A 72,089-nucleotide genomic window follows, 5' to 3' on the forward strand; every position below is an offset into this window, starting at 1 on the left:
CACGAGGTGACTTCGCTTTCCTCGGGGTCAGTATGCTGTATGATAGTTCATGTATATATATCATATGTATGTATGCATAATTGTTCTTCATTCCCCAATCAAGGAAGGTCACCTAGAAGAAGGGAACACATGTGTCTTTTGAGTCAACATGAGAGAGACCAAAAGAGATCTCAATGCTTTGCATCATCCTCAAGTAGACAATACTAAGGACAACAAATAGAAGAATGAGAATAGCATATAGAACAAGTAACAAAAGAGAGGAGGAGAGAATCTGCTATGCTAATGAAACTAGTCTAGCACGTCATCTACCCCCCGATCTTGCTGATCAATGTTTCGGGAAGGTAGGGAACACGCTAGAGGAGGAAAATCCAACACAGCAGGTGGAGCTATCACAAGATCCAAACAAGGGCTATGTTCATGTTCCAAGCCACGTTGTTCTTGTCTAGGAGCTAGGATAAGTGCTTTAGAAAATTCATTAGATAAATGGTTATCAATATCAACAAGTTCATATTCACTATCGGAAGCAAGAGGAGTAACATTTTCATCATGAATAACATTTTCATCTATAGCATCATCAAGATTTATAAAAATAGGGTCTTTAATTCGCACAGGATCAAGACCATCATGCATCTTATGTTTAGGAGATTTTGGAGAAAATGGAATAATGCTTGTTGAAGGTGTTTTTGGAGATTGTAAAGTTTGAGAAGCAGCTGCTTGAGCTCTAAGACGACGCTTTCGTCGGACATTCACGCACAGAACGATTTCGTCTAGTCTTAGTAGGAAGTGGAGAAGATTGAGGAGGAGGAATGTTCTCATCCTTATCACATGGGTGTTTAGGTTGTGGTCTCTTAGGCTGGATAATAGGAGAAGAAGAAGGTCTCTTCTCTCTATAAAAAGAAGGAGGAGGAACTGCTCCATATAAAGGAGGAATATTTGGTTTAGGAAGAAGACCAAGTCCATCATGACGAGGAGGTATAGGTCTATTTTTAGAAGGTTTATTAGGCATAGACATAGTCACATCCATAGGGATGGGTTGGGAATCTTCTTGAGGAAAGACATTAGTTTTATCTTTCAAAGGAAGAACTTCCTTCTCAAGAACGATAGGAATATCAAGTTTGGGTGTTCTAGGTTCACTTAAAGATAGGATCATATCTGTTTTCCATTTTTGATAAGATTTGAAAAGATGATCACTTCGCGGAGGAAGGGATTGGAATTGTTTAGGCCAAAAATAATCAATAGGAACGCTAGAAGTTCTTTCAGCTGGTTTAAAGAGACTATGATTGACAGTAACAACTTCACCATTATGGGGAAATTTCAAACATTTGTGAATAGGAGAAGCAATAGCTTTCATGGAAGATAGCCAAGGATAGCCAAGCTTCACACGAAATTGTTCGGATGAAGGAATAATAGCAAAGTTCACATCAAGGGATTTGTTATGAACTTCAATAGGTAATGTAATAGAACCAATTGCAGGAGAAGAAAATGCATCAAATAATTTCACAACCACGTCTATTTTGTCATAGATCACTTGATTCAATTGCAAAGTAAAAAGAAATTCTTCAGTAATAACATTAATCATGCACGAAGGATCAATAAGCACTCCACGGCAAGGTGTATTCTTGACTTTTGCAACTATGTATAAAGGACCATCAGGTGCCCTCATAATTTCACTAGAATCAAATGTGATGGAAGGTTCTTTAGGGTTTTCTTGCTGCTCTACAAAGTTAATCACATTCGGAGTCATAGACACAAGACCATCAGATGAGAGAGAGGAATCATTAGTCTCAATCGCATTAGAGGTATGAGAAGGTAATGGATCAGTAAAAATCTGAAGATTTTGGTTAGGAGGAGCTACAGATGTATTGCCTTTATCATTCACTCCAGAAACAGAGATAGTATTATTATCAATCAAATCTTGAATTTTACCCTTTAAAGCAAAACATATTTCAGTATCATGCCTAGGTTGACGATGAAATTGACAAAAAGATTTGTTATCAAAATAAGGTGAAGTAATCTTTGCAGGATCAATTTGCCTTATAGGAGGAAGAGTAAGCACATTTTGTTCCAATAACTTATTCATAATACTATGCAATGATTCATTCAAAGGAGTATACTTTCTTTCTTTCTTGAAAAATTTAGAAATAGGAGGCACACCTGATGCTGCATTCACATTGTTGTTGATGATGTTTTCATTGAATTTGATGGAATCTCTGTTCGGTTTAAACTTTCCAAGTGGTTGTTGACTGCTATCACCCTTATCACTCAGAGCCATAGGATGTGATTATTCCATTTGACTCACAGTCAGTTGATAATTGTGAAGAGTTGCACACAACTGTTGGAAAGAAGTAAACTCAGAAAACAGAAGTTTGTCTCGAATATCTTTTTGTAAATTAGAAATAAATATTCTTTGAATATCATTGTCAAGCACTGGAAAAGAAATTTGAGCATACAAATGCTTATATCTACCAATGAAATCAGTCACTTTTTCTTTAACACCTTGTTTACAATGCATTAAATCAATCAAAGTAACCTTAGGACTTATATTGTTTTGAAATTGTTGAATGAAAGCATTTGCAAGTTGTTCGAAAGAAGTAATAGAATAAGAAGGCAACGAGCAATACCATTGTAGGGCTTTATCTCTTAATGTCCTGGCAAACAGTTTTGCAAGCAACCTTTGGTCATAAGCAAAATCAGTACATATTGTTTGAAAAGTCTTAACATGTGTTAAAGGATCACCCTTACCATTATAAAGCTCCAAATGCGGGATTTCAACATGTTTAGGAGGGATAGCTTGAACAATGTCAAGAGAAAGTGGGCTCGCAACATCAAATGTGGGCACACTAAACTTAGATTGATTCATAGAGGCAATTTGTTGCTGTAAAGAGGAGACAGTTTGTGCAAGATTGTTAATGGTCGCTTCAGTTGAAGAATTCATATTAGATGTGTTAGATTGAGATGGAGGTGTTATGTTATTGAAAGAAGGTAAAGAGTAAGGTGGTGGGACTCTATGATAATTAGTCATAGGAGATGATTGGACAGGAGGAACACTACAAGGAGGAATGGAATGATTGAATGAATTGCCCCCTTGCGTCATGTTCATTTGTGAAGATGTAATAGGAACACTCATTGAAGGAATGAATGAAGAAGTCGGATTGAATGAAGGAAGAGGGTTAATTGAAGAAGAAGGATTGCCCCCATGACTGGTGATCACAGGAGGAATGTCTTGTATAGAAGTAGTCATTATGTTTGATGTAAAGGTAGGTATGCTAGCAATAGAAGTTGTCAAAGGGATAGAGTGATTGACTTGAGTGGGAGGTTGTCTATAACCTAAAATTTCGGCACAACTCTTCATAGGCATCACATTCGAATCCACAATGTGTGCAATACCACACAAAATATCAATTCCATTCTTGTCACTTTGAAGCATATGTTTTAAACCCTCAATTAAAGGAAGAGCTTGACTATCGGGGTATTCTTGAGACATCCATTGTCGAAAATCGTCAAATTGATTATCCAATTTCGCAAGTTGTTCTACAGAAACCTCATGGAGAGCTTCTTCATCATTAGGAGGATTAGAGGAATTACCCATGTCCTCGTTAAAAAGGCTATTCAAATTAGGTTCCATCTCCTCGGTAATCAAACCTCGGAAAGACTTAATTCTACGGCTTCGTCTAACGGGAATAGTGTAAGTAGGACTTATTGTTGTAAAACTCATGCACTAGAGAGGGAGAGGAGATTTTGAATTTTAGAGGTAGCAAATTTCAGTAAAATCAGCCAATCTCCTAGATTTAAGCTGTTAAATGCAATCACGACAATCTCCCGAAATTTCAGAAAAAATGTCCGGGACCGTGGCGCTCGGAGTGCACACGGTCCTTGCAACTTTTTTTGAAATTTGCAGGGATGAAAATTATGATGATTTTAAAGCTAACCTGAAAAAATTGAGTGATTTTATGATCTGTAGGTAGGCCAAATTAAAGTTGCAATCTCGAAATTGAACCCTACCAAGATTGTCGAAAAATGCAAAATTTGAATTTTGAAAAAGAGAGGGAAACTGAAATTTTGAATTTTATGATTTTAGAGGGAATACCAAAAGCAATGCAAGTTTTGAAATTTAAAATTTGACTCAATTTCATGCAAAATTCAATTTTGAAAGCGGAAATCAAAGTTGTTGTAATTAAGCACTTAATTTCAAAAGTCACAAATTGCAAGAATTTGAATAAAGCACTGAAATTTCGAATGAATGCAAACACACTTTTCAGATTTAGGACAGTAAGAACACAATTTTGACACAAAATTTCAATTTCAACAATTTTTGAATGTTTAGAAGCCTTAAACCAAGAAATCACAAGACCAACTTTGACTGTAATTTTGAAAGTGTTATAATTGATAAAATCAACCAAAATTCTGGATTTTAGCAAGAAAATACAATACAGTAAGATCTAGCTCCCGAAATTTCGGAAAAAATGTCGGGGACGATGGCGCTTGGAGTGCACACGGTCCTCGCAACTTTTTTCCAAATTTTCAGAGATGAAAGATATTGTGATTTTATTGCGGAATCCAAAGTTACAGCTGATTTGGAAATGTTTTGATCAGTGAAATTGTCGGACAAAGGTTGAATCAAGAGGGTTTTAAAAATTAGGGTTTTAACACTTAACCACTTAATTTTCAAAATTAAAGCATAGATATGAATTGATAATTTGTAATAGAAGGGTAGATCTGAAACAAGCATTAACATTTAGACATTTCGCAAGTTCAATTACTAAAAAGAAAATTTAGGGTTTTCATGCAATCAACCTCTAAAATTTTGCAAAAGATCAAACATGGAAATGTAATTAAGGAAGCAAATTTTCAGATCTAACCATGAATAATCAGAAAGGATGTTCACGTCGGGTTCACCAAAATGTAAAGCGGAAAATCGATCGAACCCTAGTTGCTCTCCCCTCTTCCAACTCCAAGGAGAGAGAAGGGAGGTTGCTAGGGTTGATGGTTTTCACTTAGGGAGACTTTACATTCAAAAGAGGGGTTGAAACCCACAAGATCCAATCCCACACAATGCAAGATTGGATGCTAAATGCATTTCAAGGGTTAAGACAGCAAGGCTACCCTCTTTTGTAAAGAATGTGCATAGAAGAATTAAGCTAGGAATGCATAGAAACTGAGAAAGATTCTCTTATAAACTGAGATAGGGATACAGGATGAAGCTGCGGACCTGGAATTAGCAGTAAAATGTCGATACGGCACTGTCCTGCAAATTTGAGCAAAAGTTGACGGGACAATGGCGCCCGGCGTGCACACAGTCCTCCGAAAAATCCGCGAAACGAAGGGGGATCTGTTCGTCTCTGCACAAGGATTCCAGATCTTCAATTTCAGCCGCGTACCTGCAACCTACACACAGAAAAGTGAAGACGATTGGGGGGTTAGGGATTAGGGGTTTGCCCTTAGGTCAAACCCCAGTTTTGGAATTAACCAAGAAATGAGAAATGTTGTAAATGTAAATGTCTGTAATGTAAAACAAGTACTAATACCTTGTTGTAAGGATGTTTGTATCCTTATGTGCGAAGGTATAGATGTTGTTGTATGTTGTATGTTGTAGTAGTATGTAGTAAGTGATCTCCTCTTCAATGGTTGAATCCTTGTCTTGAATGCAACACTTAGCCTTGAATGGAGACTTAGAAGGAATGCTTGAATGCTTGAATGCTTGAATGTTTGAGTATCGTTTCCACGTCTTGTACACATATGTCCTTCCTTTTTTCATCTACCCAAATGGGAGAGGAAAATATAGTTTATATACTTGTTAGTTAGGGTTGATAGACTGATTTTCCCAACCTTAGGCCGACCAGGAAAGATAATTTCCAATTTGCAAACAAAAAGACCCGAAGTCCCATAGGAGACCGGGCCCAAAATAGGGCCAGGGACCAGGGCGCTGGGCAAGTTTTTGGGTCGTGGACAAGTTTCGGGGTCTCCATTCAGGTTCAGTGTTGCATCGCCATCGTGAAGACCCAAATGCAGTCGAAATTGCAAGTGTCGCAATTTTAGGACGCTATAGACTGTAAATCATTCAAACTCATAAACTGATAAACTTGAAATATCAAAACACATTTAACACCAGATTTAACATGGAAACCCAAATAGGGAAAAACCACTATGGAATTTCGGACCCACAAAGAAAATATACTCTTCCAGAGTATGCTCAATTAAAAGCCAATCCTGTTAAAGATTACATAAACACATTGCTATATGTGACCCGGTCAAGGGATTTCCCTCAGATTTATCGGAATCTTGCACTTTGTTAGAAGTGACCTTGTCAAAGGATTTCAAACACTCATTCAGAATGTTACCTTGCTAGAAGATTTACAAATTAGACTGTTAGGTTCACTCGGTTAAGAGATTTCCTATCACTTACAGAAATAAATAACAATAATAAAATATATCTGCAACTTTACATCTGAAATGTTAAAGAAGACTCTATGTGCTCAAAATAATCTTGTCATAAGACTTATCTTCCTCCTTGTTGGGCTTCTCAATCTGTTCTTCAATTAGATCTTTAATCTTCTGTACTCGGTAATCACCTCTGCAGTATCACTGCTCTTCTATTTGCCCGCATACTTTGTTCATCAACTTTTCCTTATTTATAAGCAATTCCTAAGTGTTCAATCCCCTTAATCACATTTCCCATGATTAATATTAGCCATCAGATCATCAAACTTGACTAGGTTCATTGAATCCTTCGTGCTGAAAAATGTTTTATCTTGCCTTGAAACTTGTATTCCTTCCTTGGTACTTGTGCTCAGATTTGACCGTTCAATTTGTGCTGTAGATCAAACTCTTGAATTTTCATTATCGTTGATCCTTAACAAACTTCTTGCATGACATTCCAATCTTCTATAAATCTCCAGCTCATTGGCATCCTTCATTTAATAATGTATTTATTCATCTAATGCATTTCGTTACTGCTCGGTTGATACTCGTTTAATACTGAACTTAACTCGGTAGACATTATGTATTTATCTCGGTCATTGTCTCGGTAGTTTTGCTTGCTGACCACACTCGGTGACTTCTTCCTTCTTTAACCGATACCAATAACCTTGGTGTTTACTAACTAGCTCCTTGCTCAGTAAAATAGAACAGTATCAAACCTTTACTCATTCTATTGCATGTAATGTTTTCTCCTTCTCATCCAGTCTTTGAATACACATATACAATATATCAAAACAATCAAAATAACATAATCTCGACACTGTCTAACTCGGTAATAGTTGCCCATTGAATAACTTATTACTCCCCTTCATTTTCACATTCTTTTTGTGTCACTTACCGACATCTTTATACTCATCAAAAACATACTCTTTAAGATATGGCAACATCATACTGAATAATAAAATCAATTGCTTGACATCAATGACAAAATAATATTATTAAGACAGTAATTATCCTTTATCAATTATATCATCAATCTCCAACAACCTTCTCAATATCCTCATACCAACAAACTTATTGTAATGCCAACAAGGGAGAGAGAAGAAATAAGATATACAAGTTCACAAAGAGAGAAAGAGGGGTAAGCAGGTGGAGAGGAAAGAATTAGAGAAGAGGGAGATATAGAAGTGAGCGATATAGAGGCTAAGAAGAGAGAGGTGAGAGACCAAGGGTTGAAAGATAGAGGTGAAGAAGATAGAGAAGGAGAGAGAGGTGGGTAATGATACAAAGAAGGAGTGGTAGAAAGGTAAAGATGGAGGGAAGGAGAAAAATATATATGGAGAGAGTGGCTAGGAGGGGTAGGTAGTGATGAATAGAACAAAGAGAGAGTGGAGAGAATCAATAGGAGGAGAAGAGAGATGGAGGGAGGGAAGGTGAGAGAGAGGGAGAGAGAGAATAAATAAAGAGAAGAGAGGGAGAGTAATAGGTATAGAGTTTATGGGAGATAATGAGGTGATGAGAGAGATAAGCGAAGGAGAGAGTTCATAAAGGGAGATGGGTAAGATGCGATGGAGAGAGAGGTGGAGAGGAAGGAAGAGAACTAGAGAGGGGATAGATAGAGAGATGAGATATTTAGAGGGTGAGAGAGAGGTTAAATACCTAGATGGGAGAGAGAGGGGAGAGATAGACAGAGGGGAATAGAGATAGGTGCCTAATGAGACATGGATGTAGAGATCTAGAGGTGGATAGATAATGAGGGAGAAACATAGAAATTTTTGAGAGGGAGGGAGTGAAAGTAGGAGGAATAGGTGACGACCTACACAATGGAGAGAGGGAATAGATAAAATAGCAAAGAGATGAGTAAGAGGGCATGGATGGAGAGGTAGACATGGAGGGAGTCAAAGAAATAGGGAATGAGGAGATAGATAGGTGTGGAGAGAGAGAGAGAGAGAGAGAGAGAGAGAGAGAGAGAGAGAGAGAGAAAGAGAGTTCACAAATGGATAGGGGGAAGGGAGAGAAAGGTGGAGATAGAAGGAGAGAACTAGAGGGTGGATAGTTAGATAGGTGAGAAACCTAAAGGAAGAGAGAGAGGTGGGTAATAATATAAGGAGGGAGGGAGGGTGAGACCTAGATATGGGGAGAGAGAGGATAGAAGGAATAGGCCTTAACCGAGAGAGAGAGAGAGAGAGAGAGAGAGAGAGAGAGAGAGAGAGAGAGAGAGAGAGAGAGAGAGAGAGAGAGAGAGAGAGAGAGAGAGAGAGAGAGAGATGTCATAAATGGAAAGGTGGAGATAGAAGGAGAAAACTAGAGGGTGGACAATTAGATAGGTGAGAAACCTAAAGGAGTAGAGAGAGGTGGGTAATAATATAAGGGGGGAGGGAGGGTAAGACATAGATATGGGGACAGAGAGGATAGAAGGGATAGGCATTAACCAAGAGAATGGAGAGGGAGGGGAAAATAATATTAAGAGAATGACAAAGAAGAAGAGAAACGAAAGGAGTCAAGGATAAAAATGTGATTAAGGAAGGAATGAAAGGCATAGAGAGTGGGATATACTTAGAGAGAAGAGAGAGAAGTGAGAGAGATAAGAGCGGGAGAGAGATATAGAGATAAAAAATGCTAATAGGAGCATGCTAATTACTGAAATTTGACATGTTGATTATTGAAAGTTGACTAAGTCTGAAATTTATATGATCCTCTAAAAACTAGAATCTACATTATAACTCCTATAGAGATGAAACCACTCTCAAACATCCTACCAATATATACATGAAATATAACTTAAAGTATAAGAAACAAAAAAGACATATTGAAATGTGATGTATACTTAAATGTTATATTTCATGTATATATTCTCTTGCCAGGTAGGTATAAGTTGTGCGCAAGTTGAAAAATGTTCCCAAAATGAAAAATTGGATAATGCAGAGCATTTGGCATGCGCCAAATACAAAAAATTAACTTTTCACATTTGGCGAGTGCCAAATTTGGTGCGCACCAAATGTGAAAATTCAAAATTTTGGATTTGGCGAGCACCATTTTTGGTGCTCGCCAAATAGTTTGTATTGGGAAATACCAACCCTTTGGGTTGGATTTTCCTTGGGCATCCAACCTAAAGTTTTGGATGATCTTTTAATGTCAATGATGCATTTTTATGAAAAGATAAAAAGTGGCACCTTTTTGGTAACACAACTTGGTCCACATACCCATACCACCATTTAGCAATCAAATATACCTTTCTTTTGACTATTCAAAATCAAAACTTTGATATCAAGGGTAAAAGTTATGTCCATTTGGAAATTATAGCTATATTAGGCTTATGGAGGGCTAGGGTGGTCATATAGTGCTAACACCGAGCTGATATAATTAAATAACATGTGTATGGAGTCCAAGTGATGACAATATGGGATAAACATAGGAGGCAAAATTCAATATTGAATTACAAAATTTATTTAAATATAAGTTAATTTTTTTTATTTCCAATTTTCATAAGCCTAATGAAGAAATTTAAATTTGGTTTGATTTTATTTGAACTATAGCCTATGGAGGTGGCTAGATTTTTGGACCCACTAGGTCAAGAGCTTAAGACTGGTGGCTAAGATCACCAACCTAGAAAAACCCATTTGTAGCAAGTGGTATAACATGGTATACCATGCTTGTAACAATAGGGTATGGGAACTAGGTGGACCAGCCTAGCCTTATTTTTTTTTATTATTAATTTTCTTCTTTGCAAGGAGATTTTTTTTCTCTACGAATCACCCTTGTATGATGATGCAAAGCCCCGAGGAACAAAAGGCTTCACACACAACTCACTCTACAAGACACCCAATTAAGGTCTCAACATTCGTTAATCCTTGGACAATCCTATCAACGTCATATCAAGACACCTCTAAACTCTCATTTGTTCAATGGGACCCTCTTTTGATCCACAAACAACTCATTGAGATACTACTTCTCAAATCAAGTGTCTCATTAACACCAACTCTCCTATATACGCCTATGACCAACCTGGATTATGACACATCCAACATTGCAAAGCAGTAATAGACCCTATAGAACCTCTTGTCTAACCATATAGACATTGACTACAACCATGACAACACCCTTTTTTTTGTACAAATTCAACCAAGGTAATTTGCCCTCTAGAAGGTACCTATTCCTTTTAGCCCCGGTTTGAGCCTTTAAGGGAAAAACATTGAAATATTCCCTAATGAAACCTTAGAATCTTGACACTTTTAGAAACTAGTTTTTATTACACAAAACATTTCATAAACTTAGACTCCAACTCTTACATTGACTGGGTCAAATGTTGCTACTATAGGAGGCCAAATAGGGCTTTTAGGCCACTTTTACAAAGAAACCACATACAAAAGGCTTGATCCAATGACACCAATGGATGGTAAAGGTCTTCACATATCCCAAAACAATATCCACCATTATATAGGGTCCAACATTCTTCGTTTTGTCTCTACATAATTATTAACAGTCTAAACTCGCTAGTCACATGAGGATGCCTAGCCTAGGGTTCACTCCCAAAATTCACCAATTCAATGGCCCACTCAAAAACTTTCAAAGTATTAAAGTATACTATCTCCTCTAAAATTCCTAATATTTTGAGCCAATTTGGCTAGAGGAATATGGGGTCAAGAAAGTATTTCCTCGAAAAGCCTAGTTTTGGAGGATTTTCAGACCACCATTCATAAAAATTTAGATATCTTCCTTATTTCTCTGTATTTTCATATCAAATCACATCCAAATGAACATAAAATTAGAGGCATATTCAAATCAATGATTTAGCCTATACATCGAGTCCATACAATTATCGTACAAGGCACTATTACAGCAAAATTGTGTAATTTTCTAAGTGTTTATTCAATTTGATCATCATCTTACATCCAAACATCATCATCATACTTTATTCTTGACCTCCAATTCCTTAATAAAGGTTTCTCAAACTTTCTCAACCGACTCCAAATGAAATTTGAATTAGGTAGCCATTGGAGGGATATTAGTTACAAGTTGACAACAAAAGTTATCACCAAAACTTCACAACTTTGCACAAAACTTGACAACCTATGACATTTGCCTATGTAACCTATTAGGAAACATCATAAACCTTACAAATAGGCCACATAGGAGCCAAAGTACAACACTTAGACATTTTGGATGTCATTTGACCATGGTTCACCAAATAGGTCCTAAAAAGCTCACAACTACAAAATGGCACCAAGGACTTACATGGATAATTAAAACAAAAATGATTGGTCTTGAAAGACCTTATTACAACTTAAAACATTCAAGAAACATATAAAAACCTCTAAGAGCCTTCATTTCTCAAATTGTCTTCAAAGTCTACAAGGTGCTCCTACACCATATGACCATATAATCCAAGTTAAGTAAAAATATATATTTTCTTAAGTGGCCAAATAGAGTAATTGTTTTTCAATCTTTATTTACTTTCCATCTTGGATCTATTGGCAAGGTCTATTTTTTTAGGAGTTCATTTGTCAAAATCTCTCCATAAAGTGCTCATATGAAGCACATCTCGACAACTCTTTTCATCAAACATTTTTCAAACCCTAGATTTCTAATAAACTAAAAAAAACTATAAATCTAGAATCCCTAATCTACAAAACAACAATTTCCAAAAATCTCCCATAACTTGAAATTTCTTAGAACTTGAGGAAACCCTCAAGAGGGAAAGTCCCAACCTCCAAAAATATATATGCTCCATTTATTATTTAGCATTAAAACATTACGACACTCTTATTAAACTTTCATTATTTATTCTTAAACATCAAGCTCTCCAATGCACTTTCTATGTGTCTAAGCATGAATTGGCACATCCCATGAAATGCATCATATACACACTCACAAGACAAACTCAATACATAATAATCCACCCACCTAAACAATGTTAGGTGCTAAATATGTGCTTTCTTTTATAGACTAAATCTCACCTAACACAACCAAGTGGCTAGATAAAATCATGCACCTCAAAACAGTAAGTATATAGAACTATTAAGCCCTCATAATAATTAACTATTTAATATATTCCACACATTAAATATCTAATCCAATGTTACATGTGAGTTTACAAGTAGACCCAAATAAATATTAAATATATGCATCTTGTAGATGCAGTGCAAATAAACATTTATTTCTTTGACATAATTAAAATGTTGCATTGTATCCAAGGTGTCCAATGCCTATCCTAACATATTATATTAATAGTGATTGTAGACACCTAAAATTGTCCTAGTTTAATTAAAAAAATATTTTTTTTATTTAATTAATTCATTTATCTTCTTCTAGCCCTTTCCTGATTTAAATAAATATTTTTATTTATTTAATCATCCTCACTTCTTCTATTAATTAAATAAATATTTATATTTATTTAATTCATTCATTCATTAACTTTTTCCTCTATGACACATGTCAAATTCATCTCTTAATTTTCCTATACCTAACCCCTTATTATTTTATTATTTCTTCTACCTACCCTTTAATCCTAGCCAACCATTTGTTCCTTTCACTTCTTAATCTTATCCCTCCATGTTCTAAAGCATCTTCTATATAAGAGGATTCTTTCATCATTATCATAATCAGTACTTTATGCAATCAAGCCTTCTTGCAATCAAGCAACTTCACAACCACAATCCATTCTTTGTTGAGCTCTTGTGCACATACAAAATCTTAGAGAAAATATATCAAACAAAATCAATGGAGATAGGAGACAATGGAGATTAAAACCCTACTTGACATGTTAATGGTATTATTCTTTAATTTGTTGATTTTCATGTTCTTAGGTATCTTCATTGGTGTATAGTGAATGTTTTATTTTAGGAATAGGGTTTGTTGTGGTTGAATCTTTGTGGTTTTGCAATAATTTGTCATCATCATTTTTCATCGTAAATAGTGATAACCAAATCAACAATAAAATAGATGTAGTCAAATTAAAATTATAATTACTTAATATTTTTACTCTATAATTCCATTTATCATCCTAATGTATTTCATTTCACAAATGCACACTATTTTCTTAAGGATGTAATCATCATTTAATAGCATATGCAAATGTTCCATAACCATTGATTCATAACTTACTCATAGATATAAATCACATAGAATGAAGTCACTTTTTTAATTATCACCATAGAGATGGTATTAAATCACGATCAAAATCAAATGCATCAATGACATTACATCAACTAGGTCAATGGTAAAATCAAAATTCTACAATATAATAATAATATATAGCACAAACTTTCCATGGACATATCAAATTAAATGGTCGTGGAAATAACATAGAAGTGTTATTATAATCTACTACTGATGAAAGGGCATCTTGACAAACTTACGGGCAACAAAAATGCTCTTGACCTAATAACTTTAAAAATTTAAAAACTTAATAACTCTAATTAACACACTAGTGCCTACATTAATGCCCAACAAAAGAGTGTTTGTGACTTTGGTAGTTTGGACTGACCTGGTTGCTCCCATGAGTTAATATTAAAAACTTTTAGCACTCAAATGAAATTTGGATATGATTCTCGAGTATTTAAGAATGAAAATAATTAGTGGTGTGGGCATAAAAATGAGAAATATTTTATATTTATAAGGGAATTTTAATTCTTTTGGGATGTTTTATGGGATTTATTTTTTAGTTGAAGAAAGCTGAAATAAAAATTATAAAAAGAATAGCAGTCCATAAAAAGGGTTGCAAATAAGAAATCCGCTAAAAGAATTGCAGTATCAATTTGTGCAGCTACATAATGTTCAGTGTGCCAAGTAATTTCAAATGTTCAATGTGAGATAGGGTCTCTTACTCTTAGGAGTTTTTTTTCAAAGCACTATTTATGGGAATTAGAATGCATCACTTTGGAGGGAATACAGATAGATTTTAAATAGAAAAGATATCAAGAAAGTTGTCTCTTTATGAAGTTTCATGTGATTATACTTATTATTATTTATATATCTAAAGGTAAAAGTATAAAAATGATTCACACTTTAGGCAAAATTATTAGCACTAGAAAATATAAGAATTTCTAATTAAAATCAGTTTTAGTCAAAATTATAATCTTACTAGATTCACTCTAATTGAGTTAAATATAAGCCATAACATTGCTATCTAGAAATGTTTATTAAATGGCTATTTTATACCACTTCACTAAAACACAACTTTTTCTTTAAATTTCTATATTTCAACAACTCCTACTATTGTAATTTTTTTTTTAAGTACAAATACATTCTTATATATAAAATAAAAATATATTGATGAAAAAAATCATTTATATATATATATATATATATATCAAATTTTAAACACTTTCAATATATTATTTAAAAAATAGATGAACACTTCGGGACCACTTTGAAATAGATATGTAGGATATCTAGACTAATTTAATTAGATTCTGAATTTATAATTACATTGGATTTGCATATAATAATTATTATTTCCAAAAAACGTATCGAGAGTTTAAAGAACGTACAGTGCTTACGTGGAACGCTGAACGATGCTTAAATTAGGCCGATATTTTCGGTCCTGCTGTTCCGCAACATCTCGCAGTTATATAAGTACATACACCGAGGCCTTTCAAATTCATTGAGAACCCAGAATTACAGATTTTGAGTCTTCATATTCTTTATCTCAAGAAGATGGAATACACATTATTTTTAATAATGTTGATTTTTCTCTTTTCACTCTCAACTCCACTCCAATCTTCTGCTCCTCCTGATCATCAATCTCTGTTGACATTCAAAGCTGCAATCATCTCCGATCCCAATAATTCGCTAGCGAATTGGAATACCACTATTCCAATGTGTAATTGGACCGGCGTTACTTGCTCTCCTAATTCGCAGCAGGTGGTTAAGTTAAATCTCAGAGCTATGGATTTACAGGGCGTCATTTCTCCTGCGCTTGGGAATCTCACAGCTCTGGTTGCACTGTATCTCCCCTTCAACGAACTGCATGGGAGTATTCCTGCTGAGCTGGGCAAGTTGACAAGGTTGGTGAATCTAATCTTAATTGGAAACTACTTGACAGGTACAATTCCACCCTCTATCTCAAATTTCTCAGCCTTAGATCAATTGGATTTGTCAAAAAATAATCTCCATGGACCTATTCCTCCTGAAATAGGCATGCTCACCCGAGTACGATTCCTCTACCTCTATGCTAATCAGTTGTCGGGCAGCATCCCTTCCTCCATAGGAAACTTGTCAAACTTGGTTGTTTTGCAATTGCTAGCCAATAATCTCACGGGTCCCATTCCACGTGAAATAGGGAATTTAAACCGACTAAAGCAGCTCAAGCTCTTTTATAATGATCTTAGCGGAACCATTCCTCCGGAAATAGGGAATCTCACGGCTCTGATTGACCTCATCCTGGTTGGAAACTATTTAACAGGTACAATTCCTCCCTCTATTGCAAATGTCTCATCCTTAGATCAATTGGATTTGTCAGAAAATAATCTCCATGGACCTATTCCTCCTGAAATAGGCATGCTCACCCGAGTACGATTCCTCTACCTCTATGCTAATCAGTTGTCGGGCAGCATCCCTTCCTCCATAGGAAACTTGTCAAACTTGGTTGTTTTGCTATTGGAAGCCAATAAACTCACGGGTCCCATTCCACGTGAAATAGGGAATTTAAAGCGTCTAGAGCAGCTCGAGCTCTTTTATAATGATCTTAGCGGAACCATTCCTCCGGAAATAGGGAATCTCACGGCTCTGATTGACCTCATCCTGGTTGGAAACTATTTAACAGGTACAATTCCTCCCTCTATTGCAAATGTCTCATCCTTAGATCAATTGGATTTGTCAGAAAATAATCTCCATGGACCTATTCCTCCTGAAATAGGCATGCTCACCCGAGTACAATTCCTCTACCTCTATGGTAATCAGTTGTCGGGCAGCATCCCTTCCTCCATAGGAAACTTGTCAAACTTGGTTGTTTTGCAATTGCTAGCCAATAATCTCACGGGTCCCATTCCACGTGAAATAGGGAATTTAAACCGACTAAAGCAGCTCGAGCTCTTCGAAAATAATCTTACCGGAAATATTCCTTTTGAAGTGGGGATGCTCATCAATTTGCAAACGCTTAATCTATGGGGGAATAAGCTTAGCGGAAGCATACCAGTTTCCCTCGGAAAGTTATCTCCAAATTTAGAACTGGTCGACTTGTCTCACAACAACCTGAGTGGATATATACCTGGAGAACTTATGGCAAATCTTAAAAACCTTGATTTTTATTTGAATCTATCATCGAATTTTCTGCAGGGACCTCTTCCTGAAGAAATAGGTAAACTTGTAAAAGCTAAAGCAATAGACATTTCTTCTAATAAGCTTCATGGAATGATTCCCACAACACTTGCCCACTGCGTATCACTGGAGCGTCTCAATCTCTCCCATAACGCATTTGAAGGTCCGATACTAGATACACTGGGGATGTTACAAAATTTGAAATTTGTTTATCTTTCTTTCAATTTCCTGTCAGGAGAGATTAGTTAGATTTGATCAAAAGCTCTCATAACCACCTGAGTGGACGTATAAGTGGACACGCTTGTTTGTAATTAATGCATAAGCATGCTGTTTCAGTTCTCGTAGTTTGTTAGAAGTGGTAGAGACTATGTAATCTTATGAAGTAGAATAAAAATCACAATTTCATTTGTGTGTATTTCTTGTGTTTGTATTGCGGCCCTGTATGTCTATAAATTTAATCATAATATTAAAGTTAGATGAAATGTGACTCGCCATTAAAATGACTGAATATATAAGAATGTCTTGAAAATTGATTCTTATAAAATAGAATCTATCGTAGACTGAGTAATCTACGAACGATTACAGATTTAAGAGCTCAAATATATAAGTATTGTAATGTATTCAGGAACAGTTGCAATAATTCACTTACATTTTCTTGCTCTTTAAGATTTTCGTATACGTGGCTCTCATGTTTAAACATATATTCAATGTATCAATGTATTATTGATTGTTTAATTTCTTTTTATTAAGAAAATGTTTATACTATCAGATCGTTTGCGACAGTGAAAGGCGGGTCGTCTTGGTTTATTCGCTTATCTGCACTCCCAGTGCGACAACTATACCTTTTACTTTTTGTTAATTGTTATCACTCCACTAAATTCAACTCCAACGATGGCTGGGAAATCAACGAGGCTACGCTTCTCCGTAAACACCTTAAAGTTTGATTGTCTATAAATTTTTCTAAAGGAAAAACTTCCGGAAGAAGAAAATTAAATAATCAAACTTCAAGGTATTAATTACTAGCACCTTGTTGTGCAATGAGTACGCCAAAGAGATGTGCAAGTGGTTTAGGAAAAACTTGGTCTGTTTTAAGAATTTATTATATAGAGATGAATTATATGTCTCTATTAACAAATCATTGAAGTAAAGACGGTAAGATTAACATATTAGAAATTTTAGTGTATGTATACATGAAAATTTGATCCATGTTCTATAGTGTGTTCAACAAGTATTTGAAATTATATGAAAAGTTAAAATAGTTCTAAATTTCATGGACCCAAAAGTGATTTCTTGTTAAGAGGATTAGAATCCCCTTCTAAAGAGGATTTAGTAGTTTCAAAATTTTAATATTTAGAAGTGAGCAAACTTATAACCAATAAAGCGACTCATTAAGCCCATGTGAAGATAAGATTAAAAAGGATGTCTCTTAATATAAGATTAAACTCCCCTTAGAACAAGTCTATAACTACTTTCATGTAAAGATTCACTTTCATGTAAAGATTCATTATGCCATTTTGATTATGATGAAATTAATAATTAGAATATTTTGAATATCTCACTCTCAGATATCTACTTTGACGAATTAATTTCTCATTATTTCTACTATGGTTAAATGAGTTGCTGGTGTCCTCCTATAAAGTTATAATACATTTATTTCTATAAGAAAAAGTTAAACATACTTAAAAAAAATTATTCCAACTTTAGAATGCAACATAACAAATTCAAAGTTACGAATTATTCAATGTTTAGTTGGAACAAATAAAAAGTAAAGTATCAAATTTGGTACTTTGTATCAGTTTATGGAGAAGCATTCTAAACCAAAGCGTCCATAGTTGAATGTTCTCCAATTTTACAGAAGTCTTGTCATGTAGATTATTCTCAAACCCTACAAGACTAATAATCACATCCTCTAAAATGCAAGATGAAATTACTACAATAAAATAGAGAGAAACAAACAAATGGGGCTTCTTACTCTTGGAAACATCCATTCTAAATGCAACTTACATTAGGCTTCAACTTGCAATTCATGGAGGGTACAAAAAGGTATGGCTCAAAAGTGATTCACTTAATATCATTAATTGTTTGATTAAACAGTCATCTCCTAGTTGGACCATTAAACACTTAATCTAGGATTCACTTGTAATGATTTCCAAGTTGGAATAAATTCGAATAAACCATATTTTTTGGGAAGGTAATTAGCCTATGGATTACGTGACCAACTTAGGTGTAGTGTATGAAAAAATCAAACGGTTGACAACAAGGGAAACCTTCCCAATGCACTTGTGTCATCTGACACGAAGGGATGTGGAAGATCTTGTTTACTCTCAATGACCAAATATTAATGATGATATCCTGTCACATGAATAAATACACTTCTTGTAATAAGTGGAATTGATACATCACGAGGGCTTCTAGATTATTCTTGATCTCTTGGATTTGTTTCATCTAGTTTGGGTTTGGGATTAAGACTATGAACCTCAAAGTTGGCAAGGACAATTCAAACATGGGGGGAGATAAATATAGAATGGAGCTGACCTCTTGGAAGAAATGAGAACAAAATAAGGAAATTTGGACTCAAATTTTGGATGGTGGTCTTGTACCATACCTCAGAAAACTGCATGGTCAAGATAATAGGGCAATAGAAGGGTTTGTGAAGGGTTGGAATGATGACATTCTCAGTGCTTATAGATCTGAATTCAGAATTGATGAGGAGCTTTTAGCTCAAATTAATGGATTGTAAATGGAAGAGAAAAAGTTTTACAGAGAGCAGAAGGCGATGGAGGAAGCCGTGTTGGTGTTTTTTGACAAGAAAAGTGAGGAATGGCCTGGATGGGGGTTACAACAAAAAAGACCTAATGAGACTTTGGGCATATGTGATAGTGGTGGCTATGAGGTACATCACCTTGGATGGCCACTTTGCAAGTAGTTTTTCCTACCATTTCGCTATTTAAAATCATTTTAGACATGATAGGAAAATTTATTTATTATTTTATTTACTCTTATCTTTGGAGCATAGTCTTGTGAATCATGTAAAACTAATGATAACCCTTTTTTACATGAGGGGTTGATTCTTCTTATCATGAAATACGCCAAAGTGAATGAGGTCAAGCCTTCCTCTACCCACAGAATTGAAAGTAATCCTAAACCCTTGACTAGTTATGATGTGCATGTAGTGTCAGACACTGAAATTGAAGATGAAAAGGGGTAGGATGAGATGGCCATAGATTGGTATGACCTTGATGTGTGAGACGATGGCCCAAAATATTGGCCCTCTGAGGAAGAGAGACCCCTCAAGAGAGCCACTCCTGGCACTAATAGTAGTAGAAAGAGTAAACCACACCCTAGACCTGTAGCCAAAAAGTTGAAAACCCCTCCTTCCAAACCTCAGCAGATGGGACAAAATAGCTCTAAATAGAAAAAAGTGGGGAAAATAGTGGAGACAATAGGAAAAGGGAAATATGAGATTAAATTGAATATTTCCCTCAATCTAAACCAAGTGGACCCTCAAGAGAGTAAAAATATGAAGCGGATATTGATATGCTTTTGGCTAACTCAACAACTAGTTAGTAAAAGTGCTTCTTGTAGGTGATTAGCAAAATTCTCCTCATCAAACAGGGTATAAAAGATATTATCAACACCTTTACTAAGAACCCCATGCCTGACAAAATTGATAGGCTCCTGAAAATGACCTAGAATTTGATCGAAGATGTGAAGGTTTTAAAAATAGAGCATGAAGCTAGAATAGCCAATCTAGAGACAGGTATGGATGAACTAAAGGGTAATCTCAAGGTCGCGGTGGGGATTAGTAAATAAGAAATGAAAAATATTATTGAAGGCCTCAAGAAGTTCAATGAGAAAATTACATTGCATAAAGCCCATCCACTCAACAACATCCCACCTTCAACTACCATGGATAAAAATGAAAATCAGGACATAAATCCACAATGAGCAGAAGTGCAGGTGTCTATAGGACCTTTTTCTAGGACTAGGAGAAGAAACTAGAAGAAAAGCACCATGAGGACCATCATGGAGGAGCTTGAAGACATAAACTGAAATATTATTAAGAAACATTTTGAGCTTATGGAAGCTCTTGGTTAATGTTTTTTGGTTAGTTGTTAGTTTGATTTACCTAGGTTTCTTTGTTGTATTTTGTTGGGCTCTGTGGGGTGTCCCCCCTTTTTTTCATCATTTTTCTGTTGGTTTTTTCTCTAGTTTGATACTGTTTTGAATCTCCTACTTTTGGATTTGGGTTTTAGGTCCCTATAAAACCCATTTTATCTTAATAAAAAATATCCATTCTAAATTTATTATTCTACCAACTAAAAATTACATAACCAAAAGTAAATCCTACAATGTTTGTTATATCTTTTTATTCACAACCAACTCTAAGACTACATCTTTAATATAAAGGTCAACCCCTAAATTTCTTACTTAACTAAAATTGGACACTTAATTTATCACCTATTGAGATTACAAAGATTAAGAAACAACAGGTCCAAGTATAATAATCAACTCCTAATTTTACTCTAACACAAACTGCAAAGTCTAGGAAACACCAATTCAAAAGAGTAAGAATCATCTCCTCATTTAATCCCTGCACAAACCACTTAACAATAAGTGTTAATAGATAGTTTGCATCATTCTCCCCTTCTTTTAAAATTTTGAACATCTTGGTTTAAAGCCTATTTACATGAATACAACTCAACATCAAAACACTAAAAATCTAAACAAGCTAACAATAATATTTTTTGGTAACGTAGGATTTCCTCAAGATTGCCTTTTGTTTTAGGATTCAGCTACATGAAAAAACCATAAAACAGTTTGGAATAGATATAACCATCCTTTTTACTTGAAAAAAAAAGGCACGACATTCCCTTCCTCCATATTAAATCTCTTCAAATCATCAGATTTTTTATTTTATTTTTGCTTCTAAACCACTTTTTGGAATAGAGATCTTGTTCCTTTGCCCATTGGTCTTCTTCCTCTTTTCCCAACTCCTTGAAATCTTAGGGATTCTCCTCCATTGAACATCATCATTAATTTTTACACCATTTGTATCACTTACACATAAATCATTTGAGATAGAAATAAAGAAGAAAATAAAAATTCTCCACAAGAGCCTTTACCTTCACATTATGCCCTTTAGGCATGCTTTCGTGTTCTTATATCATGAGGCCTTTGTTTCTTGGCTTTGCATGAGGTTCTTCATAAGTACCTTTTTCTTTTTGTCCTTCGTTGTTGTAAAAAAAATGCATGTACTTTTATTTCCTTCCTCAGTCACCCTTATTCTTTTTTAAACAAAATGATGTTGTCCAACTCCTTTTTCACTATGAAATTTTTTGGCAATTCTTCTAGCTACTTCTAGATAGTTGTTCTCTAAAAAAAAAAATTCTGCATCACATATGAGTTTCCCAAATATCTACATCTCTATTACAACTTCCTCTCTAGTGTCGCTTGCTTCCATTTCTATGACAATTTGGGCCTCCTCTTATGATAAGATGCATTCCTTCTCACTGTAATCTATCAACTCCTCTCCTTTTGTATTATAATCTTCAATGCATTCACCTTATTTAGGGTAACACAGCTAAAAAACTCCATTAAACTCAACTTTCTCTTCTTCTTCATTCGATTCGAATTTTTCTACTATTTGTGACCCTTGGAAGATCTCAAACAAAGGTATTTTTTTCATTAATTTTTTTTCCAAATCCTCAATGGATTTTTTTTTCCCTATTCTAATAGTTCCACTTCTCATTTGATCATTTACTCAATAATTTTCCTATTCGAGAATGATTCTTTCCCACAAAGAAGATATTTTTTTTCACCAATCTTTTTCACCTTATTAGAAAACATTAGTATCTTTTATGTAGATTTCTTTCTCTTTGACTTCTTATTGTTGCATGCCTTATAGTATTCCACCCCATATTCTATACTATAATAGCCAGACTACAAAATTTGACTGATTTAGCGCTATTTGGGATGACTGAGCTTTGACTATAATAGCTAGACTACAATGATGGCTCGTACTATTCCAAGAGCTGCAGGCTGTAAACAAATGAGATACATCTGCAAAACTATGTTTTTTTCGTCTTATTTTCAAAAATCCTTTTCAACTGATTAAGCTTACATTATGACATACAGGTACATATTTCAAAAGCATCAAAGACGAAGCAGATCACTACCATTACCATTTTTTATTTTTCTTTCGTTTTTCATAGCCTCTGCTGTTCGACCAAATTTATACGCTATTGTTTTGACCTTTTGTAGAAAGATAAACATAAATTTTGGCTGGTGTAGTTTTACATGGGAAGTACAATAATTTGATGGGACAGACATTTTACCACAATAGTCAGACTGCCGTGTGAACATTTATGATGGCTGAAAAATTTCTCCACGATTGTTTCGGCCTTTCCTCTTCTGTTGTTCCACGCAATTTCTATACTATGAAGGACGATAGTTTGATTGGAAAATAAACTTCAATTTATGCTGTGCAGCGCTATTTGCGGGAAGGACAATAATTTGATGAGCGCACTAAACTGCAATGTGAACAGCTACGACGGCTCATCATATTCAATTTATGCTGTGCAGCGCTATTTGCGGGAAGGACAATAGTTTGATTGGAAAATAAACTTCAACGATGACTCATATTATCGTACGAGTCTGTGCAATGAGCTTATTTATCCCAATTGCGATTTATTAGGAGCAATGACAACCTCAATAAGTGGAAGAAAAGCACCATTATTACAGTTTCCAAATATTTTTCAAAGTTTTAACTTTTCCTAGTCTTTGGTCTTTCCTAGTCTTTCGATCTAATTTCTACACTATTCCTAAATTTTCGCCTCTTCTGGCCCGCTATTCCACACAATTTATGCTGTGCAGCGCTATTTGCGGGAAGGACAATAATTTAAAACACCAGGTTTTATTATTTCATGTTTTATCGACAAGATACATTTCTATGGTAACCTTAACTCGTCTTAGAAAAGCGATTATGTTGTGGTCGGGTAAAGCGAATATATCGGGGTAAAGCGAATATAGCGAGACACATATGCTACACTTGAAAAAAGAGAAAACTCATTCTTGTACGTTTAATAAATGATATATCATTTCTTCTTCTTGTACATTTAATATATGATATGTCATTGCTCCTTCTTGTGTTTATACATTTTATATATGATATTTATTTAAATTCAAACAAAATATTATTAAAATATGATGTCTCTATGACACTTAGGAACTATGTCATCTACCGCTGCAATATGGGAGGATGCTCGGGAGGATGGGGATGGCAGGGGATTTGGGGAAGGGGGCCCAGCCCGTGAGGTTGCAGGGGCCATCCCCATCCTCTTTTTTTAATTAAAAAAAATGGAGCTAAACTATTAAAATAAATTTATAATTTAAAATTAAATTAAATTAATACAATTTATATTAAAATAAAATTATATTATATTTAATTAAAATGAATAAAAGTATAAAATAAAATATTTTTAAAATTAATATAATATTAATAAATTATAATGATTAAATTTAAAATAAATTTATAAAATAAATAATATTAAAATTATATAATATTTTAATTAGCAATCACACCTTGGTGTGTAGTGGGTATATTGAAGCGTTGCAGAAGATCAAGTAGATAAATTTGTAGTCAATTTTTTGTATAGATTTGTGTTGTACATGAGGTCGCTAGGTAGACATATATATATATATATCAAGAGAGAGAGAGAGAGAGAGAGAGGGGGGGGGGGGAGGAGGTGATAGAGAAAAAGAAATATAAAGAGAAGTAGCTATAAAGGTATAAAGGGCAAAGAGAGGGAGAGATGAGATATATGGGAAGGCAAAGGTAGAGAGTGGAAAATTTTATTTTTTAATTATGAAATTCCATAAAAATGTTAATACATAATTATGTAATGAAACTTAAAATATCATTATATATTTATTTATAAAAAAATATATATTTATTTATTAAAAAATATATATTTATTTATTAAAAAATATATATTTATTTATTAAAAATTAAAAATTTACTTTTTACCTCTTTGATATATTATAACTTAATTTTTAATCATTAAATGTTATTTTAAAGTTGAAATGTTGAAAATTTTCATAATTAATTTTTTATTTTTAGGAAACAAATAATTCTTCTAATAAAATATTAAAAATTACCTTATAACTAAAATTGTGGTTCGGATTATGAGATAATTTTTGAAATGAGTGGAAGCGGTAGAGGCGGGAGTGGAGGCCCTAGGGTTTCGTCAGGGGAGGCAGACACATATGTTGATTTTGAAGATGATGGAGACAATGAAACACAGTTTGCATTAGGGATTTGTGGTGTTTCAGTGTATGGTGCCTTTGTCGTGTTGGGGGTGGTCCAGAAGCCCCTCCCTTTTGTTTGGCCACTGGCTTTGGTGCTTTCTCCCCTAGGTTCTGTGGAGGTTTTTGTTGTTCTCCCCTTCTGTCTAGGTTTTTAACGTTGCTATTATGGTGTGGCGGGAGGAGGGGTTCGCTTCTTTTCAAGGCTCTATGGTAGGGAAGTGGGAGTTTTCTTTTTTGAAGGCTTCTCGTGTTGTTTTCACTGCTTCTATGGATCTTTTCTTGGTATGGGTTGCATGTGCTCTGGGTCGTATGTTTTGTGTTAGCATTATTTTGTTGGGGGCCCCTGTTGGGAGATTTGATGCAAATTTTCTGTTATGTTTAAGGAGGATGTGGTTCATTCTTGCCTCTCTTTAATCTTCTTTCCTTCTTGTAGATTGTTATCCTTATGGGGTTGGTTGTGTGGCTTGTCCCCCCTAATGTTGTTTGATATCATTTTTGTTTTGAATGTTTCTATCTTTTCTGGCCCTTTGGTTGGCTTCACCACTATTTTGTTGCTTCTTCCTCAAGATCTTTAGTTTTATTTGGTTATCCTATAGAGGTGGATCTATCTTCTTTAGAGGTGAGGATAGATGTCGCTGGAGATGACTTATCTTCTTTTGAGGTGAAGATGTTTGTTGCGGTTGATGTTGGAAATTGTTGTCGGGGAGCAGATGGTGTGTTATCTCTTGGTTGTCTTGGGACTGAGATGGGTTTTTCAATGGATTTTTCTCCTTCTTCTCCTATTGAGATGGAAAGAGTGGAGGGTATTTTTTTATTAGTGCTTCTCAAGATGGCTGAGGGTACCCTATTACTTGGTCACATGTGAATAGAGAGTTTTCTTTTATTTATTTTCTCTCTTTTATCACCTCTTCAGATGGTGATTTTGGAGGGTATTTTTGGCTCTGCTCTGTTCCAGTTCAAGGTTATGGGAGCCTTTCAAAAATCTATTGTTGTTGGTTGTGGGAGCCCTATAAAACCCTCTTTCATGATTGAAGGAGCCTAGAAAAACCCTCAGTTTGGTTCTTTTCTCAGGGACAGGCTAGATGCTAGTACTTTTCAAGGGCCTGGTGTGGCCAGTGGTTGCTTTTGGTTAGGATATGGCTTTGGGGTTGTTGTGGCCCAAAGAAACCCTTTGGTCCTAGATTGTGTATGTATGTTTATCAGCAAGAGTCTGGTGCTTATGACTTTGGGATATTTGATCCATCTCAATGTTCATGCTATGGGTGCTTGGAAAAACCCTTGGTATTTGATGAAGGTTAAGGGAGCCTTAATAAAACCCTTGTGCTAGTGAAAGGTTTTGGCCTTATTCCCTTTTAGCTAGGTTAATTATTATTGTTTTGATGCTAGGTTAAGTTTGGGCTGTTGTTTATCCTTGATATATCTTTTGGTAGCTGCCTATTTTGGGTTTCAAATCCTTGTAAAATCCAAGGGTTTCGGATCCCTTCAAAACCTATTGTAAGGGGTTTTGGGTCCCCTAAAAAATTGTTTATCCTCAATCAAAAACTTAAATTGTGGTTCTTATTTTAACTATTATGTTAAAAGTTACAAATATAACCAAACATAAAAAATAAAAAATAAAAAATAAAATAAAATATATTAAAAAGTGAAAAGTCAACTTGTAATTTGTTGACTTATTTGAATCCCCCTTCTATATATATAATTAAAAATAATAATTAGATTTATTATTATTTATCTATACATTCAAATTCAAATACTAATATTTTTAAAAATTATATATATATATATATAGCCCCTTCTCCTCTCATATATTAATATATATCTCCATTTCTATCTCTCTCTTTCTCTTCCCCTCCATTTTTATCCCTCCCTCTCTATCTTCCCATGTTTCTCTCTCCCTCTCTCCATCTCTATTTGTTTATATTTACTTCTCTATAGTTGTCCCTCTCCCCTCTCTCTATATCTCCTTACATATCTATCTCTCTATCACAATATCCCATTATTTATATTATCTCTCTTCCTCTATATCTCTCTATCCCTCTTTATCTCTCTTTCTCTCTCTATCCTCATCTCCCCCTCTACCTCTCTTTGTCTCTCTATTTATTCTCTCCCTTTTCCTCTCTCCCTCTATATTCATCTCTTCCCTTCTATCTCTAAACATGTCTCCCTTACTCTATCTAACTTATTTTATGTTGTCTACTCTAAACTAGCCACATTATTGGTAGGAACTTGATGCATTGTGTCTCTTGTTAGCATATATCCATAGATATAAATATACATTTAATGTTTAAAGGTACATTTCTCAAGATATCTATTGTATCTTAATGTCAAAAATGGATTAAAGATGATCCTAGCCTAATATAAAAGACATTAAGTGAATTTATTTATAACTATAGAATATTATGTTATTAGATAAGTACATAATACATATTAATAAATATTATTAGTGTCTTATAATATTTTATATATTATTATATAATAATTAATTAGAATTAATATATAATGTTTAAAATATTATTAGTATCTTGTATTGTTGAAGTGGTCTATTCTTGATTTCTCACTTGCGAAACATAGATACGATATAAAAATAGAATTATAGAATTATTTAGAGAGTAGGAATTGTTTAGCTTTGATTGTTCTTGTATGAAAGATGTTCTTTACCTCTTGTCAACTCATATGATCCTACTCTTACATAAATGTGAATTAAGGTAAAATATTTATGGATACATAAATATATTTATATGATGTTTAAAGGAGATGTTTCATTTAGAGGATAGGAGATTGTGGGAGTCCATTCAAAATATCATAATAGTCATCTACTAATTATTAATCTTAAATTTTATAATTCAATTGAATCAATCAAATTAAATGAACTTAATTAAATTTACCTAACTATCAATACCAAAATTCTCATTAAATGAATCTTTAGTTATGACCATCTAATGCGTTACAAATATATTTGGGCCAAGTACAACCTGACTACTCTCAAGATCATAAACATAAAGAGACCTACATTATCAAAACAGATGAACTAGAGCTCAAGGCCTAAAAGACTCAACTACATCATCTTGTACTATAGGTCTAGTATACTATACAAGGGTCTGAGTGAGAAAGTCAATGGAGTCTAATTTCTCCACCTTGATACTCTTTCACAACAAAAAGAATAGTAACAACCTCAACATCAGGTCTAGGCAAGGATCCTACTGCCTAGTTTGAGACATGTCAAGTACAACCACTCTATCTTGTGTGAAGGCCCCTACTTTACCATTTAGCTCCCACATGTCAAAATAAATTAGGACCTTGTTGAGGAAAAAATCACATTATAGTTTCCTCAAAAATTATTATGATACCTGACAATTATTGAAAGGAAAATGGTCAAAAACCATCCACCACCTATCCAAAAAATTATTCTTTACCCCTTGGTGGTTGCATCAATGGATAGGAAAACCCTTTCATGCATTGTGTAAGGTTTCATTTGTCCATGGGTTAGTGAAGAGTGGACACAAGTAGATTTTAAAATTCATTTTTTTCACTTGCTTATATGATAGTTTTTATGCATAAATTTTCTTTTTCTCTTCACTCATCAAACCAACTATTGATTTTCCCACTCACATATTCTACATGAGAGACTATAGATTGTAGTAATTTGAAAATATGTGTTCTCTAAGAGCTTGTTGCAATAGAATCTTTCAATCCTGTTATTAATTCTACAAGTTCTTTTGTGCTAATTTCTATTTATCCTAGTTTATTTTGTTTTGTTATTGGAAGATTTCGAGAATTTGGAGAAAATATTTTTTATGGATGTTATTTAAGAGGGCATTGTTGAGGCGGTGATTAAGGATTTTCAACATTTGAGGTGAATTATTGATTTCTAGAATTTTTTTTAAAAAATGGTTAAAAAACTAATGTAATCTACTTAATCCGAAATTTGACACTTAAAAACCAAAGATACTTCTTTAGCCTCTACAATATTTTGAAATAATCTTGATGAGCATCTCACAAATACATGATATTAAAAATGTGCTTTATTAGCGAAAACATGATTTTTTGTAGTATAAAAGTGTAACCAAAGAAAGAAAACAACAAAAATGAAGGAAAAATGAGTGATTTTCATTTTATGTTTAGTTTTTTTGTAACATGATTATATTATAATGCAATCACATTATTATTTGGATTGACTCAACCCAAATTTTAGAGAATCTAAGTCTTATAGTTAGTGTATTATAATGCACACATGATATGCTCTAATGGTGGCTAATTTAAAGGTAAGTGGTGACTTTTTTAGTCCCTCATCTTGGTTCACTTACCCCTTTATTACCTATAAAAATAATAATTTGTGCCAAGAATTTAAATTTAAATAATGTAAGAAGGTAGTTTAGGATGAAATATTAAAAAAGGATAATTATATATGATGTCTAAATAAAATGCATTGTATTATATTTCCTTGATAGATCACTAACTACCTTATATTTTCTGAATACTTTGGGTGTTATAATTAATACTTTAGTATGTGTTGAATACCCTCACCTAACTATCATGAAAGAGTTGAACCTTCCAAGTGGGTATTAGAAGATACAACATGCCTCTCTTGGTATTTCATTACTTATCACATTTAATGTAAGTTTTATCTTTCATGTTTGGGCAGCGAAGTTGGGTAAAAATTATTGCATCTAAAACTAGTGTAATTTCATATTTCATGGAGGAAATTAAGGGGTTGGGGATGTTTGGGTGATGAATCCTCTTTGGATACATTGTTTTGTATTTTTGGAGCTCTTTTCATTTTATATAAATAGCTCTTTGGATATGGAATTGAGAAGGAACAATTGAATGTTGAGTTTCTTTGCATGAAAAAAGACATGTGGGTGGAACAAGGTCTTTTTCATTGGTACACAAGTGCTACTATGTTGGAGGAAAAGAGGATAATGGAAGTGATTATATTATAGTCCTATTTACTTGGCGTTAATGCATACTTGACTTCTCTTTTTAGTGGATTCTTTGTTTCTACAAGAATTTCTTTACATAAATACTATGGTATTTGATGCTCTTATGTTTTGATTTGTGCCTCGTTGTTTCTATCTTATGGTGATAGTATGACAATGTATATTTTTTATATAAGTTCACATAAGATAGTGTAAATAAACATGATATGTAGACTAATTTTTGCATCATAAGGAAGATGGATCTAAACATGGAAATTCAATAAGACAACTTATTTTAATATTTTCATATAAGCTTTAGATTTTCATTTTGTAGTTCTCCTAGCCTTGTATCTCATTCTTTAGTTCATTATTTGGATAGAGATTGAATTTCACAACCTTTATATTTGAAGTTTTATATTTCTCAACAAAAATAAATAAATTTATATTTTTAAATCAAGTGAGATTCAATTAATCTTTCTCGTCAATCTTAGAAGGGTGTAGCTCTCAAGCTAAATTCTTAAGTTTCTAGATTACCACTTTCTCAAACTCATAAATGACAAATGTGCTAAATTATTGGATGACAATTAATGTTGAGATACATCCATAATATTTCATAAATTTCTCTTGTCACCCTTGGAAGGTTATAAATCCAATGATCCATAGACTCATAACTATCTAGACAACAATCCACATGGATTTTGAACCAAATCTCTACACATTCATACAAAACAAAATTCAAAAGATATTAATTCTTTAATTCTATTAGTATCCAAAAAGAAAAACAAAAAAATGTTCTTTTTAATTCAAAGTGTGCCATCATTGAGTGTCAAGTTGGTTGGAGATGTTGAAAATCACTTAACCATAGTGCACACCTTACACTAATAAACCACAATAATCCTGAAACTTTATAAATAAAATAAATTTTAATTTTTAAATCATAAAATATTTACCTTGTGTCTCCAAAAGTACTTGGAAAAAAAAATAGAATAACCTTTTCTTTTCCATAAATATTTATTAATTTTTCCCTTCTCTTAATGTCTGAACAATCTTAAAAGTTATCCTCTTATAATATATAAACCCTTCTGTAATTGAGATATTTTATTTTCAAATATCAAAATGAAAAGAAATACCTTATTAAATCATTTCTTATCATCTAGATGATCATACTCTCATCATTGAAAAATAACTTTATTTTATTTAAAATTCTTTTCTTAAAAATTAATAGCAATGATTATTTTTGCTTCCTTTTTATTCTCTAAACCATATTTAAAAATAACAAGTATAAATATTGCTTAAAATCTTGCTCATAATAGTAACACTAATAAACACAAGATGATGGTAATAATATTTGTTGTATATAATACTTTAAAATGTATTTTGCTATTTCTTATAAATCATTGCTTTCTTGTAACTATCAAAGACTCCCTAAATTACTTACAAAATACTAAGAATTTATGTTTATAAAAGAAGAAACAAAAAATCATTAAGATGACTTTTTTACAATATATATTTACCCCAATATTCTCATAATTTTTAAACTGAAATTAATATTGTACATGACAAAATATATAATCTAATATGCATAATTGATGGAAATAATCCCAACTATGCCAATTTGATATCCTTTGTATGCACATTAATAGTTTCCAGATGCATTTGTCAACTCTGTATCCTCCATTCTATAGCCATATTCAACAAGCATTAAATACAATGATCTTCTATGGATTCAATCAGATTTTACAAGCACTCATCCAATCTATTTATTGTACTATTTGCAAATTTCTTACAAATTGTAGATTGTCTAAAATATTTTATTTTATGTTTATCTCTCTCATCCACCAATGCATAATTTTTATATAATATTTAAGTCTTTACCTGTAATCACTCTCTCTTCAGAGAGTCCATTTCCATAGAGCTATAAGAAAGTGTGCAATTATGAGTGGGAGTAATATGTATGAGGTTGTAAATTCTAAAAAAAGTAATCATGTCTCAAAAGATATTTTAGCATCAGCTCAGACAATCATTGTAATATTCATAATATTTAATATAATTTATGCTTTATTTATTCTCTCTTCACTCCAACAATTTGGTAACAAAGCCAATGATAACCTAACGAACCTATAAAGAACCAAAAGAATCTAGGGAGTGTTGTGCAATTGTGAGGGGTGAAAGATATAGCCAATCATTGAAGGTAAAGTGAAAAATATTCTTTGTTAATTGTCAACAAGATAAAGTTAGCCAAACAAAGTAGCTTGTATAGTTGAGGAGTGAGATTGCTAGTTTTATTGTGTAATATTTCTTTAACCCTCATGTAATAAATCAGGAACTATGGTAGAATCTATAATTTAAAGAAGATAATGTAAGTGATATAGCAATAATCAATGTAGAAAGAGATGTTTGTTAAATTTAGTGGTCGCTGCAATGATAAAGTTTCTACTAATATGGTTAATAAATGAAAGAAGATGGTTACGTTCGATGGATGTTGGATGGAAAGGGATGATATCACATCATCTAGATATATGAGAATACGTGTGATGTTAGAATCCACTTCCAATGAATTTAATATTTTGGTTGCTTATGTAACTATGAAGATGCCTAGTTACAATATGAAAATGTCTTGATTGTGCTAATTAGAAGGTAGTTATTTAATATTGATGGACTATGCTATTGACAAGTAGATTTTTCTAACTATTTTTATTATATGATCTTCTTTGGGAAATGAATTATGATCTAGGATAACACTTTCTATGTCTATACCCTGATTATGTTTCTTTTGGCTTAGCTTGCCTTTAGTAACATATTTCTTCTTAGAAGTAGTCTTAGTTGATTTATCCAAGGTTGCTAATGTATAATGGGCCTATGTTTTAGGACATGACTATGTTATGATGATATATAGTTTTAAGGACTTATTGATGGTATGAGGGTTTATGATTATAATTATGATGTCCTAGTGGTTTTGATATGATGAGGGTGTAACGATGATATTAAGGATTTAGTGATAATGGTTTCTTGATGTTTTTATATGAGATGAAGTGTTATGATTGTGATGGAGTATGAAGAATTCTAGAAAAAGAGATTTAGATCATTATGGCTGTCCTCGGCTCAGTTTCTCCACATGATGATGCTTAAACATAAGATAGAAAATTTGATCTCTCATGTCCTTAAAGATGGAGTCAAGATTGAAAAGGAAGATGATATTAGAAGAGAAGCGGTTCAGGTTTTCAGAAACCTTCTCTCAACTGAGGATGGATTGGATGAGAATGTGCAACAAAGTTTTATTGAAGATATTCCTAGTATTTTGAATGCAGATCAAAAACAAATTTTTATTATCTATTCCCTCTTCTGATGAAGCGAAGAAAGTGGTGTTCTCTTTTTCAGATAACAAAGCCCTGGGCCCAAATAGCTTTCCTATGTTTTTTTTTCAAGTTTTTTTGGGATATTGTGGCTGAGGAAGTGGTCAATGCTATTAAGGAATTATTTGGGTCAAGGAATATCCTAAAGGAAATCAATTATACATTTATTATTTTTATCCCCATGTACGTAGGGGTGGATGTCTTTGATGCTTTCAGACCCATCAGTCTTTATTCTGGGAAGATTCTTGGTTGTTCTCCCTCTTTCAATTTATCCCCAACAAAGTGGTTTTATTCTAGGAAGATAAATCCTTGACTCCATGATCACTGTGCATGAGAATATCCACTCTTTGGAGGTTTCCAAAAAGAAAGGGTTTTTTCTCAAACTTGACCAATACAAAGCCTATGATAGGGTAGACTAGTATTTTCTACTAAAAGTTTTGAAAGTTTTGAAATTTATGGAAAGGGTTCTTTAGCTAATTTTGCACCTCATCTCCTCTTCTTCCTTGGTTGTTACTGTCAATGCTTCCCCTTATTATTATTTTAAGGTTTCCAATGCTCTCAGATAGGGTGACCCAATTTCTCCTATCCTCTTTATTTTGATGGTGAAATGTCGCGGAAGGTATATGCACAAGTTGGTGAATGAAGGTAAATTGAAAGGCCTTAAGCCTTCCTCGACAACCTTGATTTTCTCTCATCCACAATTCATTGATGATACTATTCTGATGGGAAGTTCAACCAAAAGGCGTCAAGACAAAAAGTGAATACGAGGAAGAGCTCTATCTTTTTTGTAATACCCCAGATGAAAGATAGAAGAAGACAACATCCATACTAGGTTGTGTGATTGGTGTTCTCCCCTCTATTTATCTCGGGCTCCCATTATGTTATAAACCCCCTAATGCTTTTCTTGAACTCTCTCATTGACAGGTTCAATAGGAAACTAGCTAGATGGAAAGGTTCTCTTCTTAGTTAGGCCAAGAAGTTTTAGATCCTTAAATCTTCCCTTCAAAATCTACCAGTTTATGCTCTCAGCCTATTTAGAATCCCTTCCAAGTTTGCTGACATTATTGAGAGAATATAGAAATATTTCTTATGGTCAGGTGTCGAGGAAAGAAACTGGATTCCGCTTATTGCTTGGGAAGCTATTTGAAGACCAAAGAGATTGGGAGGCCTCGGCCTTAAGAATATTAATACTTTCAACAAAGCCCTTCTGGTGAAACAGATTTGGAGATCCTTTTCTGATTGAAGAAAATGGAATTGTATTTTGCATAGAAAATACTTACAGTGTCAGTTCTCTTAAGGATTTTATTCAGTACCATAATCTCCCTTTGGGATCTACTTTGTGGAATAATATCTTTAAATCCAGCAATATTGTAGTGACGGGTACAAGTTGGAGAATTGGGGATGGCAGAAAGGCCTTATTCTGGGAGGATATTTGGCTTTTTCAAGAACCTCTTTGTAGTTCCTCTTCTTTTCTACCTTTTATAGAAGAATGCAAGGTTCGATTTGGTCATTTTATTGGAGATTATTAGCAGGAGGGTCATTGGGTTAATATTGGTCAAATCAATGAAACACTTCTACCCCTTCAATTGTCTCTCAATTATATTGTTATAGATCAATCTAGAGTGGAGGATTGCTTGGTCTGAAGATTGACTCCTTCTGGGGAATTTATGTCTCTTCTGATATTTCTCTTTTGTCTCAATCAAATTTTGTTCCACCCTTGTGGGATAAGGCTTGGATGAAAAACCTTATCCCTATAATTAATATCTTCTTTTGGATCATCCTTCAGAATAAGTTGTTAATAACAAACAATTTATGCAAAAGAGGCTTCTTGCTTCCAAATAGGTGCTATCATGTGTGGCTGAGGTTGAATCTTTTCCCTGTATTTTTCCTCATTCCTCTTTTTCTTAGGATATTTGGGATCATTTTTTAAAGTGTTGGAACCTTTATTTGGTCTTTCTTGAGTCTATTTTTGACATTTTTTGTCAGTGGAAAGCACCCTCTGCCAATCAGGTCATTCAATTAATACGGTCCTTTGTGTTCCCTCGTGTAGCATGGGGTATTTGGAAAGAAATAAATAACAAAATATTTTTGGAAGCTGCTATTCCAATGGATATTGTTTTTCAAAAAATTCTAGGGCTAATTGGAGATAATATAAATATTTTATATAATCAGCTTATGAGGGGGGAGAAGAAGATATGTCAGGCCTATGACTATGAGGTATCTAAGCAATGGCAAATGAAAATTGGCATCTCAAAAACTACAAGGCTTGTTAAAAAATCTAAAGAGGGTGTGTTCTGGAGCTTTCCCCCTAAGGGATGGATAAAAGTCAATTTTAATGGGATGACCAAGTGTAATCCTGGGCCAACTAGGTGTGGGGGATTCATTATGAATGAGAATGGAAGGTTCATATCAATGGTGGCATTCCCCATGCGTAACTAGACCAGCTACCTTTTTGAAGCTACTGGAGCCTATCAAGTCTTATTGCTTTCTCGTCAAATTAATTGCAAAAAAGTCTAGATTGAAGGTGACTCGAACAACATTATCTAGTTCCTCAAAGGGAGTAATAAGGCCGCATGGACTATAGGGATGGATAAATTTATAAAAAGAGATTATTCTTTCTTTTGATGAATGTTTTATCTATCCTTCTTATAGGGAGCCCAATACGGTGGCAGATTTATTTGCCAACAAGACTAAAGACATGGAATACTAAAGACAACCTGGGGGATGAAGTTAGGCTTCTTCTTAGATATGATAGATCACATGGGATACATGGAAGTATCCCATCACATTACTAATTTTGATAATGGGCAATGCCACTATTACTATTTATGGAGGCTATCGTGGTGAGGTTAGAGGAGGTCTTTCACACAATTGCCAGCAGACTTTCTGGGTTATTCGAGAGCTCTTCTAACTTTTAACTTGGTTGCACATTCTATTAAACCATTATTTACGTAAGGGCCCTATTTATTCTAATATGGGAGGAGAAAGACGTTGTGTCGAACCTATGGACTATGAAGCCCAGCCAAGGGCCAACTTGACTATTTGGAGAATTTTGGAGAAGGGGGAATTAACGCCCTACATCGTAAATCTCCATGGTTGAGATCCTAAAGTCACTAAGATTTTTTCCAAAGGGTGGAATGAGGGAAAAATTACTTTGTTTGGTAGGTCTATGGTGATTGATGAGAACTTATTTGGCAAAGTGACTGGTTTATCTTCCAAGGGACTCAAATTATATAGAGAGAAAATATTCTGACCCTACTATGAAGAAATTTCCCAAAACTGACAAGGAAAAGAAAATGTTGGTAAAGAGAAACAAAAGTTGCTATGATGCATCCACTATCAAATCACTTTGGAGGGATGTGCTAAAGGTGATCATTGAATATATTACTATGAATGACCACTACTCAAGAATTTTTGGGCACCATTTTGTTTTGCTCAATCATTTTAGACACCAAGTGAGGGTTTCTTTTCCCTTCTATCTCCTATTATCCCTTAATGCTAGTATTACAAAGCATAGAGAAAACCCTAGTGTTAATCCCGTTTATCAAGAGGGGCTGTTGGTTTTGATTTATGAGGATTTCAAAGCCAATTTTGCTAAGCTTAATTCCCCCCATATTTCCATTTCAGGGGATGGGGGATAAAAAACCCACAATTAGAATGACGAAGATTAGAATATGGATATGGAGGAAGATAACTTTGTTCCTCCTAAGAAGATGAAAACAAACATAAGCTTGGCAATCCCTCATTTGCTAGGAAGGGGAAGTTTTAAGGAGTTAGATAACATTGTTACCCAATCCCTTAGCTCTCGAACCAAATGTGGTAGAAATATGTCTAAGGCCCACCCTCGAATTGAGGGTAAAACTCTGGATTTTGAGGAACCTTCCTTTGACCATGCTAATCAAGGCTCCCCATCTCCCCTGAACTTGGATAACTCTTATCCTTCTACGAATAGGGAAAACAAACCCTATTTTTCTACCCAACCAAATACAAATTCTCACCTCTTAAATTTGGATTAGGAGTTCCAACCTGACATTATGGCCATTGCAAGAAATTGGGAAGTGGAATTTTTTTGGCTTATGAAGTGGGCCTTTCATGAGATTAAGAACCTTAATTTAAAACAAGGGGATATAAATAGTAAGTTGAAAATTCTGGAAACTAGAGGTGAGGGCTTATATGGTAGACATGGTACTAAAGGTAGTGATCTTTGGATAGAGGAGGAAATTTTTTTGGTTGTTGATTGCCTTTCTAAAACTATTGAAGTGATGGAAAATCTCAAAAAAGGCTATGAGTGTAATATTGCGGCCTTCGAGAAGAGATTGAATAGCATTAAGGATACTCTCCAATCCATTATATCTCTCAGTCACAATGTTATCAAGACCACTACAGACTGCATGAATATAGAAGGGCTATCAGGGTAATTTTGTTGTGGATTTTGATTTGGAGAAGGAAAAAGGTAACGAGGAGTCTCTGGGTTCTACCACGAGGACTCGTGCCATTTTGAAGAGGAAGCAAGACAAACCCCTATAGGACATCTAGAATTTGAAGAAAGTGACTCAAAATATGAACCAACTAGAGGCAAATGTTGCTAAGACTTTGTAGAATTTCACCTAGCTCTTGTTTTCCTTCCTTGGTTTCTCTTGGATTTTTTGTTGGATTTTTGTTGGTGCTAGGTTGTCGATGTCTCTATTTTTTCTATGGGCGGTGTTTTTCTTAACTATTAAGTGAATCATGTCTGATTATAGTTTTGACCTTCTGTAAAGGGTTTCAGGTTCCTTCAAAACTTGTTTTTTCCATTAAAAAAAAGATGCTAAACAAAAGAAAAATCCCCTCACAAACCAAAAAAAATTGTTATATAAAGTGACATGTTACTCCTCTCCATCCAATAGTATGGTGACACGAGACATTTTCCACACCATATACCAACCTTCCTACATAATAATCAATGGATTTGACTAGTAGTTGTGATGGCCCACATGCATCTTCCTCTTAAAGTACAATGTACAATTCCCCATTATACATATTTGGAAAGTCGTAGGTTGACTTCATGCCTTGTACCATTCACCCAGGCTTTCACAAATGGGGGCTCTTGAAAAAGTCTCTCTCAAAACCCCGAAAAAGCTTCTACACCCTTCTCCTAGTATCCTACCCATAGGTACTTTGGTTGGAATCTAAAAATGAGACTTTGACACAAATTATCACTTTTTATACTTATTGAAAATTATATAAATTTTCTATATGGGTTTTCACTCTTACACCTAATTTTGGATACTAGAAACACACCTAAACACCATTACATTGAACTAATGTTCCCCAAAAAAATAAAAATTAAATGCTTATACTTTGGTTTATACTTAAAAGGCCTTACTTCATATTGGATTGGCATTATTTTCTCACTAGAATACACAAACAAAATCACATTACTTAATAATGTGGCACAAGACAGTCAGGATCAAGGCCCTTTCTTCCTCCCGTTAGATTTGGTATATACCTACATTCTTTTGAAAACATAAATATGTCTATTTATATGTTGCCAAAGAAAAATGAATCATTGTTTCATTCAATTATGTTCACATACCTTTAACATGCATTCAATCCAAAACCTATACATCACCAGCATGACATAAACCAACATCATCAAATAGTGTGACTAAATCTTGCTTTTGAATATTAAATAGAATTCACATCTTTAACTATTATGACTTTGTAAAATATATTTATATATTCAATCCCATTTTGATAACATAACAAATTAAGTTTAGAACCCACTTCAACATCTAAATAATTTCTGTTGACATTTAAATTTGATTTACTAAAACAAATGCAGATAATATTAAATCTCTCATATAGAAAAAATATATGGATAAAGTTTGACATCAACATATAAATACAGTTATATCTGGAAAGAAAGGATTAGTGGATTTTTAAGGAATGACATTAACCCCTCCGAGGTGGTTTGGGCTAAGATAAAATACCAATTTGTTGAGAATGTGATGGCTAGTGGATCTCATTATTGAAATAGTAAGGAAGATTATGATGTTCTAAGGAGATGGAAGATCCCATCCCACATGGACATTAATATCAATCAACTCAAAAGAAGGATGTGATGTTGGTCTTTTTCTCCCAATGATTGGATTAAGGCTAACTTTGATGGGCCTGCTAAAGGGAACTCTGGGCCAGCTAGCTATGGTGGAGTTATCCAGGATTTTGCTAGCTTTTGCATAGGGGTGGTGGTCTTCCCCTTGGGGAACCAAAAAAGTCATTTGGTTAGCTATGAGCGCCCTCCAAGCTATTAAATTAGCACATCATTTGGGAGTCAAATTCTTATGGTTGGAAGGGGATTCTAAAAATAGTATCAATTGCCTCCTTGGTAAGCATCAACCTTCCTGGACAATTAAAAATATAATTGACATGGCCAAGGAGATGCTTCAAGGATTTGACTAGTGTTACATCTCTCATGATTATAGAGAGGCCAACAAGAACGTTGATTGGGCTGCCAATGAGGCAGTACGAAGTGGGAAATTGAAGATTTGGTATGGCAAGGGGGAGCTCCCTCTTGTGACACATGAAATTTTAAATAATGAAAGATATCATGGTAAACAAGGTAGGATTTGATATCATTTCTCGATATGTTAGGGGTGGTCGTGGCATCATGAAAAAATATCCTAGGCAATCGAGAGGGAGGTATGTTATTAATTATCATATCATCTTGCATGCTTTGTGGGAGTTTTTTTCCTTTTGTACTTGAATCTTAAGAAATATCCATTTTCTTCTAGAGGCTTCTTCCCTGCTAAAAACAAAGTCTGCAGGGAAGAGTGGTATTTACTAGAAATTACAGTCAACTGATATTGATAAGAAGATGGGAAAAATCACAAGCGCATGGAGGAGACTAAAATTGATAAATGGTAGGACCATCCCCAGGTTTGGGTTGTGCTGCAAGGAGCAAAATTGACAGATTACATGGAGAGAATGCAAGAAAGAAGGTCAAAAATCACTAGGATTTTCAAAAAGGGGTGGAATAAGAGCACCTTGACCATTGGCAGTAGAAAGGTTAAGGTGAATGAGACCATGATCGCTGAGACTACGGGTCTGTCGATGGATGGAATCAAATTCTATAGAGACTGGAAGCTGTCAGATACTGCTATGAAGAAATTCACTAAGGATGAGGAGGAGAAAGCAAAACTGGTGAAGGGAAGCAACACTTACACATCCCCTAAGGTAATCAAGATGATATGGTGATGGATTTTGTTTACTATTATGGAATTCATAACTTTATATGGTAGATATACCAGAGTTTATAGCTACCATTTTGTTATTCTCAACCATTTCTCGTACAAGGAGAAAATTTCTCTCCCCTACTACTTGTTATGTGCCCTAAATGTCAGGATTATGGATGCTATCTCTAATCCAAAAACTAATCCAGCTCTACATGAGGGTCTTATGGTGGTTCTTTATAACCATATCAAGAATACCACTATTCAATTGAATATTTTTGAGGTTTCTGAGTTAGACAAAGAGTTGGATGATTTAGATGATGATGATGGTGAGGGATATGACACAGAGGCAGATGTTGAGGTGGACCCCCATAACAATAGGTTGAGCAAGTGTAAAAGGAAAACTAGGAAAGAGGATCAAGGTAAAGGGTCATTTAGAAGGAAGCAAAAGGGGGAAGATGATGATAGTTGGTATGAGGAAGAAGATGAGACTGAAGATGATATGGAGACAGACAGTGAGGAGGTTCAAATTATTTCTAGCTAGAAGAAAAAGGGGAAGATGCTGAGAGGTGAGGATTTAGGAGCTAAGTATCGTTCACCCCTTCCTACTAACTCCAAGGACCACAGTAAGGGCTTGGTTGGGGAGGACATCTCCATGAAGGAAGCTAAGATTGCTGAGTGGAAGGAGGTGGTTCTAAAGGTGAACTTGGATCCCACGGGAGACAAGGCCCAAGATGACTCCCCTCTAGATATTGACCTTTCTTTCAAAAATGACACAGACTGCTTCAATAAGGTCTTCCTTTGGGTTCAGAAGATAATGAAAAGCATAAAATCCAAATAGGTCTAGGAGGCCAGTAAAATTTAAGATTTAAAAGCTATTGGCACTGGTGAATTCAGTTTCCTCACTGACTGCTTAAGTGAGCTTACCAAAGCTATCAACAATGCAGAGGATATCATAAATACCCAATGCAATAGCTTTCAATTCTTGGAATATAGAGTTTGGGCTACTGAAAAGAGGATGGAAGGGGTTGAGAAGACTCTCAAAAAGATTGAACAGTAGAGTCACAAATTTTTAAAGGTTGCCTCAGACAGCATTAAGGTCCTTATCACCAAGCTTGAAACAACTATACATATATCATACATTTAAAAGCATTTTGAAAACCATTAAGATAAATCTAACAACCATAACAAATCTATGACATAATATCATGTCAAATCTACAACTGAATCATATAATTCAGAAGGAACATAAGAAACATCTTATTCTTCACTTTTAAAATCTTTATATAGGAAGATTTTCATAATCATGTTTAAATTATACAATAGAAAAGTCATGTCTTTTTTATTTATTGAAGGACAAAAACCCTTCATATTCTTCAACAATTCAACAAAAATGATAAAATGAAAAGGCCAAGACTTTCCATTACTAATTTTCAGATTAAGTTCACCACTAAGCGAAAAAATCAGGCTAGCATTAAGCATGGCTAATCAAAACAAGATGGTCCAAAAATCTCCTCCAAACATTATCATAATACAATCACACTACATTGATAACAGGTTGAACCAAATTGAACCAGCAACTGCTAATGTTTTCCCTATATAGGAAAAACCCAATTCAAGAACAAAACCACAATTAAAAAAAATTATGCATCCCTCATAGTTTGCTGGTAGTATATATTCAAATATAAAAATTGCTCTGTATCATATGCAATGATAAAGCTACCATTCTGTTGCGGCTTCAAATTTCCAAATAATTTCAAGTACCCTACTATTAAAAATGGTGGTCACTTCATGGAAATGACACATAATGGATGATTAATGATTTGAACAACTAGATTGAAGGAGGATATGAATAAATTAATTCCAATGGACCCCATGAAATACTAGTGTTTTTTATCTGTAGAAAAGATGATATGAACAGAGAATTTAAATGAATGAAATATTAAAATACAAGAAATACCCATTTCATAAAATCAAGTGTCCAAGCTCCACTAAAAATATTAGATCTGTACAATGTGTTTTTGGCTGTAGACCATATAGAAGATCGTAAGAAGGCTGAAAAGCCTTTTATTTCAACCTACATGAAATAAAATGTCGACTTGGAATGGAAATGTATGCAAATATCAAATATGATGAAGACGCATTTTATAAGTGAATGTTTCCTACCACCAAAAAAAAATCAGATTCGTATCTAGAGTTTAAGGTTGCCAACCCAACAAAAACCCGAAAGATAGCTTAAAGAAAGGTTATTGACTAACTAGTTTGCATATTAATTTCAAAGGGTTTTGTTAATTTTAATGTAAAATGGTGACTTTTCACCCCAAAAGGGGTATGGTGCCCATTCAACCACATATATAAGTGGTTAAAAACTGTAAATATGAGGGGGCAGTGAGAGGAAAATATAGGAGAGAGTCTTAATAATACTGTACTATTTTAAACCTTTTAATACAATCAGTTGTTTTCCTTCGCATATGTGTTGTGAGTGATTTCATTTTCTATAAGCAGTTGTTTGTGATATTATCTAAAAAAGATAAGTTTATTCGTATTCTTATAGTGAAGTTTATGTTTTTACGTTATAAACTTGGATTAATAGGATCTAGTTGCGAATTGTAATTGTTCCTTGTAGTTCTTCCTTGGATGGTCCTTTAAGGTTAAGGTTAAATTCATTCAAGCGGTTTATGATATAAACATTTAGCAGATCTCTTAAGAAACAATAACTGACAAATTTACCAAAGGGGGTAGGTTTAAAAACTATCTTGCAAATCATACATTAAGTCCTAGAGAAATATAAGACTCTGTAGCCCAAATAACAGGAAAGACACTGGTCATTCACAAATCACAACATTTACCATATTAATTACTTTTACATTAAAGCAATAGGACTAGTTGAGTAGGACACATAAAACCAATTAGCAATAGTATACATACTTCTAAATTTCAATTACAAAGATCAAATAGCTTCCACAGTTCAACAATCTTGAACTCATCTACAAGCCACTCATCCTAGGAACCTATGTCATTCTGAGATAGGAGGAAGTTAGATTAAGATAAACAATCTGCTATAAAATGTATTAGTCATTGAAAGCCACTAGTGAATAGGTATACCCGCCAAGGTCTTGTAGAGCCTAAAGTGAGGGAGTTAGTAACCACATAGGTTCAGTCTATAAGGTGGCGAAGTCAATTGGAGGGTTTGATCATAGGAGTTGGCATTTCCTTAGAACCTATCCAATCCGTTGATTTGAGATTCAACACATTCAACACCATATTTTGTATCTATAGAAATCTCTGTCATACAATCTCTTACATATTTTACTCAAAAATTGGCTGCATATTTGTGTGTCCAAGCTCGGGTAGTATCCTCATAGCGACCTCCGTCACTCTTGTAAAGATGAGCAAGCAAGAACCACACAAATAACAACTACTTTGAAACAGTCACTGAAGGACTCCACTGCAGCTCCTTCAATATATCCAAACACACACTCCCATTCGCATTTATATTTTGATGATAAACCTGACCCAAAAAAGCAATAACAACATAAATTATAATGATCTCACATGGGATTTGAAGGGCTTATGACAAATAAAAACTACAAAACCCACATAAATTACAATGATCTCAGACAGAAATTGAAGAGCTTATGACAAAGAAAAACTGCAGATCATAAAAAATAAACAGATAAACCATAGATTAGGATGATGAGTTCTTGGGTTTAAGATTGTATATTTACCTTAGTCTTGAAGATGAGCTTAGGAGGCTTCAAGGGGTAGTCCTCAGGGAAATCAATAAGAAGTGAAAAGGAGACCCCTGAGTAAGGAGTTTTAGCAGGACCTATTGGGGTGGCCTCCAATGGAAAATGTCTTCTGCAACTGGTCTGGCACTGAATGGACACGATAGATCCTTCTGAGACTTTTGCAACTCCATTACTTCTTTCCATATACGCCTGATTGCCCTGCTCGCTATGTTCTCTTACTCTAACTAGTAATCCAGACTCTACCTGAGATTTCTTTGGAATCAATATTACTCCACTTCCTGCTCTTTTGTTTTTTTCTTCACACTGGAATGTGCTTGCACTGGTGGTTTGTAAACTATTGTCAATGTGCTTGATCTTATAGGGTGGCAAGGTCGGCATATTCTACTTAATGGTGAGATCTTTGCCATATTCCACTTAACGTTGAGATAGAGTGGGGGTTTAATTTGTCTTTGATCCACGCTCTTGTTGAGGGTTACCCTCGGGCCTCGATTTTCAAGACAACGGCTCATGCAACTTGTATTTTAGTGTTTTTTCAGTTCCCCATTGTTTCGCAACATATAGAAGAATATAAATAGAATATAACTAGCACTTATCTGTTGGTTTCTCCCTTAATGTTTTTTGCTTGCATTCCATGCAAGTCTCTGCTCTTTATTTAGAACTGTTTGTTAACAAAGTCTCTTATTTTTTTAGTTTACATCGGTAGTCAAACTTTGATTTAGTTCTCTTCTTGGGTGATTTGATTAATGAAAGATAATACAGTTTTATTTTCATCTCTACTGTATGCACATAGCGCAGTCTTTATTTAGAATCCTGATTTAATGAGATCTAATATTCATTCAATTTAGTGTCATAGATTACAAGATACATTGACAGCTTTCCTAGTGCTGAATCTAGTCTGGGCGATGAAAAATTTAAAATTTCTGTGGTCTCGTTCAACGCCTTCACTAAACAGAATTTTTGCTTGCTTAACATTATCAAACCTGTCTGCCTGTGACATTTCCACCTCTGTAGTTTCTATCTCAAAACAACCCTCGAAGCTAAGCCGAGGCATTTATATATATTTGAAGGGAAAATTAATTTTGTTATACAATACTACACATCTGCAAATTAGCACGTAGCATTAGACTTTCATTTATTTTCCATACACGTTCACTCCAACTATAACCCTCACAATGGTTGCATATCTTTTACAATCATTTTCTTTATACAAAAGTTAAATCAATAGGATTTGAATTTGAGAGAGAAGTCAATTATAAGATAACGTTTTCTACCATATTTATATGGATCATCAAGAAATTTATGGTTCTTGTCATCTCTAAACTACATTAGGAATCCAGACAAACAATTACATATGCATGGCAAACAATAGAGACAACTTTCATCCCATTAAAATTAACTTGGTTAAGGTCTCACACATTGTATATTACATAAGCTAACCTAGATATCTAAAAGGAAGACAACACAAGAAATGAAAGATTTATCTAAGGGATAAACATTGCTTGTTCAATACAAAAAAATCAAATCCCAATTACATCCAAATAACAAGGTCATCACAATCTTAACATGACATAAAATGTAGTGAAAAATTAAAATAAAATAAAATATGAGATCTCATCTCTAAAGGTTAGACAAGAATGAAGTTGGGTCACACTACTTTTTCACTTGAATAATTTGTCATTCTTCATCCTTCAACTTCTAGCACATTTTCTATGAGGAATTAAGAACTCTTCACAAAACATCATAAATTTATTACTATTTCTCTTAGTCTTCTCATGTAAAAAAGTTGAAGAATATAAAAAATCTTCATAATATCAAGAGAGATTGTCATATAGAGTGAAATATTACTCCTCTCTATCCAATAGTATGGAAACATGACACACTTCCACACCATATACCAACCTTCCTACATAACAACCAATGGATATGACTATTTGTGAGAGCCCACATGGGTCCTCTTCCAAGAGTACAAGGTATAGTTCTTCATTATCCATATTTTGAAAGTCATAGGTTGACTTTGTTCCTTGAACCAATTACCTAGGTTTTCCCAAATGGGGGCTTTTAAAAAGGTATCTCTCCAAACCCCCAAAAAACTTCGTCCACCCTTATCCCGATACCCTACCCATAGGTATTTTGGTTGAAATCTAAAGATGAGATCTTCACAAAAAATTTCATGTTCAAAATATCTACATGGCCTTGCACTCTTATGCCTAATTATGGACCCTAGAAACACAACTAAACACCATTACATTGAACTAAATTTATAAAATAAAAATTTTGGCACTTATACTTTGGTTCATAGAAACTTATATTTTGCTTCATACTTAAAAGCCCTTAATTCATATTGGATTGTTATATTTTTCTCACTAGAATACATTAACAAAATCACATTACTTCATAATGTGGAGCAATGTAATTAAGATGCAAATGAATTTCCCTTCTCCCATTAGCTTTTGTATATTCACATATTTTTCTACAAACATGAACATATATATTATATTTGTAACCAAAGCAACAAAATTATTATCATATCAAATTGAGCTCACATACCTTAAATATGCAATTGAACCCTAAACTCATACATCACTAGCATGAGCATAAACCAACCTCATCAAATAGTGTAACTAAATCTTGTTATTGAATTATTAAATTCACATCTCTAACTATTGAAATTTTGTTAAAGTATAGTTTCTATATTAAGTCAATTTTAAATAATCTAACAAATTAAGTTTAGAAGTCAATTCAACATCTAAATCTTTATTGGGAAGTAACCGATGGAGTGGCATGCATGAGGAATAACAAGGGCTAGGCTTTCAGGAAGCATTGCCAGTGAGGAAGGTGAGGAGGACCCGGATGGAGATGGCCATAGGTCTGAGTGTTTTCCGCCCTCCTTTATTCTTCCTAGTGGCTCAATTGGTTGGCATTGCGAATGGTGGGGGTATCAGCTAGTTTGGTTTGCGGTAGACGTTCTTGATCCTTCACTGGCCCCTGTTAATTGTGGCCTCCACCATGTGTGGTTTCTTTATACTCTCATGATGGCTAGGGTTTGTGGATCTAGTTTTTGTTTCCTCATTGGTGGGGGTAGGGTTGTCTTCTTGGAAATTGCTACAGCAAAGGAGTTTGAAGCTGAGGTTGGGGATGAGATCTTGTTTCTCAGGAATGGATGCAGTAGGGGTGTTTGGGATCCAAGTGGAGTTGTCTTTGTAGACAAAGGTTTCTCTTCCCCTTTGGTTGTTGCTTTAGCGGATCTCCCTTCTTTTTGGGTCTGGGTTGTGAGGTTGCAGGGTGCCTTTTGTCCTGTTTCTGGTTCCTCCCTAGTTGCCTCTTTGTTTTTTGTCTTGTCACTTTTATCTCAGTTTAATGGGTTATTTCTAGTGCTTTCTATTGAGGTGGTCCAATCCTTTTTTGAGGATGAGATGGTGGGTATTGAAAATAACTTCTCTCATATTGAGGTGGAGACGAAGATTGTGTATTTTGTTCGTAGGAGTTGGTGGGAGGTTGTTATTGCTCATTATTGTGGATGGCCTAGTTCTGAGGTTGTTTGTATGGTTTTATTCTCTCCCTCTATCCCTATTGAGGCAGTGATATTGGGGGGCCTTTTGTTCTCAGATCTGAGCGCTATCTCTCTTGTTTTGGATGCCCTATTTCTTGAGGTTGATGGTGTGTTTTTTGTTCTCCTCTTGTTGTCGAGTTTCTTTCTCTTTTCTTCTATAGAGGTGGAGATATTGGTGGCGCTTGTCAGCTGGTAATTTGTCTCGTTCAAGCCTTTGCTTATGCTTAAGGTTTCGGGAGCCTTTTCAAAACCCATTTGTCCAGATAAGTGTTATGGGGCTATTCTTTGGTTATTGGACTGTGTTTTACAGCCCGAAGCTATGATCCTTTTGTTGATGGTCTTCATCTTATCTTCTCCTTTTGTGGTGGTTCTCTATCTTTTGGAGGTGGAGAGGATTTTTGCTAGTAGATGGACATTGATCAAAGGTGGTGTCGTTGTTGTATTATTTATGTTGTCTTCTATGGAGATGAAGTCGAATGATGTGTCTATTTTCAAGAGCCGCTGGTGGTATTTGGCAGATCTGCTGTCAAGTTGTGGGAGCCTTGGAAAACCTTCATTCAAGGTTGAGGGAGCCTAGAATAGCCCTACTTCTTGTTAGGGAAGCTCGGTTATTGGTTGTGGGAGACAATCAAAACCCATCAAGGTTGGGGGAGTGTGGCAAAACCTCATGTCTCTTGTTTTCACTAAGGATGGACTGCATGCTGATAGTTTTCAAGGGCCCAATTTAGCCAGTTCTTATTTTTGGTTAAAGTCAAGATTTTGGTTTGGTTTGGAGAAGTTGTTTCAGGTTATGGGAGCCTAGGAGAATATATTTTGTTCAAGTTATGGGAGCCTGGTAAAACCCACTAAACAGGTTATGGGTGCTTGGGAAAACCCTTGTTTTTTGTTGAAGGTTAAGGTAGCCTTGATAAAACCCTTGTGTTAGTGTGAGGATTAAGAGAGATAGTAAAAGAAGATCTTCAAAAACTACTAGATGTAGGATTTATATACCCAATTTCTAACAGCCAATGGGTATCCCCTCTGGTTATAGTGCCTAAAAAGAATGGAAAATTTAGGGTTTGTGTAGATTATAGAGAACTTAATGTTGCAACTAAGAAGGGTCACTTCCCACTTCCTTTTATTGACTAAGTGTTGGATTCTTATGTAGGTACTTCTAATTATTAGATGGTTTTATTGGATATAACCAGATAAGCATTGAACCTAAGGACCAAGAAAAAACAACCTTTACCTACCCATGGGGGGACCTATTCTGTACTCCCATTTGGTTTATGTAACCCTCCACTTACTTTTTTAGAGAGCAGTCATAAGAATATTCTCTAATTTCTCACATTGCATGGACATTTACATGGATGAATTGACTACATATGGGGGTACATATGAGGAAGCATTAAGTCACTTGAAATTTTTTTTGTAGTAATGTGAGGATCATAATCTATCCTTGAATAGTGAAAAATATTTTATAATGATGCAAGGAGTTGTGCTTGGCCATTTCATTCATAGGCTTGTTTCTAGGTTGACCCTGCTAAAATAGAGGTAATTCTCAATCTCTCTACTCCTAGTAAATAAAAATAGTGTTAGAAGTTTTTTAGGACATGAAGGGTATTATAGGAGGTTTATAAATAATTTCAAAATAATGGCAAGACCATTGTATAATCTATTGACAAAAGATGTTCAATTCCAATGGACAACACAGTGTGAGAAAGCTTTCTCTGAATTTAAATTAGCACTGACCCCAAGCACTTGTTCTTAAAGGACCCTAATGGACACTTCCCTTTCATATCCACACCAATTCATCAAATTATGCTCCAGGTATTTTTTTGGTCCAAAAAGAAGCCAATGTGGAAAATTCTATTTACTTTATCAGTAAAAATTTGTAAGGACCTGAATTGAAATACACTATCAAAGAGAAAGAGATGTTGGAATTCATATATGCACTTAATAAGTTCAACCACTACATCACTAGTTGTCAGATCTTTGTTCATAGAGATCATGCAGTCATCAAATACCTCATGAACAAACCCTCAATTTCAGGAAGATTAGCACAATGGATATTCTTGATGCAAGAAATTGATATCACCATTATCGATAAACCAGGGAAAGCCAATGTGGTAGAATATTTCAATCAAGATTGAAAACAAATGAAGATCTACAAGTCATTAATGGTTCATTTCCAAAAGAACATTTGTTCTCTTTTGCTATTTATACACCTTGGTATGCTGACATAGCTAATACCTAGTTTCTCATGGGATTCCTCCTCATTTTTCACCAAAATAAAAGAGATTGCTTGTTGAAAAGATCTTCAATTCCTCTTGGGAAATAGGGTGCCTATTCTATACTAGACAACCAAGTAATGAGAAAGTGTGTCCAGGAGCATGAAACTTATGACATCTCTCTAAGGGGTACTAAAGCTATATAAATGTGTCAATTGTTTACCTCAACTTTTAGAATTAACTACTTTCATTGTAAATTAGATTAGATCCATCTAAGAACTTCATCATTGTTTATGAATTGCATGCACTTTATGCTCCATCATATTCAATTTCCTCTTGACTCATTTTAGCATCTACAAATTAATTTTTATTTATCTATCAAAAGTAAGAACGATTTCCTCTAACCAGGGATACAATGATGAAAATGTCTATTGTACTTAGTAATTTTATTATTGTTGTTTATCACATTAATATGCAACAATGAACATGAGACAAGTAAATGGGTAGCTAAAACAACTATAAAGAGAATATAAGAAAGAACCAAGATTAGGTATGTAATGTGTATATTGTAATGAAACAACTATAGAAGGTTGATTAGGATGAATGAGTAGAATGGATAAGAGTAATATTTGTTTGAGGCTACTTGCACCACAATGCACATATTGTAGTTTCATATTGTAGAGTAATCTTTTGTAGAATGAGAGTCTTTAGAATGGTGAAAAAAATGGATTACAAGTGCAATATGATCAAAAGGTTTGTTGAGATAGATTTTACCTCATGTTGGAAAATTTGTACTGTAATGAAGACACATTTTGTAACATTTGCCTTATGATCAAAATAGAAGGTAAATAAGTTTGTAAAACAATGCAATGTGATGATCGAGTGAAATTAATGGTGGGTGGTGGAATATTATGCTAGATAGGAAGTGGAAGGGATTGGCTAGTGGTATGGTGTGATACTATATGAGGGATATTTTGAGAAATTAAATTGAGAATAGAGGAAGGTGAGATATAAGAATATTGATTAATATAATTCTCACCTAAAATCTAAAACTTATGTGAGTAGAATTACCATTAAGTGCATCAATAGACATGATGGAAGAAATGAATGTAAGAATCAAAGGTACAATCAGGGGTATAGATATCTGCCCAAATTTAAAAAAGGACTTTGATTTCTTAGTTAGACCTTGGTTTGAAGTAGAAACTTGTAGTGGGAACTAATCAAATCTAGTGTACAACAAAATTTGAGAGAGACATCAACCTTCGATATGATGTGGATTTTATTTTTTCTCTAAAATTAAATTTTGAAACTTATTGCAATGTATATTATGAAATACAAATTTAATAGATTAAGGATAAGAAATAGGCAAACTAATTAAGAATATTTAATATGATGAAATAAGGTTATATATTAATTGGACATATTAAATTGACAAAATAAAGGGAAGAGAAAATTATATAAATTTTTTCTTGTTAAAACTAAATCTATTGAAAAATTAATAAAATTAGAAGGAAAATAGATAACCAATCATATTTCCATGCATTTACAATTTCTTAAAAGATAGTGAAATGCTAGTCAAGATTCATGGTGGTTTTGACAAGGACAGCTCCCCAAACCCTAGGATAAGGTATATATGATATTAATGAAATATTTTACTCTATAATGAAGGTTCAAATGTCTCTAATTTTACCATATTTTCCTACTTAACCATTTCCATGATAAGGCTACTATCATCTTCCTATTTTATCTATTTTTAGTTTTAGAAGCTTCAATTAAAGAAGCCTTGGATTTACGATCCATAAACCTCCAATCCTACTTCACCACAAACTTATCATTCATCTCTATCAATTTTAACTAGCCCTTTGCCCTTTAAATCTCATAAGGAAATAGTTGTTGAGAAAAAATCAATAAGCTATGTCTCCTCTTGCTCCTCCCATGGAGTAATTTGGTGGAAAAAATTAAAATTGATGTACTAAAGGTAAAAAGAAAATTACAATGACGTAGTTCACTCTTCAAATGTTCCATTTTCCTCCCAAAAGTAAGTTAATTTTTTTCATTTTGCAAACCTCTCCTAACCACATCCTTAGTGCCTCTAGTAAGCGTATCCCTATTGTCCCCATGATTTCTAATTCCTCTTAAATTCCCAACTCCTCTCAAAAAATGGAATCCAACAATCTCTATAGACTCAAAATTAGCCCCTTTATTTGGGCCATGGTAAAAGGGGCTACTTTAGAAAATCCAAAACTTATTAAAATAAAAAAGAAAAAATGTCTCAATTCAGTTCTATGTAGATGCAATCCATTTTGATGAGGAAATGGCTTGAACGAATAATCTTGAGGATAGGGAGGACAATGTTGTCATTGTTGTGAGTACCCACCCAAGGAGACCTAATGAACTAGTTGTCTATACCAAGACTTATGCAAATCAAGATAAGATAAACAATGGGGTCAAGGTTGCTATGGATATCGAAAGTGATGAAGAGTTGATCCAAGACTTATACAAATCAAGGTGAGTTAAAGAATGTGGCATGTCTAACAAGGATATCAAAACTAAAGAAGTGTTGAAGTACACTAAGGAGACTAATAATGACTTTAACAATGTGGGTGTTAGCTTCTTCCTAAAGATGAATGAGTCAGACTGCACCAGTAGGAAATTGCCCCTACTAGAAAATCCACTCATCTTTTGCATTGCAACAACTCAAAATGCAACATGAAAATAGAGAAGCTCAATAACATGAAAGCCAAAGTTGCTAACCTAGAATTAAAGATGGTCTTGATCTCTCTAAGCTCAACTCTAAGGTTATGCATGGGTATGTGATAATACTCAATTTTTTATAGGAGAGAGAATTCAAGAAGCTTAGAGATTAAAAAGGTGCAATCACAAGGGGTATTTTGATAAAAGAATTTTTTTCTATTTAGCTACTATTTTTAGTAATATATTTTCTATAGACAATTATCCTAATGTGGTGCTATTAAAAATTATATTGATGTGATATTAAAGTGTTGTTAGTGGCTTGTTGGTCATTTGGTTAATTATGTGAGCTTTTTGTTTCTAAGAGCGAGCACCTTAGTTTTTTTTTAATTATTATGATAATATATGTCTTACTCATTTCAATTGAGATAATTCCATATAAATACCCAATACATTTCATTTGTTATATATTGGACCACATAGAGTACTGTATTGCTAACAACCTAGCCTTAACTTTTAGGTTGAACTATTTGTTTTAGCATTGAGTTTTCACCCAATTATTACTTTTGCTAAAAACGTTGCTATCAATAAGATAGAGTTTCTCAACTCTTAGCACCAAATATTTTATATGTTCACAATTGTGAATAAGATAGCACCTCAACAAATTTTAGGAAGATGGATTTGTAGTATGCTACATAATAAATGGTTAATTTGAATCAATAGAATTGAGATTTCATTTATTATCCAACATACCCATATGTATGTAATCTTATATACATTATATCTTCTTCCTCCATCATTATTTCTTTCCTTAAAAAGAGTGAATGTTCTTGTAAAAAACTGATATATACTCTCCACTAAATTTCTAGATGCAATATATTTTGGTGAATAAGTCCAAATCCTTTCCTTATGATAGGTTAAAACATTCTAAATGTTATTGTGATTTCCCACGTTCACAATGATAACATAATTGATCCAACTTATTTCCTGTGATTGATGAAAATATGAATTATTTATTAAGCATGATTTGATTTACAACACTATACATTCTAGAAAATTATTAAAGTTTCTAGTGAAATATTGTGTACTTTAGAAATGTAGTGCCACAAATTAGATCATGATTCCAAGTGTCACATCAATTTTGTTTCTAGAAAGGTAATTTAAAACATGTACCCCATTGTAGAGTGAAATCCCACCTCTATAATTTTGAAAGTGTCTTTTCACTTTTTACCTAATTTTATTTCAATTGAATAAATAGATTTTTTTTTTTAAACATTCCATCGATATGAAATATGACATGACTCCTAACTTTCACTGATTATATTTAAAACATATTATATAGTTATACTTTAGTAGTTATATTAGTTCTTGCACATGGCAGGATACTTATGAATTCATTGTGTTCAGTTTTTCTATCAATTTGATATCTTAATTCTTATCATATCAAATGTCCCATCCTATTAAATTCTCATACCATGTCATAAATTATTTTCCTTTCAAAAGGAGCTTTGCAAATTTTTAAAATTGATACAAAGATCAACTATATTTAATAAATAGCAAATAACAATATGATTTAGTTTAAATGACCAGTACACTTCTTTGAAGTAGATGACACGTGGCCTCTTAGAGATTGCGCTAACTTGGCTAATTACTAACACTATTTACAATTTTTATATTTGACTAATAGTTTTAATAGCTATTTAGTAATCTATGAGGTTTCCACATTTCATTCTACATTCTCTTTATTATTTCTAGATTCGATTGTGTCTATATTATTTATCATCACAGAGATAGATAAAAAATATAGACATAATTGAATCCAAAAAGAATTAAGAACTATTTAGTATTTTTACTTCTAGACTCTTCATAGTGCACAAATTCCTACTACGTTAATAATGTTTTATGAAGAAACTTGAAAAGGATTTTTATGCCATCGTTTGATCGGGCATGAATATAAACCCCTCTTAGCAAATGTTTTTCCAATTCAATTACCTTGCATTCAAAATGAACTTCTAAGAAAGATTATTTCCTTATAGTCATACCCATTGCCTTGTGTGTCTGTGTGTCTGTGTGTATATACATACATGTGTGTGTGTGTGTGTGTGTGTGTGTGTGTGTGTGTGTGTGAGTGAGAGAGAGAGAGAGAGAGAGAGAGAGGGGAGGGGGGGTGTGTGTACCTTAATATTAAACATTAATAAATATGTTCTCATGAAATTTTTATGAAATCAAGTTTGTGTGAAAAGAATTATTATAAAAAATTGTAATTATAAATTATTTAGTTTTTGTGTATTTAATTTATATAAAAGTTTTTATTTTTAAATTTATTAAAATAAAAATATTTTAATTATTTGATCAATATTATTTTCTTAAAAATATAAAAGAAAAAGAATATTTTTTACATTTATACCATAAATTTTTATTTTTATTTTTTTAAACTTGTATTTCAATATGAAAACGAATTTATAGACATTTATCACATTAATAATATGTTTTAATTTCATAAATTATTTGGTTTAGTCCAGATTATGAAAAGTATTTACTATTATTATAATAATATATTATTGCTCTTATATTCATATTGCTTACTATTTGTATTAGTTATTAATTAGATGTTCTAGTCATCTTTCCATAAACATTTTTAGTCACAACAAGTTGAATGTTTGTAATTTTAAGTGTGAATTGATTAAATTATTATATTCATTTGGTTTAATTATTTTTATATAAGATTGTTTCAATGATAATGCAAACTTTTGTTAGATATATTATTTGTGGTTAATTATACATTAGTATTTTTGTTGAGATAGGAAGATGGATATATAGAGAATTGACTATCTTTTATATTTGATATATTGATGGCATGAAGTTGTAGCTATGATGGTACTCCCTGATTTGAGGTATGGCTTGATTGAATGAATTAATTTTTGTGTGGTCTATATTCTAGTTGGTATGAGTAAAGAAGCTACTCAAAGTCTTTGTTATCATTTAAAAAATTTATTTGTGTTCATTTAAATATTTTTTCATGTTTTAGTCATTGTTGATATGGTTCACCTTACCATATCTTTTTTCTTCCATATGTGGCATGTTGAAGGATGTGTGAAGGTTTTTCCTGGTACTGGTTATCATGGTTCCTTTTGTAGGTGTGTTGTTGGAGCATGAGAGAGTGATTAGTATTCAAATGGTACATGGATGGCTAAATAATTATTTTCCCTTATATATGATTCACATGGGTGTATTTATAATGTATGATGTCAAGTGAGAGAATGTTATTAATAACTTGTCATGCAACTTGTAAATGCTATGTCATGTTCCTTGGATTGAACATCCTTGGATAGTGTCCCTAAGAACTTAGGTATGTAACTTAGCTCAAGGTGTTGGATTTTAGAACAATTTCCTAAGGAATTTGGTATGTTTCCACTAAGCTCATTACCCCCTAAAATAAGTCCTTACAGATTGATGAGCATTCCCAATTCAAAAGGAATAGTTCCTGTAAAATGATTGTCCGAGAGTATGAGTCCCTCTAATTTAGAACAATTTCCTAAGGAATTTGGTATGTTTCCACTAAGCTCATTTCTCCATAGGTGAAGTTTTTGCAAATTGATCAGCATCCCCAATTCCAAAGGAATGGTTCCTGAAAAATGATTGTTCCTGGCAACTGATTTTCATTGAGCTTGAGGTCCTTAGTTGGGTTAGATTGCCTATTTCATGAGGAATAGAACCTGTGAGATTATTGGCTAGCAATTGCAAGACAACCAAGTTTGACAAGTTTCCTATGGAAGAAGGGATGCTGCCCGACAACTGATTAGCATAGAGGTAGAGCCAACGTAGCTGGGTGAGCATGCCTATTTCAGGAGGAATAGGTCCATGAAGATTATTACTTGACAAGTCCAGGTGCAGTAAGGTTGAGAGGTTTTTGAGAGAGGGCAGAATTATACCTGTAAAATAGTTGTCAAGACACAATAAAAACTTCAACCCTGTCAACTTACCCAGCTCATCGGGAATACTGCCATGCAGTTGATTGTAGTTGAGATACAGTTGAACAAGAGCCGTGAGATTCCCGAGCGCGAGAGAAATGACGCCCTGTAAACCCTTAGCTGTGAAATCCAGCATAACCACTTGCTGCGAATTAGGAGAGCAGAGGACACCGGTCCAATTACACATTGGAATAGTGGTATTCCAATTTGCTAAGGCATTATTGGGGTCGGAGGTGATTGTAGCTTTAACTGTCAAAAGAGATAGCTGGTCAGGAGGAGCAGAAGGTTGGACTAGAGTTGAGAATGAAGAGGGCAACAACAACATTACTAGAAATACTAAGTATTCCATTTTCATGAAATAGCGAATATGAGGATTCATAATCTCTAATTCTCGCAAAAGCCTCGGTGTATGTGCTTATATATCACCAAGAGGTCGAGCACCAGCAAGACCATGCTAACCCTAACTTCCAGTTCTCGTTGAACAATTATTATTTCATTCGTTATTTTCGGTAATGTAATAAATAATTCTAGAAAAGTAGGCTTCATCCAATTAACAAGGAATGTTGTAACAGTGTTACGATATGTATTTGGAATTAGGATATGTATTTTGAATTAGGATTAGGTAGGATTAGTAATTTGATGTTGTATTCATTTGATGAGAGCACACAATTTGTATGTGACTATCTATAATAGATTGTTTGGAATAGAAAGAAAAGTGCGACATTTAGAAGAGAATATGTACAAATTACCACTATAAAAGGATAAATTCAATACATTAGTATCATCCCTTATTAATATTACAAATAAATTGTAGTTCTCACAATCATGTACTCAATTATGTAAGGTATATCATCAAGACAACCAATTTATGATATAAATGTAACACAACCTCAACACATTGATGGCACTTACATTGAACCTTAAAACGTGATACCAAAAATACACACTAGAAAGTTTGATGGAAATGATTTGATCTCCTGGATTAACCACATGGAGATTTTTCTTGATGGAAATGATTTGATCTCCTTGATTAACCACATGGAGATTTTTCTTATATATATCAATTCTATTGGGGTAGGCCATAATGACATCACTATATTTCAAACTTAAACAATTCATTTGGTATCAATGAATATGTAGTAAAAAACAAAGACTTTCAATGTCACTTAGTTTTTACATAAGAGCCCCAAATACACTATAATAATAATGTGACAAAAACTACATTAATCAATTTGCAAATCTACAAACAAACTTAATCAATAATTATATTTAATAAATAAAAGTAAATAGTACAATTTCGTTCTAATCACATATAAAGAAATTTGTGTAGTCAAAAAATTATATGTATTTATATTCTAATAGTTTAAACAAGATAATATATTTTTTTCCAACTCGTATAAAGAAAAAAAAAAAGGACTCAAAATAAAAATATTACAATTACCAAAGATTCTTCCATTTCCTCATTTAGTTACCAAGATTGAAGAAGAGGAAAAAAAGTTGGATCTTTGAACCACATCTATTCAAATTGAAACAAGGACTTCGATTTCTTAGTTGGACCTGGATTTGAAATAGAATCTTGTAGTGGGAACTAATCAAATCGAGCATGCAACAAAATTTGAGAGAGACACCAACCTTCAATAGGATGTGGATTTTTTTTAGTATAAAAATAAATTTTAAGATTTATTCTAATTTATATTATGAAATATAAATTTAATAGATTAAGGGTAAGAAATAAGAAAACCAACTAAGAAGAATTTAGTGGATGAATTAAGATGATAGATTAATTGGACATAGTAAGTTATGAAATAAATGGAAGAAAAAACTATACAAAGTTTTTTTGTTAAAGCAAACATATTGAAAATCATAAATAAAATAAGAAGAAAAATAGATAATCAATCATATTTCCATGCATTTAAATTTCTTATAAGATGGTGACATGTTGGTCGAGCTTTATGGTGGTTTTGACAATGACAAGCTCCCCAAACCCTAAAATAAGATATATGTGACATTAATGAAATATTTTATTCTAGAAAGAAGTTTCAAATGACTCTATTTTAACCATTGTTTCCTACTTAACCATTTCCATGAAAATGCTACTATCAACTTCCCATTTTATCTATTTTCTTTTTTAGAAGCTTTAGTTAAATGGGCATTGGATTTATCATCCAAAAACCTCCAATCCTGCTCCATGAAGCACTTATAATTCATCTCTATCATTTTTAGCTAGCTCTTTGCCCTCTAAATCTCTTAAGAAAATAGTTGTTTAGAAAAATTGACAAACCATCTCTCCTATTGCTCCTCCTGTACGAAAATTTGGTGGCAAAAATTAAAATCCAGATGAAAAGAAAATTACAATGACACAGTTCACTCTTCAAATTTTTCCTTCTCCTCCCAAAGATGAGCTAAAAATTGTCATCCTGCTTAACCACCCATAACCACATTCTTAGTGCCTCTAATAAGTCTAGCCCCATTGGCCCCATACTTTCTAATTCGCCAAGAAATCCAACTCCTCTCAAAAAATGGAAGCAAAGAGTCTTGTGAACTCAAGATTAGCCCCATTATTTAGGCCCTACCTAAAAGGGGCTGCTTTGGAAAGTCTAAAAATTATTTTAAAAAAAATTAAAAATGCCTTAGTTCAGTTCTATGTAGACGAAGTCCATTTTGATGATGAAACAGTTTAAAGCAATAATCTTGAGGATAGGTAGGACAATGTTGTCGATGTGGTGAGTACCCATCCGAATGGATCTAATGAACTAGTTGATCATACCAAGACATATAAAATTTAATATGAGTTAAACGATGTGGTGAAGGCTAGGGAGGATATCGAAAGTGATGAAGAGTTGACCCAAGACGAATTAAATGATGTGGCGAAGTCTAACGAGGATATCAAATGTGATGAAGAGTTGAAGTACACTGGAGAAACTATAATAACTTCAACAATGTGTGTGTTAGCTTCTTCCTAAAGATGAATAAGCCAGACTTTTCCAGTAGGGGCATTGCCCCTATTGGCGAATCCGATCATCTGCCAAAGTTGCTAACCTAGAAGCAAAGATGGTCTTAATCTCTCTAAGTTCACCTGTAAGGTTATGCATGGGTCTGTGATAATTCTCAGTATACTATAGGAGAAGGAATTCAAGAAGCTTAGAGATGAAGAAGGTGCAAGTTCAAGCATCCACAAGGGGTTGTTTATATTCTTCACACAAGACTGGGCCAGTTATTTTGATAATTTTTTATTGTTTTGTTTAGCTATTATTTTTAATAATATATTTTCTATAGACAATGATATTAATGTGATGTTATGAAAAATGATACTGATGTGATGTTAATGTGGTGTTAGTTATTTTTGGTTATTTCGTTAATTATGTGAACTTTTTGTTTTTATGAGCTAGCAGCTTAGTTTTTTCGCTTATTATTATGAAAACATATTTCTTATTTGTTCTAATTGAGAGAATTCCATATAAATACCCGATAAATTTCATTTGTTATATCTGATCACGTGGACTACTCTATTTCCACAAACCTAGCCTTCACAATTAGGTTGATCATTAGTTCTAGCATTACTTTTGCATCCAATAATTACTTTCCCTAAAAAAATTCTATCAATAAGATAGAGTTTCTCAACTCTTAGCATCAAATCTTTATATGTTAACAATTGTGAATAAGATAGCACCTCAACAAATTTTATGAAGAGGGATTTGTGGTATGCTATATAATAGATGGCTAATTTGAATCAACTGACATGGGATTTCATTCACTCTCCAGCATTTCCATATGCATATACTCTTATTTGCATTGTATCTACTTCCTTCATTATTATTTATTCCTTTAAAAATAGTGAATGTTCATGTAAAAATAAATTGATATATACTCGATACTACATTTCTAGATACAATATATTTTGGTGAATAACTCCAACTCATTTTCTTATGATAGGAAAACATTCTAAATTCTATTGTGATCTCTCACTTTCACAATGATAACATAATTGATCTAGCTTCTTTTGTGTGATTGATGAAAATATGAATTATTTATTAAGCGTGATTCAATGTACAACACTAATAATTTTAAATCATTATTAAAGTTTCTTGCAAAACATTATGTACTTTAGAAATTAGTGCCACAAATTAGATCGTGATTCGAAGTTTCAAACCAATTTTATTTCTAGAAAAGTAATTTAAAACATGAGGATTCAAGGCCTACCCTATTGTAGAGTGAAATCTCACCTCTTTAATGTTGAGTTTGTCTTTTTCACTTTTTATCTAATTTTATTTCAATTTAATTTTGAATAAATAAAAAAAAACCATTCGATCGACTTGACCTATGACGTGATTCCTGACTTTCACTAATTATATTTAAAAAATAAAATATGATTATACTTTAATAGTTATATTATGTAAATATTATATATCATAAAATATGTTATATTAATTTTAAAAATATATAAATACCAACATTTATTTAAATAGGTTACGTAACCAGACCCTAGAATCGATCGGATTGGGAGAATTTGCTAGAATATTTATTAGGTGAAATAAAATTTAGAGCATTTTTGTCCTGTGAAAAATTGAAAAATGTGGCAGACTTGGTCTTCTTTTGCTTCCTTATTTACCGCAGTGGACCCTGATTTGAAATATTTCTCATGTCAATTAATTTGAGGAAGCAGATCACCACCATTACCATTTTCAATTTTTCTTTCGTTTTTCATAGCCTCTGCTGTTCGACCAAATTTCTACGTTATTGTTTTGACCTTTTGTAGAAAGATAAGCATAAATTTTGGCTTGGGAAGTACAATAGTTTGATGGGACAAAGGTTTAACACGATTGTTTCGGCCTTTCCTGTTCGGCAATTTCTATACTATGAAGGACGATAGTTTGATTGGAAAATAAACTTCAACGATGACTCAATTGCGATTTATTAGGAGCAATGACAACCTCAATAAGTGGAAGAAAAGCACCATTATTACAGTTTCCAAATATTTTTCAAAGTTTTAACTTTTCCTAGTCTTTGGTCTTTCCTAGTCTTTCGATCTAATTTCTACACTATTCCTAAATTTTCGCCTCTTCTGGCCCGCTATTCCACACAATTTATGCTGTGCAGCGCTATTTGCGGGAAGGACAATAATTTAAAACACCAGGTTTTATTATTTCATGTTCTATGGTAACCTTAACTCGTCTTAGAAAAGCGATTATGTTGTGGTCGGGTAAAGCGAATATATCGGGGTAAAGCGAATATAGCGAGACACATATGCTACACTTGAAAAAAGAAAAAACTCATTCTTGTACGTTTAATAAATGATATATCATTTCTCCTTCTTGTACATTTAATATATGATATGTCATTTCTCCTTCTTGTGTTTATACATTTTATATATGATATTTATTTAAATTCAAACAAAATATTATTAAAATATGATGTCTCTATGACACTTAGGAACTATGTCATCTACCGCTGCAATATGGGAGGATGCTCAGGAGGATGGGGATGGCAGGGATTTGGGGAAGGGGGCCCAGCCCGTGAGGTTGCAGGGGCCATCCCCATCCTCTTTTTTTAATTAAAAAAAATGGAGCTAAACTATTAAAATAAATTTATAATTTAAAATTAAATTAAATTAATACAATTTATATTAAAATAAAATTATATTATATTTAATTAAAATGAATAAAAGTATAAAATAAAATATTTTAAAAATTAATATAATATTAATAAATTATAATGATTAAATTTAAAATAAATTTATATAATATTATAATTAGCAATCACACCTTGGTGTGCAGTGGGTATACCGAAGCGTTGCAAAAGATCAAGTAGATAAATTTGTAGTCAACTTTTTGTATAGATTTGTGTTGTGCATGGGATCGCTAGGTATATATATATATATATATATACAGAGAGAGAGAGAGAGAGAGAGAGAGAGAGAGAGAGGAGGATGTGAGTATTAGAAGATACAACATGCATCTCTTGTTATTTCATTACTTATCACATTTAATGTAAGTTTTATCTTTCATGTTTGGGCAGTGAAGTTAGGTAAAAATTATTGTATCTAAAACTAGTGTAATTTCATATTTCATGGAGGAAATTAAAGGGTTGGGGATGTTTGGGCGATGAATCCTCTTTGGATGCATTGTTTTGTATTTTTGGAGCTCTTTTCATTCTATATAAGCAACTCTTTGGATATGGAATTGAGAAGGAACAATTCAATGTTGAGTTTCTCTGCATGAAAAAGATATGTGGGAGGAACAAGGTATTTTTCATTGGTACACAAGTGCTACTATGTTGGAGGAAAAGAGGATAATGGAAGTCAATGTATTATAGTCCTATTTACCTGGTGTTAATTCATACTTGACTTCTCTTTTTAGTAGATTCTTTGTTTTTACAAGAATTTCTTCACATAAATACTATGGTATTTGATGCTCTTATGTTTTGATTTGTGCCTTGTTGTTGCTATCTTATGGTGATAGTATGACAATGTATATTTTTTATATAAGTTAACATAAGATAGTGTAAATAAACATGATATGTAGATTAATTTTTGCATCATAAGGAAGATGGATCTAAACATGGAAATTCTATAAGAGAACTTATATTTTATCTTTTTATATAAGCTTTAGATTTTCATTTTGTAGTTCTCCTAGCCTTGTATCTCATCCTTTAATTGATTATTTGGATAGAAATTGAATTTAACAACCTTTAATATTTGAAGTTTTATATTTCTCAACAAAAATAAATAAATTTATATTTTTAAATCAAGTGAGATTTAATTAATCTTTCTTATCAATCTTAGAAGGGTGTAGCTCTCAAGCTAAATTCTTAAGTTTCTAGATTACCACTTTCTCAAACTCACAAACGATAAATGTGCTAAATTATTGGATGACAATTCATGCTGAGATACATCCATAATATTTCATAAATTTCTCTTGTTACCCTTGGAAGGTTATAATTCCAATGACCCATAAACTCATAACTATCTAGACAACAATCCACATGGATTTTGAACCAAATCTCTACCCATTCATACAAAACAAACTTTAAAAGATATTAATTCTTTAATTCTATTAGTATCCAAAAAGAAAAACAAAAAAATGTTCTTTTTAATTCAAAGTGTGCCATCATTGAGTGTCAAGTTGGTTTGAGAAGTTGAAAATCACTTAACCATAGTGCACACCTTACACTAACAAACCACAATAATCTTGATACTTTATAAATAAAATAAATTTTAATTTTTAAATCATAAAATATTTACCTTGTGTTTCCAAAAGTACTTGGAAAAAAAAATAGAATAACTTTTTCTTTTCCATAAATATTTATTAATTTTTCCCTTCTCTTAATGTCTGAACAATCTTAAAACTTATCCTCTTATAATATATAAACCCTTATGTCATTGAGATATTTTATTTTCAAATATCAAAATGAAAAGAAATACTTTATTAAATCATTTCTTATCATCTAGATGATCATACTCTCATCATTGAAGAATAAATTTATTTTATTTCTAATTCTTTTCTTTAAAATTAATAGCAATGATTATTTTTGCTTCCTTTTTATTCTCTAAACCATATTTAAAAATAACAAGTATAAATATTGCTTAAAATCCTGCTCATAATAGTAACACTAATAAACACAAGATGATGGTTATAATATTTGTTCTATACAATACTTTAAAATGTATTTTGTTATTTCTTATAAATCATTGCTTTCTTGTAACTATCAAAGACTCCCCAAATTACTTATGAAATACTAAGAATTTATGTTTATTAAAGAAGAAACAAAAAATCATTAAGATGACTTTTTTACAATATATATTTACCCCAATATTCCCACAATTTTCAAGCTGAAATTAATATTGTACATGACAACATATATAATCTAATATGCATAATTCATGGAAATAATCCCCACCATGCCAATTTGATATCCTTTGTATGCACATTAATAGTTTCCAGATGCATTCGTCAACTCTGTATCCTCCATTCTATATCCATATTCAACAAGCATTAAATACAATGATCTTCTATGGATTCAATCAGATTTTACAAGCACTCATCCAATCTATTTATTGTACTATTTGCAAATTTCTTACAAATTGTGCGTTGTCTAAAATATTTTATTTTATGTTTATCTCTCTCATCCACCAATGCGTAATTTTTATATAATATTTAAGTCTTTACCTGTAATCACTCTCTCTTCTGAGAGTCCATCTCCATAGAGCTATAGGAAAGTGTGTTTGTGTGCAATTATGAGTGGGATTAATATTTATGAGGTTGTAAATTTTTAAAAAAATAATCATGTCTCAAAAGATATTTGAGCATCGGCTCAGACAATCATTGTAATGTTCATAATATTTAATACAATTTATGCTTTATTTATTTCTCTTCACTCCAACAATCTGGTAACAAAGCCAATGATAACCTAACGATCCTATAAAGAGCCAAAAGAATCTAGGGAGTGTTGTGCAACTGTGAGGGGTGAAAGATATAGCCAATCATTGAAGGTAAAGTGAAAAATATTCTTTGTTAACTGTCAACAAGATAAAGTTAGCCAAACAAAGTAGCTTGTATATTTGAGGAATGAGATCGCTAGTTTTGTTGTGTAATACCTCTCTAACCCTCACATAATAAATCAAGAACTATGGTAGAATCTATAATTTAAAGAAGATAATGTAAGTGATATAGCAATAATCAATGTAGAAAGAGATGTTTGTTAAATTTAGTGGTCGCTGCAATGATAAAGTTTCTACTAATATGGTTAATAAATGAAAGAAGATGGTTACGTTCGATGGATGTTGGATGGAAAGGGATGATATCATATCATCTGGATAAATGAGAATACACGTGATGTTAGAATCCACTCCCAATGAATTTAATATTTTGGTTGCTTATGTAAATATGAAGATGCCTAGTTACAATATGAAAATGTCTTGATTGTGCTAATTAGGAGGTAGTTATTTAATATTGATGGACTGTGCTATTAACAAGTATATTTTTCTAACCATTTTTATTATATGATATTCTTTGGGAAATGAATTATGATCTAGGATAACACTTTCTATGTCTATACCCTGATTATGTTTCTTTTGGCTTAGCTTGCCTTTAGTAGCATATTTCTTCTTAGAATTAGTCTTAATTGATTTATCCAAGGTTGCTAATGTATAATGGGCCTATGTTTTAGGACATGACTATGTTATGATGATATATAGTTTTAAGGATTTATTGATGGTATTAAGGTTTATGATTACAATTATGATGTCCTAGTGGTTTTGATATGATGAGGGTGTAACGATGATAGTAGGGATTTAGTGATAATGGTTTCTTGATGTTTTTATATGAGATGAAGTGTTATGATTATGACAGAGTATGAAGAATTCTAGAAATAGAGATTTAGATCATTATGGCTATCCTTGACTCTTTTTTTCTACATGACGATGCTTAAACATAAGATAGAAAATACAATTTCTCATGTCCTTAAAGATGGAGTCAAGATTGAAAAGGAAGATGATATTAGAAGAGAAGCAGTTCGGTTTTTCAGCAGCCTTCTCTCAACTGAGGATGGATTGGATGAGAATGCGTAACAAAGTTTTATTGAAGATATTCCTAGTATTTTGAATGCAGATCAAAACAAATTTTTATTATCTATTCCCTCTTCTGATGCAACAAAGAAAGTGGTGTTCTCTTTTTAAGGTAACAAAGCCTTGGGGCCAAATGACTTTCCTATGTTTTTTTTTCAAGTTTTTTTGGGATATTGTGGCTAAGGAAGTGATCAATGCTATTAAGGAATTATTTGTGTCAAGGAATATCCTAAAGGAAATACATTCTACCTTTAATTTTTTTATCCCCAAGTACCTAGGGGTGGATGTCTTTGATGCTTTTAGACCCATCAGTCTTTCTAATCCTTTCTATAAGGTTATCTCCAACGTCCTTACATTAAGATTTTTGGTTGTTCTCCCTCTTTTAATTTATCCCCAGCAAAGTGGTTTTATTCTGGGAAGATAAATCCTTGACTCCATTATCATTGTGCATGAGAATATCCACTCTTTGGAGGTTTCCAAAAAGCAAGGGTTTTTTCTCAAACTTGACCTGTCCAAAGCCTATGATAGGGTAGACTAGTATTTTATACTAAAAGTTTTGAAATTTTTTGAATTTATGGAAAGGGTTCTTCAGCTAATTTGGCAGCTCATCTCCTCTTCTTCCTTAGTTGTTACTGTCAATGGTTCCCCTTATCATATTTTTAAGGTTTCCAGTGCTCTCAGATAGGGTGACCCACTTTCTCCTATCCTCTTTATTTTGATGGTGAAATGTCTCGGAAGGTATATGCACAAGTTGGTGAATGAAGGTAACTTGAAAGGCCTTAAGCCTTCCTCAGCAACCCTAATCTGCTCTCATCAAAAATTCATTGATGATACTATTCTGATGGGAAGTTCAACCAAAAGGTGTCAAGACAAAAAGTGAATACGAGAAAGAGCTCTATCTTTTTTGTAATACCCCAGATGAAAGAGAAAAGAAGACAACATCCATTCTAGGTTGTGCGATTGGTGTTCTCCCCTCTATTTATCTCAGGCTCCCATTATGTTATAAACCCCCTACTACTTTTCTGGAACTCTCTCATTGACAGGTTCAATAGGAAACTGATTGGCTGGAAAGGTTCTCTTCTTAGTTAGGCCAAGAAGATTCAGATCCTTAAATCTTCCCTTCAGAATCTGCCAGTTTATGCTCTAAGCCTATTCAGAATCCCTTCCAAGTTTGCTGACATTATTGAGACAATATAGAAATATTTCTTATCGTCAAGTATTGAGGAAAGAAAGAGTATTTTTCTTATTGCTTGGCAAGTTGTTTGGAGACCAAAGAGATTGGGAGGCCTTGGCCTTAAGAATATTAATACTTTCAACAAAGCCCTTCTGGTGAAACAGATTTGGAGATCCTTTTCTGATTGAAGAAAATGGAATTGCATTTGGCATAGAAAATACTTGCATAGTGTCAGTTCTCCTAAGGATTTTATTCAGTCCCATAATCTCCCTTTGGGATTTACTTTGTGGAATAATGTCATTAAATCTAGGGATATTGTAGTGAAGGGTGCAAGTTAGAGAATTGGGGATGGCAGAAAGGCCTTATTCTAGGAGGATATTTGGCTTTTTCAAAAACCTCTTTGTAGTTCCTCTTCTTTTCTCCCTTTTATAGAATAATGCAAGGTTAGATTTGGTCATTTTATTGGAGATTATTGGTAGGAGGGTCATTGGGTTAATATTGGTCAAATCAATGAAACACTTCTACCCCTTCAATTGTCTCTCACTTCTATTGTTATAGATCAATCTAGAGTGGAGGATTGCTTGGTCCGAAGATTGACTCCTTCTGGGGTTTTTTTGTCTCTTCTGCTATTTCTCTTTTGTCTCAATCAAATTTTATTCCACCCCTATGGGCTAAGGCTTGGATGAAGAACCTTATCCCTAAAATTAATATCTTCTTTTGGATCATCCTTTAGAATAAGTTGTTAACAACAAACAATTTATGCAAAAGAGGCTTTTTGCTTCCAAATAGGTGCTATCATGTGTGGCTGAGGTTGAGTCTTTTCCCTGTATTTTTCTTTATTCCTCTTTTTCTTAGGATATTTGGGATCATTTTTTAAAGTGTTGGAACCTTTATTGGGTCTTTCTGAAGTCTATTCTTAACATTTTTTGTCAGTGGAAAGCACCCTCCGCCAATCAGGTCATTCAATTACTGTGGTCCTTTGTGTTCCCTCGTGTAGCATGGGGTATTTAGAAAGAAATAAATAACAAATATTTTGGGAAGTAGCTATTCCGGTGGATATTGTTTTTCAAAAACTTCTAGGGGTACTTGGATATAATATAAATATTTTATATAATCAGCTTATGAGGGGGGAGAAAAAGATATGTTAGGCCTATGACTATGAGGTATCTAAGGAATGGCAAACAAAAATTGGCATCTGAAAAAATACAAGGCTTGTTAAAAAATCTAAAGAGGGTGTGTCCTGGAGCTTTCCCCCTAAGGGATGGATAAAAGTCAATTTTAATGGGAAGACCAAGTGTAATCCTGGGCCAACTAGGTGTGGGGAATTGATTACGGATGAGAATGGAAGGTTCATATCAATGGTGGCATTCCCCATGGGTAACTAGACCAACCACCTTGTTGAAGCTACTAGAGCCTATCAAGTCTTATTGCTTGCGCGTTAAATTAATTGCAAAAGAGTCCAGATTGAAGGTGACTCAAACAACATAATCTAGTGCCTCAAAGGGAGTAATAAGGCTGTGTGGACTATAGAGGGATGGATAAATTTATAAAAAGAGATTATTCTTTCTTTTGATGAATGTTTTATCTATCCTTCTTATAGGGAGTCCAATACGGTGGCAGACTTCTTTGCCAACAAGGGGGTTGCAGCGAAGAGGAAGATGACATGGACTACTGAAGACAACCTGGGGGATGAAGTTAGGGTTCTTCTTAGATATGATAGATCACATGGGATACGTGGCAATATCCCATCACATTACTAATTCTGATAATGGCAATGCCATTATTACTAGTTATGGAGGCTATCATGATGAGGTTAGAGGAGGTATTTCACATAATTGTCAGCAGACTTTTTGGTATTCTAATATGGGAGGAGAAAGATGTTGTGTCGAACCTATGGACTATGAAGCCTAGCCAAGGGCCAACCTGACTATTTGGAGAATTTTGGAGAAGGGGGAATTAATGCCCTACATCATAAATCTCCATGGCTGAGAACCTAAAGTCACTAAGATTTTTTCCAAAGGGTGGAATGAGGGCAAAATTACTCTGTTTGGTAGGTTTGTGGTGATTGATGAGAACTTAGATGTTGAAATGACTGGTTTATCTACCAAGGGGCTCAAATTATATAGAGAGAAAATATTCTCACCCTACTGTGAAGAAATTTCCCAAAACTGACAAGGAAAGGAAAATGTTAGTCAAGAGAAACAAAAGCTGCTATGATGTGTCCACTATCAAGTCACTTTGGAGGGATGTGCTAAAGGTGATCATTGAATATATCACTATGAACGACCGCTACTAGAGAATTTTTGGGCACCATTTTCTCTTATCCAATCATTTTAGACACCAAGTGAGGGTTTCTTTCCCCTTCTATCTCCTATTATCCCTTAATGCTAGTATTACAGAGCATAGAGAAAACCCTAGTGTTAATCCTGTTTATCACGAGGGCTTGTTGGTTTTGATTTATGAGGATTTCAAAGCCAATTTTGCTAAGCTTAATTCCCCCCATATTTCCATTTTAGGGGATGAGGGATAAAAAACCCATAGTTAGAATGATGAAGATTAGAATACGGATATGAAGGAAGTCAACTTTGTTACTCCTAAGAAGGTGAAAACAAACATAAGCTTGACAATCCCCCATTTGCTAGGAAGGGGAAGTTTAAGGAGTTAGATAACAGTGTTACCCAATCCCTTGGCTCTCGAACCAAATGTAGTAGAAATATGTCTAAGGCCCACCCTCGGATTGAGGGTAAAACTCTGGATTTTGAGGAACCTTCCTTTGACCATGCTAATCAAGGCTCCCATCTCCCCTGAACTTGGATAACTCTTATCCTTCTACAAATAGGGAAAACGAGAAGTGGGCCTTTCATGAGATTAAGAACCTTAATTTAAAACGAGGGGATATAAATAGTAAGTTAAAAATTCTGGAAACTAGAGGTGAGGGCTTATATGGAAGACATGGTACTAAAGGTAGTGATCTTTGGACAGAGGAGAAATTTTTTTTTGTTGTTGATTGCCTTTCTAAAACTATTCAAGTGATGGAAAATCTCAGAAAAGACTATGAGTGTAATATTGCGGCCTTCGAGAAGAGATTGAATAGCATTAAAGATACTCTCCAATCCATTATGTCTCTCAACCACAATGTTATCAAGACCACTACATGAATACATGGTGGTGAATCTTGAAAACGGCTATCAGGGTAATTTAGTTGTGGATTTAGATTTGGAGAAGGAAAAAGGTAACAAGGAGTCTCTAGGTCCCAGCACGAGGAATCATGCCAATTTGAAGAGGAAGCGAGACAAACCTCTATAGGACATCGAGAATTTGAAGAAAGTGGCTCAAAATATGAACCAACTAGAGGAAAAGGTTGCTAAGACTTTGAAGAATTTGACCTAGCTCCTGTTTTCTTTCCTTGGATTCTCTTGGATTTTTTGTTGGATTTTTGTTGGTGCTAGATTGTCAATGTCTCTATTTTTTTCTATGGGCAGCGTTTTGTTTAACTGTTAAGTGAATCATGTCTAATTCTAGTTCTGACCTTCTGTAAAGGGTTTCAGGTTCCTTCAAAAAATGGTTTTTCCGTTAAAAAAAAAAGCTAAACAAAATAAATATCCCCTCACAAACCAAAAGAAATTGTTATATAAAGTGACATGTTACTCCTCTCCATCCAATAGTATGGAAACACAAGATGTTATCCACACCATATACCAACCTTCCTACATAATAATCAATGGATTTGACTTGTACTTGTGATGGCCCACATGCACCTTCTTCTAAAAGGACAAGGTACAATTCCCCATTCTACATATTTGGAAAGTCATAGGTTGACTTCATGCCTTGTACCATTCATCTAGGCTTTCACAAATGGGGGCTCTTGAAAAAGTCTCTCTCAGAACCCCAAAAACACTTCTACACGCGTCTCCTAGTATCCTACCCATAGGTACTTTGGTTGGAATCTAAAAATGAGACTTTGACACAAATTATCACTTTTTATACTTATTGAAAATTATTTAAATTTTCTATATGGGTTTTCAATCTTACACCCAATTTTGGATACTAGAAACACACCTAAACACCATTACATTGAACTAATGTTCCCAAAATAAATAAAAAATTAAATGCTTATACTTTGGCCTATACTTAAAAGGCCTTAATTCATATTGGATTGGCATATTTTTCTCACTAGAATACACAAACAAAATCACATTACTTAATAATGTGGCACAAGGCAACTAGGATCAAGTCCTTTTCTTCCTCCCATTAGATTTGGTATATACCTACATTCTTTTGCAAACATAAATATGTCTATTTATATGTTGCCAAAGAAAAATGAATCATTGTTTCATTCAATTATGTTCACATACCTTTAACATGTATTCAATCCAAAACCTATACATCACCAACATGACATAAACCAACATCATCAAATAGTGTGACTAAATCTTGCTATTGAATGTTAAATAGAATTCACATCATTAACTATTATGACTTTGTAAAATATATTTATATATTCAATCCCATTTTGATAGCCTAACAAATTAAGTTTAGAACCCACTTCAACATCTAAATAATTTATTTTGATATTTTAAATTTGATTTACTAAAACAAATGCAAATAATATTAAATCTCTCATATAGAAAAAATATATGGATAAAGGTTGACATCAACATATAGTTACAGTTATATTTGGAAAGAAAGGATTAATGGAATTTTCAGGAATG

General features: G+C 33.6%; 2 protein-coding genes and 1 pseudogene across 2 annotated transcripts; 1 reads left to right on the top strand and 2 right to left on the bottom strand.

Annotated features, from left to right (window-relative positions):
• The first annotated feature begins 15,037 nt into the window (after positions 1–15,037).
• On the top strand, positions 15,038–17,066 carry LOC131871205 (LRR receptor-like serine/threonine-protein kinase FLS2). Its single transcript, XM_059215931.1, has one exon. It carries the CDS (start codon positions 15,076–15,078, stop codon positions 16,924–16,926), a length of 1,851 nt encoding a protein of 616 aa, XP_059071914.1. The 5' UTR covers positions 15,038–15,075; the 3' UTR covers positions 16,927–17,066.
• Positions 17,067–43,780: 26,714 nt separating this feature from the next.
• Positions 43,781–44,410, bottom strand: LOC131871203 (ubiquitin-conjugating enzyme E2 11-like; annotated as a pseudogene).
• Positions 44,411–56,234: 11,824 nt separating this feature from the next.
• LOC131871204 (disease resistance protein BAK6-like) lies at positions 56,235–56,966 on the bottom strand. Its single transcript, XM_059215930.1, has one exon. It carries the CDS (start codon positions 56,964–56,966, stop codon positions 56,235–56,237), a length of 732 nt encoding a protein of 243 aa, XP_059071913.1.
• Positions 56,967–72,089: the final 15,123 nt, after the last annotated feature.

This window comes from Cryptomeria japonica, unplaced genomic scaffold (assembly GCF_030272615.1).
Source record: "Cryptomeria japonica unplaced genomic scaffold, Sugi_1.0 HiC_scaffold_378, whole genome shotgun sequence".
Taxonomy (NCBI): domain Eukaryota; kingdom Viridiplantae; phylum Streptophyta; class Pinopsida; order Cupressales; family Cupressaceae; genus Cryptomeria; species Cryptomeria japonica.

Excerpts from the sequence above, each read along its gene's own strand:
- LOC131871204 (XM_059215930.1), bottom strand. The coding sequence starts at position 56,966 with ATGTTGTTGTTGCCCTCTTCATTCTCAACTCTAGTCCAACCTTCTGCT.
- LOC131871205 (XM_059215931.1), top strand. The coding sequence starts at position 15,076 with ATGGAATACACATTATTTTTAATAATGTTGATTTTTCTCTTTTCACTC.